Raw genomic sequence first — 72,089 nt, 5'->3', positions numbered from 1 at the left:
ACATACCTGTATCCTGCAGTTTGTGAGGAGGCTCCGACGGGGCTTCTGAACAAGCGCCGGCCAGCCTGTGCAGGAGGCTGTGTGTGTGGCTGTGAGGGAGCTCTTTCAGAGAGGCCCGACACGCCTGCTGCTATCAGCAGCTGCACTATCCCTGACCCTGCCTTTTGGAAGGGGGAAAGGGATGTAAAATAGAAAAAAGAAATAAAAATAAAAAATTCTTCAAGTAATCGTGACTTCAGTCACAGAGCTGTTGCCACGTGTAGCACAGAAAAAACACTGAGAAGTGCTCGGGGATATGGAGGGGTGGAGTGTTCTAAATTTAAATATGCAGTGCTGTTCCTACGGAAGCCCGTCCATATCCCAAGAGTACTCCAGTGACCCCTAGTGGATGATAAAGAAAGTAAGTAAGTGAGCGGCGGCAGTGACGAGCTGCCTACCGCTCAGTACCTGCACCACCTGCGGAGGCCATGACGGGACTTTTCTGTAAGCGCCGTCCTGCGTCCTTGTGCAGCCCGTGGCTGCAATCAGCTGCGCTGATTTTAGTCAATGGCGGGGCCCTTTGTATGAGCGCCGGCAGACCATCTGCTGCTAATGCAGCACCAATGATCCCTAACCCGAACTTCTCTGATAAGTTGGGAAGGGATCAGGTAGAAAAACCAAAAACTTGTTTGAAATAATCTTGCTTGAAGAATCGCAGGACATTTAGTCCTCAGTACCTTCCGCTAGAGGCACAGAAAAATACTGAAGGCTCTATGGGATTATGGAGGGGATGGGCAGTTACTAATTTAAATATTTAAATATGTGCCATTTCCGGCTACGCCCAGTCCATAACCCAAGAGTACTCCAGTGACCCCTAGTGGATGAAAAAGAAAACTGCCTAGATGGAATTCTTCCGTAGGAGCATTCCTGGCGTCATACCAAGAAACATTTTCGCCATATTCGGTGATAAAGTTTAGATGTCACGTCCTTCCTAGCCTTTATTAGCGTAGGAATGACCTCATCCGGAATACCTTTTTCTGCTAGTATCCGGCGTTCAACCTCCATGCCATCAAACGCAGCCGTGGTAAGTCTTGGAACAGACAGGGACCCTGTTGCAACAGGTCCTGTCTTAGAGGAAGAGGCCACGGATCTTCTGTAAGCATTTCCTGCAGATCCGGATACCAGGTCCTTCGTGGACAATCCGGAACAATGAGTATTGATCTCACTCCTCTTTTTCTTATTATTCGCAACACCTTGGCTATGAGAGGAAGAGGAGGAAATGCATAGACCGACTGGAACACCCACGGTGTCACTAGGGCATCCACAGCTACCGCCTGAGGATCTCTTGACCTGGCGCAATAGCTTTGTAGCTTTTTATTGAGACGGGACGCCATCATGTCTATTTGGGGCAGTCCCCACCGACTTCCTGATGAAGTCCCCACTCTCCCGGATGCAGGTCGTGTCTGCTAAGATAGTCTGCTTCCCAGTTGTCCACTTCCAGAATGAACACTGCTGACAGTGTGCTTACATGATTCTCCGCCCAGCAAAGAATTCTGGTGGCTTCTGCCATCGCCACTCTGCTCCTTGTGCCGCCCTGGCGGTTTACATGAGCTACTGCGTTGACGTTGTCTGACTGGATCAGAACTGGTCGGTCGCGAAGTAAGGTCTCCGCTTAACGTAGGGCGTTGTATATGGCCCTTAGCTCCAGGATGTTGATGTGAAGACAAGTCTCTTGACTTGACCAAAGGCCTTGGAAATTTCTTCCCTGTGCGACTGCTCCCCAACCTCGGAGGCTCGCGTCCGTGGTCACCAGGATCCAATCCTGAATGCCGAACCTGCGGCCCTCTAGAAGGTGAGCACTCTGCAGCCACCACAGGAGAGAGATACCCTGGCCCTGGGGGACAGGGTGATCCGCTGATGCATTTGCAGATGTGACCCAGACCATTTGTCCAATAGGTCCCATTGGAAAGTCCTTGCATGGAACCTGCCGAAGGGAATGGCTTCGTACGTCGCCACCATTTTTCCAGGGACTTGAGTGCAATGATGTACCGACACTTGTTTTGGCTTCAACAGGTTAATGAGTTACTGCGCTTTTTCTATCGGAAGAAAAACCCTTTTCTGGTCTGTGACCAGAATCATGCCCAAGAAAGGCAGACGAGTTGTAGGATTCAGCTGCGATTTTGGAATATTGAGAATCCAGCCGTGTCGCTGTAACACATTCAGTGAAAGTGATACGCTGTTCAGCAGCTTCTCCCGTGATCTCGCTTTTATGAGGAGATCGTCCAAGTATGGGATAATTGTGACACCCTGTTTGCGCAGGAGCACCATCATTTCCGCCATTACCTTGGTGAAAATTCTCGCGGCCGTGGAAAGACCAAACGACAACGTCTGAAATTGGTAATGACAATCCTGTACCGCAAAGCTGAGGTACGCCTGATGAGGATATATGGGAACATGCAGGTATGCATCCTTTATGTCCAGAGACACCATAAAATCTCCCCCTTCCAGGCTGGCGATGACCGCTCTGAGCGATTCCATCTTGAACTTGAACTGTTTTAAAGTAATGGTTCAGGGATTTTAAATTCAAAATGGGTCTGATCGAACCGTATGGTTTCGGGACCACGAACAGAGTTGAGTAGTACCCCTTCCCTCTTTGCAGCAGGGGAACCTCGACCACCACTTGTTGAAGACACAATTTGCCAAACGCATGTAACACTATCTCCCTTTCCAGGGGGGAAGTCGGTAGGGCAGATTTGAAAAACAGTCAAGGAGGCACCGCTTCGAATTCCAGCTTGTAACCCTGGGAAACAATTTCTAATGCCCAGGGATCCACCTGTGAGTGAACCCAGATGTGGCTGAACAGTCAAAGACGTGCCCCCACTGGAGCAGACTCCCTCAGGGGAGCCCCTGCGTCATGTGTTGGATTTTGCAGAGGCCGGGGAAGACTTCTGTTCCTGGGAACTAGCTGTGTTGTGCAGCTTTTTCCCTCTGCCCATACCTCTGGCAAGAAAGGACGATACACGTACTCTTGCTTTTATTGGAACGAAAGAACTGCATTTGATAATGATGCGCTTTCTTAGATTGTGAGGGAATATATGGCAAAAAATTTGATTTACCTGACGTAGCGACGAGGTCCAAGAGGCCCTCTCCAAACAATTCCTCACCCTTGTAAGGCAAAAACTCCATATGTCTCTTGGAGTCGGCATCACCTGACTACTGTCTGGTCCATAAGACACGTCTAGCAGAAATAGACGTAGCGTTTATCCTGGAACCCAGTAAACTAATGTCTCTGAGCATCCCTCATATATAAGACAACATCTTTTATATGCCCTAGGGTCATTAAAATGGTATCCTTATCAAGGGTCTCAATATCAGCTGATAAGGAATCTGTCCATGCTGCTACAGCACTACAAACCCAGGCCGACGCAATAGCCGGTCTGAGTAAAGTACCAGAATGTGTGTAAATGGACTTCAAGGTAACCTCCTGCTTGCGGTCAGCAGGATCCTTGAGGGTAGCCGTATCTTGGGATGGAAGCGCCATTTTTTTTTATAAGCGCGTCAAAGATATGTCTACCCTAGGGGAAGATTCCCACCGGATTCTGTCCTGCAATGGGAAAGGATACGCTATTAGAATCCTTTTGGGAATCTGCAGTTTTTTGCCTGGAGTTTCCCACGCTTTTTCGCATAAATCGTTCAGTTCATGTGAGGGAAAGGTGACCTCAGGTTTCTTCCCCTTATACATGTGTACCCTCGTGTCAGGGACAAGGGGTTCCTTAGTGATGTGCAAAACATCCTTTATTGCGATAATCATATCGAATACATTTAGCCACCTTTGGCTGTAATTTTGCATCATTGTAGTCGACACTGGAGTCTGAATCCGTGTCGGTATCTGTGTCAACTATTTGGGATAGTGGGCGCTTCTGAGACCCCGAAGGTCCAGACGACATTGGAACAGGCATGGGTTGACACCCTGACTGTACCCCAGCTTCAGCTTTGTCTAATCTTTTGTGCAATAAATTAACATTAGCACTTAAAACATTCCACATATCCATCCAGTCAGGTGTTGGCACTACCAACGGAGACCTAACATTCACTCTCCCTCCTCCTTAGGTGAGCCTTCAATCTCAGACATGTCGACACACGTACCGACACCACACACACAGGGAAGCTCTTTTCTGAAGACAGGTTTCCCAGCAGGCCCTTCGCGGGGGGGGGGGGGGGGGGGGGGGAGAGTGAGAGAATGCCAGCACACACCCCAGCGCTATATGACCCAGGAAAAAACACAGTATATTTACACAGTAGAGCTTTTGTTATGTATATGCGCCAATTATGTGCCGCCCCCCCCCCCTCTATAAAACACTTCTTTCACCGCGTGTTAAGCAGGGGAGAGTCCGGGGAGCTTCCTCTCAGCGGTGCTGTGGAGAAAAATGGCGCTGGTGAGTGCTGAGGGAGAAGCCCCGCCCCCTCGGCGGCAGGCATCTGTCCCGCTCAAATTTCTCAACATGGCGGGGGCTCTTCATATACATGTACAGTGCCCAGCTGAACATACATTTATACATACACACACATACATATATACACACACACACACACACACACACGCCACAGGAGAGGTATATATTGCTGCCCAGGGCGCCCCTCCCTGCGCCCTGCACCCTTACAGTGTCCGAGGTGTGTGAGGTGAATGAGAGCAATGGCGCACAGCTGCAGTGCTGTGTGTTACCTCTATGAAGATCAAGATGTCTTCTGCCGCCTCTGATTTTTTTTCCTCAATACTCCCCCGGCTTTTATATTTCAGCTCTGCGATGAGGACGGCAGCGCGGCTCTGGGACGGACGGCTAGGGTGAGACCTGCGTACTGATCCCTCTGGAGCTAATGGTGTCCAGTAGCCTAAGAAACAGAGCCCTGAAACTCAGAGAAGTGGGTCTGTTTCGCTCTCCTCAGTACCTCGATACAGGGAGTCTGTTGCCAGCAGGCTCCCTGAACATAAAACACCTAACTAAAATGCTTTCTTTACAGGAAAGTCAGGAGAGCTCCTGAAATGCACCCAGTCTCCACTGGGCACAGTATCAAACTGAGGTCTGGAGGAGGGGCATAGAGGGAGGAGCCATTGCACACCCAGAGTCAAAGTCTTTCTTAAAGTGCCCATGTGTCCTGCGGAGCCCGTCTATCCCCATGGTCCTTACGGAGTCCCAGCATCCTCTAGGACGTTAGAGAAAAGCTTTTCGGAAAGGCCTTTGTGAGCTAGGATGTTACGCTCAACCCCCATTCCGTCAAACGAAGTTGCCGTAAGTCCGGGTAGACTAAATGCACTTTATGATGAAGATCTCCTCTCATTGGCAGAGGCCAAGGGTCTTCAACAGACATGTCCAGAAAATCTGCGTACCACGCCCTCTGAGGCCAATCTGGGGCAAATCAGAATTGCCTGGACTCTGATACCCGATTCGCTTTAGGACCCTTGGGATCAATGGAATCGGAGGAAACAGGTAGACCAGCCAGTAAGGCCAAGGCACCGTCAGTGCATCTACTGCCCTCGCCTCAGGGTCCCTTGTCAGTGAGCAATACCAGTGAAGCTTCTTGTTGAGTCGAGAAGCCATCATGTCTACTTGTGGGCAGCCCCATCGGTCGATGATCTGCTGAAACACTTGATGGTGAAGTGCCCACTCTCCCAGGTGGAGATCGTGACAACTCAGTAAGTCTGCTTCCCAGTTGTCCACTCCTGGAATGAAGATTGCGGACATTGCTCTTGCATTTTTCTGCCCAGAGGAGTATCCTTGACACGTCTCGCATGCATGCCCTTTTTGCCCCTCCTTGTCGATGTAAGACACTGCCGTTGTGTTGTCTGACTGAACTTGGTTCGCATGATTCCCGAGCAGAGGAGAGGCCTAAAGCAGAGCATTGCAGATCGCCCAAAGTTCCAGAATGTTGATCAGAAGCAGGGCTTTGTAGGCTGACCGCCTGCCCTGGAACTGAGGCCCTTGGATGTCAGCTCCACATCCTCTCAGACTTGCATCTGTCGCGAGGAGGTTCCCATCCTGAATCCCAAAACTTCGACCTAGGTTTGAGACCTGTAGCCACCACAGGAGGGAAATCCTGGGCTGAGGTGACAGCCGTATTATCCAGTGCATCTGAAGACGTGAGCCGGACCACTTGCTCAGGAGATCCAATTGAAAAGTTCTGGCATGGTACCTTCCATACTGGATCACCTCGTATGAGGCTAGCATTTTCCCCAACAATCTTACGCAAAGATGGATGGATATCCAAGTAGGCCATAGAACCATTCTAACCATCTCCTGGAGTGTTCTTGCATTGTCCTCTGGGAGGAACACTTTGAGCCACAGTATCCAGTAACATTCCCAGGAAAAGGAGCAGCTTGAGTTGGCTCCAGGTGGGACTTCTGTAAATTGAGGATCCACCCATGGTGAGACAGAAGTTAAAGTGTGGTCTATATGGAGCAATAGAAACTCCCTGGTTCTCGCCTTTATCAAGAGATCGTCCAGATAAGGGACAATATTGACCGCCTGAACCCAGAGTTGGAACATCTCCACCATCCCCTTCGTGAAAGCCCTCAGAGCTGTGTACAGGCCGAAGGGTAGCGCCTAAAGATGGTAGTGATCTTTCAGCAGGGCAAACTGTAGGTAAGTAGACCAAAATCGGGATATGGAGATACAGTAGGCATCCTTTATAGCCAATGAGACCATAAACTCCTGTTCTTCCAGACACGCAAATCACTGCTCGCAAGAATTAAATCTTGAACTTGAAACCCTTTAGGCAAGGGTTCAAGCATTTTAGATTCAGATTGGGCCTTACTGAACCATCCGGTTTCAGTACCACAAACAGGTTGGAGTAGTAACCCTTTCCCTGTTGCAGTGGCACTGGAACAATGACTGGTGACTGGGCCAACTTTAGGATGGCCTGTTGCAATGTAAATCATGTATCCTCCAAAGCTGGTAAGCCCGATTTGGAAAATCGTTGGAGAGGAGCGCCGTCAAACTCCAGCTTGTAGCCCTGAGGTCCTTCACCCAGGTATCCTGGCAGGAGCTTTCCCAGGTGCGGCTGAAGTGACGCAGCCGAGCTCCCACCTCGAGATCCCCTCAGGATGGGTGGGCACAGTCATGCTGAGGCCTTAGTGGAAGCTGAACTGGTGCTCTGTTCCTGAGAACCTGCGGCTGCTGGTTTTGTCTTACCTCTGGTGCCTCTAGCCGCAATGGCACATCTGGCCCTAGATCTAAATCTGTTAGAGCGAAAGGACTGTGCAGACAGCTCCGCGTAGGAACATCTAGCCGGCGGGGCCCCAGAAGGGAGAAACGTGGATTTCCTTGCAGTAACTTTAGAAATCCACATTTCCAATTCAACCCCAGAGCCAAACCACTGAAAAAAGAAGAGACTCTACATTGCGCTTGGACTCTGCATCCACTATACACTGACGCAGCCACAAAGCTCTGCGTGCCAACACTGCCATAGCGCTGGTCCTCTCCTTGAGTGTCACACTGGACGCGTGCAGTGTCTTGAATGTGTGACATATCCCCCGAGAGGCCCTCTTTAATTTGGGTAGCCCACGTATGAATGGCATGAGCAACCTGCTATGACTGTTCTTTGTGATATACCAGCCGCTGTGTAAATAGACTTCAGTGTAGTCTCTTTTTTTCTTCACACTTATATGGAGACTTTGCCAGTATAAATATATATGAAGCTCCTGCGCCATTACAGGGGGTGGAGATTCCTCAGAGCGGGACCAGCTGCGTTTTGGCGCCTTCCTCTGCTTACAGTCGCACACAGCTCCTCCAGACACTGGATACGCAGGAAAACTGATACAGAGGTGTAGCAAAGGGGGAGACCTGCTATTGTACACAAGTTGTGTCCTGAAAAGGACAAAAACCCCAGTGTTACACTGTGATATAACAGCTTGCAGTCTCACTGGGGCTGCTTTGCTTGGGCGTGCTCTTCCCTTCCGTCTCCCTCTCACATACAGTAAGGGAATACTTCCTATTACAGGGGTGGCCAACCAGTCAGACAGACAAAAAATCATGTTAGGTATGTCAAAGAGCCGACATCGAGGCTAAGGTGTCCATATAAAAAATGGGGTGTGGCCTTGTGCCAGCTAGGCCTTGCCCCTGGTATAAAATACATTTAAAAAATAAGAATTTACTTACCGATAATTCTATTTCTCGGAGTCCGTAGTGGATGCTGGGGTTCCTGAAAGGACCATGGGGAATAGCGGCTCCGCAGGAGACAGGGCACAAAAAGTAAAGCTTTATGATCAGGTGGTGTGCACTGGCTCCTCCCCCTATGACCCTCCTCCAAGCCTCAGTTAGGATACTGTGCCCGGACGAGCGTACACAATAAGGAAGGATTTTGAATCCCGGGTAAGACTCATACCAGCCACACCAATCACACTGTACAACCTGTGATCTGAACCCAGTTAACAGTATGATAACAGCGGAGCCTCTGAAAAGATGGCTCACAACAATAATAACCCGATTTTTGTAACTATGTACAAGTATTGCAGATAATCCGCACTTGGGATGGGCGCCCAGCATCCACTACGGACTCCGAGAAATAGAATTATCGGTAAGTAAATTCTTATTTTCTCTATCGTCCTAGTGGATGCTGGGGTTCCTGAAAGGACCATGGGGATTATACCAAAGCTCCCAAACGGGCGGGAGAGTGCGGATGACTCTGCAGCACCGAATGAGAGAACTCCAGGTCCTCCTTAGCCAGGGTATCAAATTTGTAGAATTTTACAAACGTGTTCTCCCCTGTTGTGCGGTCACCTCCTTCCTGGCTCTGACCAGGGTAGGGATGACCTCTTCCGGAATGCCTTTTTCCCTTCGGATCCGGCGTTCACCCGCCCCTGCGTCAACGCAGCTGCGGTAAGTCTTGGAACAGACATGATTCTTGCTGAATCAAGACCCTTCTTATCTCTTGAAGTTCCGGTTACCAAGTCCTTCTTGGCCAAACCGGAGCCACGAGTATAATTCTTACTCCTCTCCTTCCTATAATTCTCAATACCCTGGGTATGAGAGGCAGAGGAGGGAACACATACCCGACTGGTACACCCACGGTGTTACCAGAGCGACCCAGCTATTGCCCGAGGGTCTCTTGACCTGGCGCCTCAGGTGGGACGCCATCTTATGACCACCTTTGGTCTTTCCCAACAGTTTACAATCATGTGGAAACTTCCAGATGAAGTTCCCACTTTTCCGAGTGGAATTCATTCCTGCTGAGGAAATTCAGTTTTCCACTCCCGGAATGAACACTGCTGACAGTGTTATCACATGATTTTTCGCTCAGCGAAAAGTTCTTGCTGTCATTGCCCTCCTGCTTCTTGTGCCGCCCCGTCTGTTTACGTGGGCGACTGCCATGATGATGTCCGACCAGATCAGCACCGACTGACTTTGAAGCAGAGGTCTTCCTAGGCTCAGAGCATTGGAAATTGCTCTTAGCTCCAGTATATTCATGTGGAGAAATGTCTCCAGACTTGACCACATTCCTTGGAAATTTCTTCCCTGTGTGACTGCTTCCCAGCCTCTCAGGCTGGCATCCGTGGTCACCAGAACACAGTCCTGAATGCTGAATGTGCTGTCCTCTAGAAGATGAGCACTCTGCAGCCCCCACAGAAGAGACACCCTTGTCCTTGGAGACAGGATTATCTGCTGATGCATCTGAAGATGCGATCCGGACCATTCGTCCAGCAAATCCCCCTGAAAATTTTTTGCGTGAGATCTGCCGAATGGAATTTCTTCGTAAGAAGCCACCATTTTTCCCAGGACTCCTGTGCATTGATGCACTGATACTTGGCCTGGTTTTAGGAGGTTTCTGACTAGTTCGGATAGCTCCCTGGCTTTCTCCTCCAGGAGAAACACCTTTTTCTGGACTATGCCCAGAATCATTCCTAGGAACAGCAGACGTATCGTCGGAAAAACGCTGCGATTTTTGGAATATTTAGAAACCACTCGTGCTGTCATAGAACTACTTTAGATAGTGCTATTCCGACCTCCAACTATTCTCTGGACCTTTCCCTTTTCAGGATATCGTCCAAGTAAGGGATAATTAAGATGCCCTTTTCTTTGAAGAGAATCATCTTTTCGGCCATTACCTTGGTAAAGGCCCGGGGTGCCGTGGATAATTCAACGGCAGCGTCAGAAACTGATATTGACAGTTCTGTACCACGAACCATAGGTACCCTTGTTGAGAAGGGCAAATTTGGACATGGAGGTAATCCTTGATGTCCAGGGACACCATATAGTCCCCTTTTTTCCGGTTCGCTATCACTGTTCTGAGTGACTCCATCTTGATTTGAACCTTTGTATGTAAGTGTTCAAAAATTTCAGATTTAGAATATGTCTCACCAAGCCGTCTGGCTTCAGTACCACAATATAGTGTGGAAGACTAATACCCTTTTCCTTGATTGTAGGATGGGTACTTTGATTATCACCTGCTGGAAATACAGCTTGTGAATTTTTTCCCAATACTGCCTCCCTGTCGGAGGGAGCCTTTGGTAAAGCAGACTTCAGGAACCTGCGAGGAAAAGATGTCTCGAATCTCCAAACTGTACCCCTGGGATAATACTTTGTACGATCTAGGGGTCAACTTGCGAGTGATCCCACTGCACGCTGAGACTCTTGAGACGACCCCCCACCTCACCTGAGTCAGCTTGCACGGCCCCAGCGTCCTGCTGAGGACTTGGTAGACTCGGTGGAGGGCTTCTGTTCCTGGAAAAGGGGCTGCCTTCTGCAGTCTACTTCCCTTTCCTCTATGTCTGGGCAGATATGACTGGCCTTTTGCCCGCATGCCCTTATGGGAACGGAAGGATTGAGGCTGAAAAGACAGTGTCTTTTCTGCTGAGATGTGACTTGGGGTAAAAAGGTTGGATTTCCCAGCTGTTGCCGTGGCCCCCAGGTCCGATGGACCGACCCCAAGTACCTACTCTCCTTTATACGACCATACTTTCATGTGCCGTATGGGATCTGCATCACCTGACCACTGTCGTGTCCATAACATCTTCTGGCAGATATGGACAACGCACTTATCTTGATGCCAGAGTGCAAATATCCCTCTGTGCATCTCGTGTGTATATATATATATATATATATATATATATATATATATATACACATACATAGTAGAGTAGGTTTTTACTTTCACTTTCATTTTCACTTTGTCCCAGTCACTGCTCAGGCGCCGTCTATTGGTGATGACGTCAGCAGCAGCAGCATGGGGAGTGTTTTTGCACTTACTTTCACTTTCACTTGGTGTTTCTTAACTGCATAAAGGTAAGCTTGATTTCTTGCATTTGTTATATACCTGACGAAGGATAATAAATCCGAAACGTTGTATTCAACCCAGGAGTGTCCGGGTTTCTTATTTGAATTAAGTCCACGAGTGCCGCCTACATACCATACTTATATATATACATATACATATATATATACATATACATACACTGCATCCTATTAAATGCTCTATATCACTAAAATATTTTCAGTCAGGGAATCCGACCAAGCCAACCCAGCACTGCATTTCCAGGCTGAGGCGATCGCTGGTCGCAGTATAACCACCGTATGTGTGTATATACTTTTTAGAATATTACTCCAGCTTCATATCAGCTGGCTCCTTGAGGGCGGCCGTATCTGGAGACGGTAACGCCACATGATAAGCGTGTGAGCGCCTTATCCACCCTAAGGGGTGTTTCCCAACGCGCCCTAACTTCTGGCGGGAAAGGGTATACCGCCAATAATTATCTATCAGGGGAAACCCACGCATCATCACACACTTCATTTAATTTATCTGATTCAGGAAAAACTACAGGTAGTTTTTTCACATCCCACATAATACCCTCTTTTGTGGTACTTGTAGTATCAGAAATATGTAACACCTCCTTCATTGCCCTTAACAAGTAACGTGTGGCCCTAAAGGGAAATACGTTTGTTTCTTCACCGTCGACACTGAGATCAGTGTCCGTGTCTGTGTCCGTCGACCGACTGAGGTAAAAGGACGTTTTAACGCCCCTGACGGTGTTTGAGACGCCTGGACAGGTACTAATTTGTTTGCCAGCCGTCTCATGTCGCCAACCGACCTTGCAGCGTGTTGACATTATCACGTAATTCCATAAATAAGCCATCCATACCGGTGTCGACTCCCTAGAGAGTGACATCACCATTACAGGCAATTTGCTCCGCCTCCTCACCAACATCGTCCTCATACATGTCGACACACACGTACCGACATATAGCACACACACACAGGGAATGCTCTGATAGAGGACAGGACCCCACTAGCCCTTTGGGGAGACAGAGGGAGAGTTTGCCAGCACACACCAAAGCGCTATATTTTACAGGGATAGCCTTATAATAAGTGCTCCCTTATAGCTGCTTTTATAAAATCACAATTTCGCCAAATTTTGCCCCCCCTCTCTTGATTTAACCCCGTTTCTGTAGTGCAGTGCAGGGGAGAGCCTGGGAGCCTTCCTGACCAGCGGAACTGTGTGAGGAAATGGCGCTGTGTGCTGAGGAGATAGGCCCCGCCCCCTTTTCGGCGGGCTCGTCTCCCGCTTAAAAATGGATTCTGGCAGGGGTTAAATATCTCCATATAGCCCCGGAGGCTATATGTGAGGTATTTTTTGCCAAAAAAAGGATTTTCATTGCTGCCCAGGGCGCCCCCCCCAGCGCCCAGCACCCTCAGTGACTGCCGTGTGAAGTGTGCTGAGAGCAATGGCGCACAGCTGCAGTGCTGTGCGCTACCTTAAGAAGACTGAGGAGTCTTCTGCCGCCGATTCTGGACCTTCTTCTCTTTTCAGCATCTGCAAGGGGGCCGGCGGCGAGGCTCCGGTGACCATCCAGGCTGTACCTGTGATCGTCCCTCTGGAGCTAATGTCCAGTAGCCAAAGAAGCCAATCCATCCTGCACGCAGGTGAGTTCACTTCTCCCCTAAGTCCCTCGATGCAGTGATCCTGTTGCCAGCAGGACTCACTGTAAAATAAAAAAGCTAAGCTAAACTTTTCTAAGCAGCTCTTTAGGAGAGCCACCTAGATTGCACCCTTCTCGGCCGGGCACAAAAACCTAACTAAGGCTTGGAGGAGGGTCATAGGGGGAGGAGCCAGTGCACACCACCTGATCATAAAGCTTTACTTTTTGTGCCCTGTCTCCTGCGGAGCCGCTATTCCCCATGGTCCTTTCAGGAACCCCAGCATCCACTAGGACGATAGAGAAAACAAGATCCCCGTAATATAAATCTTTAAAGACAGATGCAACATAAAATACATTGAAAGAGCCACTTCTACATAAAAGAATTAAAGACAGGTCCACATAAAATATATTGAAGCCAGATTCACATAATACCCTTCAGCCAGCATTCTGCTGTCACTCCAGCCAGCTACCCCATGTGTCACTCGAACCAGCTCCCCCTTCTGTAACTACAGCCCACCCTCATGTGTCACTACAGCTGAGCCCCCCGCCCCCCCCAACCGAACTCGTGCCATTGCAGCAGCCACTTGTGTGTCTTCTGTATGTCTCGCCTTTAGTATCTGGCACCCTCAGTTCAGTCACTTTAGTGCTGCTGCATGTCTAGCTAGAGTGCAGTAGTTTCCAGATCTATTGTGGTCAAGTGACTTAGCGTGTTGGAGCCACCTTTGAATAATGAAAGAGCCGCATGTGGCTCAAGAGCCACAGGTTGGCCACAGCTGTCCTATTACATGTCTGTGTGTATAAGTGCTTATTGTAAACATGGTTAAACACCAGTTATGCGGTGTATGTCACACCAGATTCTCTCCTCCTACGTTTGGTTCCATATCATGTGAACAATGCAGCCAGTCCTCACAACTCAGTGAGGAGAAGGGGAATAAGAGCCTTCCTGGCTAGGTGCCATAAAATCCATGATGTCAGATATAGGTCATCTCAGCTCACTGCTGATGCTCAAAAAACGCAACAACTGCAAGAGGCTGTTGCAGATCTAGCTACAAGGGCAGATGTTCAACAGCCCCCCCCCCCCTACCTTCTCTAGATCAGGACCACTTGGGACTCTGATGAGACAGGAGGAGGGGGAGCACATGGATCCAGTTACTAGGGATTTCCCTTCTGCACAGGATATTGAGCCCCTCATTCTTGCAATGCGGGACATGTTAAAACTCCCTCTAGAGGGCGCTGCAGCACAGCAGTCGTTTTTCTTAACATAAACTCAGTGTCACTTTCCCCGATTCTGCAGAGCTGAATGACCTGTTTAAGCTAGCTTGGAAAAAACCACATAAGAAATACCAAGTGACAAAATGGTTTTTGCACACTTTCCCATTTGCTCCTGAAGGCAGGAAACTCTGGGAAGAACCCCTGGCTGTAGACGTATCAGTCACTCGCCTATCTAAAAAGGTGGTACTGCCAGCCCCGGGCTCCTTTTCCATAAAGGCCCCTGGGGATAGAAAAAAAGATCAGTTTACACAGGGGGGCTATACCAGGTCCCCCCCTGTGAAGGTCCCGTATGCCGCTAGTGTTCTCGCTAAGCTTCTTTCGCAGGGCAGAATGCGCACTGCCCATTTGTGCCTGCCCTGCTAATCACCAAAGGACTGTCTTCTCCCCACGCCGCGCTGTCACTTCTCCCCCACCACACCAATAGCTCTCGGCTGAAGGCAGAGACAGGGTCAGCATGCAGCGGGAAGGAGAAGCCAATCAGAGCCTGCGGGATCTCCCGCCAGTCCTCCGGCATGGGTTGATTCCCCCTCACCATGGCACTGCGCACTGACCTGGGCTCCGCCGTCAGCATCAAGAGACTGGTCCCGATGACCCGGCACAGCGTCATCCTCCGCAACGGTGAGTGCCACTCTGCATCTGTCCTGTGCCCGTCCTCCCCTCCCTCGCAGCGCGCTCTACCTGGTGCAGCGTGCCACCGCGCGCTCTACCTGGTGCAATATGTATAACGTGCTCTACCGGTCGCAGTGTGGATAGCAGGTTCTACCTGGTGCAATGTGTATTAGGTGCACTACCGTGTGGTGTAATGTGAATTGCCACTATTATGTGGCCACGCCCCTTCCCCACGAAACACCGCCCCTAAATTTTTGCTGCGCGCCGCTTAGCCCTAGAGGAATGGGAGAACCAAGTATTATACTATGTACATAATTTTGCCCTTCTAACTTAAAAATGTGCCCTCCCCGTGATCAACACCCTGCCCGAAAAAAGAAAATCCTAGCGTGAACACTATGCCACCCCTGCGGTTTGCCGCACCAAGAAAGCAGGGTGCCCCCCCAGGTTGTACTCACCACTCTTGTCACCTTCAGGCAATGTTAGGGGTGGGTGGCATGCTGCGAATGTGACCGCTAAGGCAGTGCCCCACTGTACAAAAACCTCTCAGGATGGTATAGACCGGCAACTGCCCCCCCACATGGTGCAGGTATGCTGCTGCCCAAACTGCATACCAAAAATAAAGTTTTAAAAGAAACGGAAGAAAACTCTGGTGCTATCAGTGTGCATCCTCTCATGAGGGCACTTTTTTCTAAACTGCCTGTGGGAGGGGGCATAGAGGGGAGGAGCCAGCAAAGCCAGTTGAAGAAATGTACAGTGCACCAGCTCCTTTGAACCCCATCGTACTAATTCCCCCAATATCCCTTATGGATGCTAGAGAAAAATGTTTACATTGATGGACTTATAAAGTGGTTGTTACATTCATACATAATGTAGAGCACTAGTAGTATCATATGCAGAATGTACATTGTTTCTCAGATAATTATTCTTCACACCAAATCCCTGGCACCCACCAGTTATTATACACTTTCTTTTTGCAGAATACTGAGGTGGCAGTCAATACAGGTTGAGTATCCCATATCCAAGTATTCCAAAATACGGAATTTGAGCGAGACAGATAGTAAAACCTTTGTTTTCTGATGGCTCAAAGTACACAAACTTTGTTTAATACACAGAGTTATTAAAACTATTGTATTTAATGACCTTCAGGCTGTGTGTATAAGGTTTATATGAAACAAATGCATTCTGTGCTTAGACTTAGGTCCCATCGCCATGTTCTCTCATTATGGTATGCAATTATTCCAAAATACGGAAAAATCCAATATCCAAAATACTTCTGGTTCCAAGCATTTTGGATATGGGATACTCAACCTGTAATAGGAATATGTGCAGCAAGGAGTTCTAAAAACACTAAGACAACAGTTAGCTAACAGTAGCCCTAATATTAAAGAAAATGTTAGGAGCCTTCACCAAACTTGCTGCAAGTTTGGGGACATATATATCCAACAGCTAAAGCTGTGAGGGCCCCTGAATAAAATAAATGCCACTTGCCTCAGACTGAACAGGGCAACTCTGAGACAGCCTCAGCCTGTGCTAGGGCAGTGCTATAGGGAAAAGAAAGGCTACATTTAGAACATGTTTCATGTAACTGGAACTGAAATACATGCAAACTTTCCAAGCTTACACACTCTAGTCATATGACCCAATCACCAATGTTCGTGTACACAGATTACTGCCATTATTCCAATCGCCACAAAGTAGCTAGACCTGTTCAAACATGGATAAACACCAGTAGAATCACTGGCCAGACTCTTAGAAAGCAGAGGATGCAGCATGAAAAGCTTTGTAATTATATGAAGTAGATAATTGTTTTATAACAGGTCTAGCTACAAAGGAGAAATGAAACACGCATCATGCTGCAGACATATTGATATAAAAAAAAAAAAAAAGAGCATCTATTAGTGGAGAACCATCATGAAGAAAAACGCTGAGTGACATGCAACTGTACAAACCTCATTGTTGCTCCACAGCTGGCAATTAATAAATAGTCAGAAGGGTTTCTCTAATTTTATTACATAATGCGCAAGTGAACAGTACATGGAGGTCAGTCAGTATACATCTCTAGATACAATAAACAGTTACTGCCCTCACCAACCACAGTTGGGGACCAGAAGTCCAACAGCCCCAGAGGAGCTGTGAAGGCCTCACCTTACAAAGAGCAAAGTAATGTTACAGAACTTGCCTTGTGGGAGGTATTTGGCGCCTTCACAATTAAACGAACCATATTTAATATACGCCACTTCTAAAAACCTAGATGAAAAAGAAGCCATACAATATAAATTGCAACATCAGGAAAATGTCCGGTCTTATGTCCCTGACCTCCCTTTCCCTCCCCTGGAAATAAAAATACCCCTCCCCCAATGTAAAACAAATGTCCAATAGGTCCTGGTATGCAAGGAGAGATGGAGCTCTGCTATATACACAGCACAAGGTGAGAAAGGGTTTAATCTCCAAACCTATTAATAGTGCGGCATGGTCAGTAACGGCCACCTTGAGACATTACAGGAGGTCGCATTCCCATCAGAGGTCGAGGGGGACCACCTTGGTAAGGTGGAACCATAGGAGGACCTTGTCCAAAGGGAGGCATTGCACCAGGGTGAAAGCCAGGCATACCTTGATGCGGGTTCCCAAACTGACCTGTGGAGAGAACAGACAATTTGAGAAGTCAGATAGCATATAATATGGACAATCATTTAGACACTGGCTACTATACTATGCCTACTATATATAAGAAATTCTTTAAATATGGCTTCCATCTCTGACTAGCGGCGTACCACAACTTACATTTTTAATATATACTGGAAGACAACTGTGGAAGTTTTTAAATATGTCCCCCGTTACGTTATTTTCTTGTAATCGATTACTGCCCTCTTAATATCATAAAATGACACTTCGTGAAAGAGTCCTACCATCACTGATGCTGTCCAGGATTAGTGTGGTACAATGGCCTATAAAACACTCACCATGAGGTGGCATCGGATGCCTCATACCAGATTGCTGTGGCGGCATTCCCGACTGTTGTGCCATCATAGCACCTAACTGACTCACAGCGGAATTACCCAGACTGCTCATGGGTCCCTGACCTGGACGCGGCAGGTTACGCTGGTATTTCGGGTGCTGGGCACGTTTCTCTTCCTAGGCAGAGAGCACAGAAACAAGGCAACATTAGAAACAAATCTTTAAGGTTTTCTCAACAAGTGGCATTACAGGGATAGAATCAATTTCATACAACATACTTTACATAGAAATCTAATATGCAATCCTAGGGACAAGCAGGTTAGTATACAAGAGACAGGAAATCGCTTGGGACTCACCAGTGATATATCCTCATCTGGGTGGATCAACTTACTAGTGGCACTAGTAGTAGTCAGGGTAGCAGGCTTACTTGTTATGGAAGCAGATGGTTTAGCAGCAGTGCTATTAGTGGTGCTAGTGGTTGACATGGTTGATTGGGTGTAAGCGGGAAATGTTGGTTTAGGAGGCTCAGACGTTGTAATAGGTGCACTGTTCAAGGGTTTGAAGTCTGTTCCCACAGGGCCCGCCACTGCTGCTGGAACCTAGAACGTAAAAACAGACACTCGTCACTATAACTAAAGTGCACACATACACTGCACTACAAGTAAGCGCAAAGTACAGAGCAAAGCCAGAGCACAGCAAACACAAAAGATCTTTACTTTAAGTCAGTGTGTGGTCTACACTACTAGAATTATTAGTCGCAACATAACTGACTGCATCGCAAGTTTAGACACAATGCTAAGCCTGGGATGCCAGAGTGCTGCCCCCTACTGGGCTCTAGTCCTCATCCCTTTATAACAAGGCCATCATACCACTGATTGAAATGTCAATGTTACACATGCAGAGAACCCCAAAGAATTTGGCCTGGCAGCATGAAACGCATGTAAAAAGTGAAGACAAAAAACAATTCACACTCCATGTTAACCTTCAAACTTTAGCTCTGAGCATCCCATACAATTAAATGTGACATACACACCAACTGTTGACCTATTAAAAAAAAACAAAAAAAAAAAAAAAAAAAAACACACACAACACAGGGGATTCCACGATGTCATGATTATTCACATAATGTTTTCATTTAATGGAGTATGGACTGCACACACATCCATGCATTAAGCAAATATCTGCTCATTAAACAAATTGCGATTGCATGCACTAACCCTTTAGACCACCAGTTAGAACAGACTGAAATATTTTTCTCTTTGTTTTAATATATGTTCACATTCTGATTACTTAGAACATTTATGGCAGGAGGTCCAAAGGGTTAATCTATGAAGCAAATACTAAATACTGCAATTTCCTGCATACTTGTGCAGCACTAGGAAACAGAGCTTTAGCAGGTGCAGAGAGGGTCTCTGAACTGGAGGACGATGTGGTTGAACTTGTGACAGGTGATCCCATCTGCAGCACAAAGAGAGGAAGCAGTGAAGAGACTTCAACTGACAGGCCTGGTCTCTACAACATCTCACACAGACTATAAAAAAGGTACAGGTCAGCTCTACACACAAGGGAGAAAAGTGACCGTATAGAACCACAAATCATCACACTCACAGAGCAAACTACAAGAATCTAAAGTCACTCACACTGACCACACCAGTCCTTATAAAACAGTCGACTACGTTTCAAACAACGTAGGTATTTTTTAGTCATATAGCTGCTGAAAATATTGACATTACATATTAACACATGTACGCTTGCAATGGATTGTCACATACTGCTTGGATAATTTTATTAGCCTTTACTAGAAATTAACAAATCAAAGCACAGAAAGCAAGCAACAAACCTCACTACTTAATAACTGGGTGACGCTTACCTGTCCAGCACTGGGAAAAAGTGGTTTGGGTACAGACTGCATGGCAGGAGCAGTCGTACTGGGAGTTGTAAGTCTACCAACACCTGGTGCCGAGATCGGCTGAGCTTGTGTCATAGATGGGATCCCAGGACGAGGCCCAACGGGTGGAGGGACACCTTAAGAGAAAGGGAAAAAAGCGTTAAGACAATGCACACCTCCGGCGGTGGGCTTCAGTTCAATCTTAATGCTAGTTATCATGTACATTAATATTCATCATCAAGTACACCCACTATGCATCTGCTAATGCGGTTTAGCATTCCAGAGAGCTACACTAGATGCTACTGAGACTTCCAGCTAAATCACTCAGATGATGCATTTCAGTGGGCAGCGATTCAGACCACAGCACTACCCGTGTGCAGTTTGTAAGATCTCCTCATATTTGCTCCTCTAGGGGAGCTGGATTTGTCACATACCACAAGTACATACTGGTAGATTTGGCTTCTGAAGTGAACAGGTAAAAGGTGAAGTGAAAGGTGTGCATGTTGACACTATATAGATGTTAATAAACAAAATACATACCTGGAGGCAAACCAGCCATCATTGGGGGCATCCCATGCCCGTGGTGGTGCATCATACCACCCATTTGCAGCATCCTGAACACAATTTAAAGATACATTTACTGACCAGTGCGAGTCAAAACGTCAATAACTTTCTAAACGTATGTGTAAAACATTATAGCAAATGGGAGCATGTGTGTATGGGGAGGGGGGAGAGGAGGAGATGTGGGGGTGCAGGGAAGGGGCACAATGACTAATGCATACTGCCATCTCCCAAACAAACCCGAAACAGCACTGTTAAAAATTACTAAATTAGCAGCACCGGGAAAATGGGTATTCGTTATATACAAGAAATGAGAAAAACTCCAAGGAAGAAAAAGAAAAAAAGAAAAAGAAGTAGTATTTAAATGTGCAGACATGAAGAATTTCCTATCCCATACTAACCCATGAGGCATTCCTGGCATAACTGGGGGAATTCCAGGCATCAATGGGGGAACAGATGGCATTAATGGTGGTATTCCTGGAAGAAAAAAATGTTTTTTATCTGAGAACATTGCAATAAATAGAACTATAAGTGTTGCATAGCAGCACAGTGGATACAACATACAGTAGAATTACAATAGCGCAAATTCCAGAGGGACTATGGGTGGAGGCATAGTTGGGAACTATAGAGGCTCTAGGATTAGGAGGGATGGGATGAGGAGTTTAAGGTCACTTTTTAATGCTAGAAGGCAGGATGAATGTCCAAGAGCAGCACGGGCAGTAGTGATGGGAGGGAGTTTGTGGGAAGAAGGCTGAAAATAAATAAATAAATAAATATATATATATATAAAAATTAAACGCTTTTTAGAACAAAGTTTGAACTGGTCTCTGAGTGGAACAGATGCCAGTGAAGTAGCTGGCAATAAGGAACGCAGGAGAAAGAAAATAAATCAGATATATAGTAGTTGACAGACTGAATGGGGCAAGGCAGGAGTTCAATAAGAGACTGATGGGTAGGTTCAAGTAATATAGGTGAAAAATACAGATGTGTCCTCAAAACATCTTTGCTGCAGTCACACCAAAAAGCTCATATTAGCACACCAGGTCCCATGAGACTGATCGCATTGGGTGTCTTTCTTGCCAAAAATTAGTCTTCCATAACATGGGTATAGACTAGGATGCACCAGGAGACTGTGCCAATTAATTTGATACGAGACACTTGTATATCTGTGTGCGAGTCTCTGAATCTGCATACAAATGCTATAATGCAGTGGCCACTGCTTTTTTCCATGTTGCTGGAAACCCTTAAGACTATGGAGCCTATGTTCCCTAAACCTATTCTTCAAAGGACGGGTGGTTCTTCCCACGTACTGCAGGTTGCAAGGACATTGTAGTACATAAATGCAAAAGGAGGTGTCACAAATGATGAATTCTCTAATGGAGAATTTTTGTCCGGAACTAGTTAATGTAATCTCCTTAGCCTTATTACAAATTAACCCACATGTAAAACATCTATTGATGCCACATCTATAACAACCTCAAACATCCCCAACCAGATCGCCATATGCGAGTGTTGTCTATCTTTAACATGCTAGGTGGCAAATATTTTTAATGTTCCTGTTTTTCTTAAAAACAGTTTAGGATCGACATTCTGTAAAACAGGATCTTGTTGTAAAATTTTAAAATTGTTGTTATTCAAAGTTTTTTATACTGCTATTGTGGATATTTTATCTGGACTGTGCTTTGGATCAGTAAACATTGCGTTATATCGCCATTCTAAAATACAAAATGTATACCACTTCATGTCCGGATATAGAACAGTTTATTGTGGATATATCATTTGATAGCCACTGGCTACACCAGAAACTTCATGTATGGTAACTATATATAAATATTAATTTCCCCTAAGATCTTTTGCACATTTGTCAGTAGAAGTTTCCGCATGTTTATGTTAATTTATATGTTCATAGCGGTTGTACCATTTTAGAAATGAAATGTAGGGATTTTTGTTTATTTACCGCAAAATCTCTCTGATTCCATCTGGGGGACGCTGCACATTTACTGATGGGTTAGAGAGTGTGGGAAGGGAGTTTGGCACAGAATCTATAAAAACTAACTCCTCCCATCTCCAGCCTGACCAGCAGATCACCTCAGTTAACGTTTAGCAAAGCCGGAAGAGGCAGAACAGAACACAACCAATAAACCAGACAAAAATATGTGAGGAATCGCAACGTCCCCCAGACGGAATAAAAGAAAGATTTTACGGTTAGTAAACAAAAATCCCCATCTCTTTCATCCATCTGGGGGACGCCGAGCACTGACTGATGGAATTTCTTAAAGCAAGCTAAATAAATAGAGGCGGGAGAAGACAGCATAACAGTCTCCAAAATTTGACACCCAACAGAGGCAGTCTTCAAACCAAAAAGTCTGAAAACGGTACAACTTGGTGAAAGTATGCACGGAAGATCAAGTTGCCACTCTACACAGCTGCTCAACCAAAACACCACCGCAAACAGCCCAGGAGGCTACAACCACCCTAGCCGAATGAGCCCTCCAGAAGTCAGGAACAAATAATGCCGAAGAAACATAGGCCTGCCGAATAGCAGGAGGTTACCCTAGGCGCCACTGTTATTAGAGGCCGACCAGCCACGTTTAGGTGCATCAATCAAAACTAATAAAGGTATCTGTACAGCGAATAGACTCTGTACGGGACTCTGGAACAAACGTTGGAAGCACTATGTCCTGATTCATATGGAAAGCCAACAACTTTTGGCAAGAAGGAAGGCTTCGTACTCAAGACCACTCGATCGTCGTAAAAAAACAAAAGGTGGTCTGCAAGAAAGCGCTGCTACCTCTGAAACACGTCTGGCCGAAGCAATGGCCATAAGAAAAACCTTCACAATAAGAAACAGCAATTCAACATTTTCCAGTGGTTCAAACGGATGCTTCTGGAGAGCCTTTAAATCGCAGGGGGGGGGGGGGGGGGGGACCAGAGGAACAAATGGAGGTTGAATCCTGATTACACCGTGAAGGAATGTCTGGACCTCTGGGATGACCGATAATCTTTTCTGAAAAAGTACCATCAATGCAGAGACTTGTGCTTTAAAGGGAAGACGAACTAAGTACTTTAGTCAGACCATCCTGAAGGAAAAACAAACAGACGAGGTAAGCGAAAATAGGATTTTGGTACTTACCAGGTAAATCCTTTTCTTTGAATCAATCCATAGGGGGCACTGGAGTACTCTTGGGATATGGTCCGGGCGTAGCCAGGAATGGCACATTTAAATATTTAAATTAGTAACTGGTTACCCCCTCCATACTCCCATAGAGACTTCAGTATTTTTACTGAGCCGAACAGGAACGAAAGAGGATGAACCATAGAGAATTATATATAACCTTATAATATAACGGTCAACAGTAAAGTTGACACAAAAGGAAATTACCACTGTCAACCCTAAAGTTGACATAACTAAGCAGTTGACATCATAATCACCGTAACTTCGTATCCATTGGTGATAATGTGGTTCCTATAAGATCCACTGAGCATACCAGAAGACAGGTAAAACTGCTCTGGGTGGGCGCCCAGTGCCCCCTATGGATTCAAAGAAACGGATTTACCTGGTAAGTACCAAAATCCTATTTTCTTTTTCATCCACTAGGGGTCACTGGAGAACTCTTGGAAGCTTTGGTACGTCCCCCCGTGGGCGGGAGAGCAGTCTGCCACCTGTAACACTAGGCGGCCAAAGCTAGATGCTGATGCCGTAACCGTAGCAAACTTGTAAAAGGCATAAACGTGTGCACTGATGGTCATGCACCGATGACCCTATAGCAAATTGTCTAAGTTGTTTCTTAGAAGGGCCACGACCTGCTGCCTATGACGTTCCAAAGGAACGTGTCGAATAGTCCGACACTGATGTAGGCATTTGTAGCCTGCCCATGACGTTCTCCAGAACGTGTGGAATGGCCTGACACTGATGTCGGCGGTTGTAGCCTATGATGAAGCTAATCCTGACGTATGACACAAGGTCTGCTTGAAAGCTGGCCAAGCCATCTTAACTACATTAGAGAGCAAACTATGTGTCTGTTCTACTTACAGTTAATGTTTGGGCTACATAAAGTAACTGTAGTTACTGAACCTACTGATAACCCAGGAACTACAATTGATTAAGTGATGCGTAACATCTTTTGGTGAGAAAAGGAATTCGTGCGAAATTCCACCCTATGAGCACAAGATACGGTGGCTTGCATGACAAGGCACCCAAGTCTGAAACACGCCTTGCTGAGGCTAAGGCTACGAGAAACTGTTTTCCAAGTGAAAGCTTAAGACTTAAAAAAATAAAATAAACCCAGATTCAAGTCCCATGGCGCTGTAGGTGGTATAAATGGAGGTTGTACTGTGAGGACACCTTGCAGGAAGATGTGTACAATCGGCAAAAGAGCCAAATGCCTTTGAAGGCAAATTGTCAAGGCAAAAACCTGCACTTTGAGTGTAGAAACATAGTCCTTCACCTAACCCAGTCTGTAAAAGTATTTTTTTTTTTAAACGGACTAGATGTCGGAAACATCCAAGCTTCCCACCAACCTATATAGCTAAATCCTGTGATGAGCCGCCATAACTGGCTTTCTGGCACGTAACATGGCTAGTAGAACAGATTCTGGAACGCCCTCTCTTTTTAAGGGCAGTAACAGCCACCCCATCAAACGCAGCTGCGCTAAATCGGGGTAAAGAAACGGACCCTGTTCTAACAGGTCCGGACGCGGCGGAAGTGGTCAAGGATCGGCTGCGAGTAGTTTGCGGAAATCCGAGAACCATGCTCTCCTAGCTAATAAGGCACCACTAGTATGACTCCCATTTGGTCCGCTTTAGCAATCGAGGAAACAGATGCACAAAGCTGTACGGCCACGCGATCGTGAGAGCATCCACTGCCACTGCCCTTGGAGCTCTTAATCTGGACACGTACAGGAATGTTTGAGGATTTTTATTTTTTTTTGTATTATTTATTTATTTTTTCCCGAGATGCCATTAGATCTCCCTTATGGGTAATTCCACCCGCTTCTGAATTCAATGCCCAGTTTCCTGGAGGAAAAACCTGACAGCTGGGATAATTGCCTTCCAGTTGTCCATTCCAGAACAAACACTGCCGACAATATCACGTGGTGACGCTCGGCCAAATTGAGAATTCAAGCAACTTCCCGCATGCCATGTGACTTCGAATTCCTCCTTGTTCTGTATGCGACCACTGTGGCGTTGTCTGAGTGCATCTGGCTAGTCTGAGACCGGAGCATGTGCACGGCTTGTTGCAGCGTGTTGGAAATTTCCCTGAATTCCAGGTCATTTAATTGACAGCCATCTTCCGTGAACCGTGATAATTATCCAATTCCAGACGCCGAACATTCTCCCCACGGAGAGAATGCGTACTTTGAGCCCACCAGAGTAGTGAAACTCTGGCCCTTGGAGACAACCGCACTATCTGATGAATTTGTAGATGCGTGCCATAACATTCAGATGAAAAGTCATGAGTGAACTCCTTGCAAACTGGAGTACGTCTAAAGATGCCACCACCCTCCTTCCTAGTAGTCGAATGCCTAAATGCACAGAGACAGTCCGTGGATTGCATGCTAACTGTATGTGATGACGAACACTTCGGTGTTGTGTTCAGGCAGGGAAACCCTCCTTTGTGACGGAATGAGGGACGATTTCATGAGGATGACAATCCAACCATGGTGAACGACGTTATTGTACGTTCGTAATGCATATTGCAGGAATAAGCGTTGAGACCTAGTGTTGAGGAGTAGATCTCCAAAGTACGGAACTGTTATCCTTCTCAGGAATTTGAGATGAGCTATCATGTCATCTTCTAGATGTGACTACCTGAGGCGCCGGCAAGAAGCCAAACGGTAGCGAATGAAAGGAAAAATAAGAATTAACTTACCGATAATTCTATTTCTCGTAGTCCGTAGTGGATGCTGGGAACTCCGTAAGGACCATGGGGAATAGCGGCTCCGCAGGAGACTGGGCACAAAAGTAAAGCTTTAGGACTACCTGATGTGCACTGGGTCCTCCCCCTATGACCCTCCTCCAAGCCTCAGTTAGGATACTGTGCCCGGACGAGCGTACACAATAAGGAAGGATTTATGAATCCCGGGTAAGACTCATACCAGCCACACCAATCACACCGTACAACTTGTGATCTGAACCCAGTTAACAGCATGATAACAGAGGAGCCTCTGGATAGATGGCTCACAACAACAATAACCCGATTTAGTTAACAATAACTATGTACAAGTATTGCAGACAATCCGCACTTGGGATGGGCGCCCAGCATCCACTACGGACTACAAGAAATAGAATTATCGGTAAGTAAATTCTTATTTTCTCTGACGTCCTAGTGGATGCTGGGAACTCCGTAAGGACCATGGGGATTATACCAAAGCTCCCAAACGGGCAGGAGAGTGCGGATGACTCTGCAGCACCGAATGAGAGAACTCCAGGTCCTCCGCAGCCAGGGTATCAAATTTGTAGAATTTAGCAAACGTGTTTGCCCCTGACCAAGTAGCTGCTCGGCAAAGTTGTAAAGCCGAGACCCCTCGGGCAGCCGCCCAAGACGAGCCCACCTTCCTTGTGGAATGGGCTTTTACAGATTTAGGCTGTGGCAGGCCTGCCACAGAATGTGCAAGCTGAATTGTATTACAAATCCAACGAGCAATAGTCTGCTTAGAAGCAGGAGCACCCACTTGTTGGGTGCATACAGGATAAACAGCGAGTCAGATTTTCTGACTCCAGCCGTCCTGGAAACATATTTTCAGGGCCCTGACTACGTCCAACAACTTGGAGTCCTCCAAGTCACTAGTAGCTGCAGGTACCACAATAGGTTGGTTCAGCTGAAACGCTGAAACCACCTTAGGGAGAAAGAGAGGACGAGTCCTCAATTCCGCCCTGTCTGAATGAAAAATCAGATAAGGGCTTTTGCAGGATAAAGCCGCCAATTCTGACACGCGCCTGGCCGAGGCCAGGGCCAACAGCATGACCACTTTCTATGTGAGATATTTTAACTCCACCGATGTAAGTGGTTCAAACCAATGTGACTTTAGGAATCCCTAAACTACATTGAGATCCCAAGGTGCCACTGGAGGCACAAAAGGAGGCTGTATATGCAGTACCCCTTTTACAAACGTCTGAACTTCAGGAACTGAAGCTAGTTCTTTCTGGAAGAAATCGACAGGGCCGAAATTTGAACCTTAATGGACCCCAATTTTAAGCCCATAGACACTCCTGTTTGCAGGAAATGTAGGAATCGACCTAGTTGAAATTCCTCCGTCGGGGCCTTACTGGCCTCGCACCACGCAACATATTTTCACCAAATGCGGTGATAATGCTTTGCGGTTACATCCTTCCTGGCTTTGATCAGGGTAGGGATGACTTCATCCGGAATGCCCTTTTCCTTCAGGATCCGGCGTTCAACCGCCATGCCGTCAAACGCAGCCACGGTAAGTCTTGGAAAAGACAGGGTCCTTGCTGTAGCAGGTCCCTTCTTAGAGGTAGAGGCCACGGGTCCTCCGTGAGCATCTCTTGAAGTTCCAGGTACCAAGTCCTACTTGGCCAATCCGGAGCCACGAGTATATTTCTTACTCCCCTCCGTCTTATAATTCTCAGTACTTTGGGTATGAGAGGAAGAGGAGGGAACACATACACTGACTGGTACACCCAGGGTGTTACCAGAGCGTCCACAGCTATTGCCTGAGGGTCCCTTGACCTGGCGCAATACCTGTCCGATTTTTTTGTTGAGGCGGGACGCCATCATGTCCACCTTTGGTTTTTCCCAACGGTTCACAATCATGTGGAAGACTTCTGGGTGAAGTCCCCACTCTCCCGGGTGGAGGTCGTGCATGCTGAGGAAATCTGCTTCCCAGTAGTCCACTCCCGGAATGAACACTGCTGACAATGCTATCACATGATTTTCCACCCAGCGAAAAATCCTTGCAGCTTCTGCCATTGCTGTCCGCTTCTTGTGCCGCCCTGTCTGTTTACGAGGGCGACTGCCGTGATGTTGTCCGACTGGATCAACACTGGCTGACCTTGAAGCAGAGGTCTTGCTAAGCTTAGAGCATTGTAAATGGCCCTTAGCTCCAGGATATTTATGTGAAGTGATGTCTCCAGGCTTGACCATAAGCCCTGGAAATTCCTTCCCTGTGTGACTGCTCCCCAGCCTCGCAGGCTGGCATCCGTGGTCACCAGGACCCAGTCCTGAATGCCGAATCTGCGGCCCTCTAGAAGATGAGCACTCTGCAACCACCACAGGAGAGACACCCTTGTCTTTGGTGACAGGGTTATCCGCTGATGCATCTGAAGATGCGATCCGGACCATTTGTCCAGCAGGTCCCACTGGAAAGTTCTTGCGTGGAATCTGCCGAATGGAATTGCTTCGTAGGAAGCCACCATTCTTCCCAGGACCCATGTGCACTGATGCACTGACACTTGGCCTGGTTTTAGGAGGTTTCTGACTAGTTCGGATAACTCCCTGGCTTTCTCCACCGGGAGAAAACACCTTTTTCTGGACCGTGTCCAGGATCATCCCTAGGAATAGAAGACGTGTCGTCGGGATCAGCTGCGATTTTGGAATATTGAGAATCCAACCGTGCTGCCGCAACACTACTTGAGATAGTGCTACCCCGACTACCAACTGTTCCCTGGATCTTGCCCTTATCAGGAGATCGTCCAAGTAAGGGATAACTAAAACTCCCTTCCTTCGAAGGAGTATCATCATTTCGGCCATTACTTTGGTAAAGACCCGGGGTGCCGTGGACACACCAAACGGCAGCGTCTGAAACTGATAGTGACAGTTCTGTACCACAAACCTGAGGTACCCTTGGTGAGAAGGGTAAATTGGGACATGTGATTATAATCCCCTTCTTCCAGGTTCGCTATCACCGCTCTGAGTGACTCCATCTTGAATTTGAACCTTTGTATGTAAGTGTTCAAGGATTTCAGATTTAAAATAGGTCTCACCGAGCCGTCCGGCTACGGTACCACAAACAGCGTGGAATAATACCCCTTTCCTTGTTGTAGGAGGGGTATTGATTATCACCTGCTGGGAATACAGCTTGTGAATGGCTTCCAATACCGCCTCCCTGTCCGAGGGAGACGTCGGTAAAGCAGAGTTTAGGAAACGGCGAAGAGGAGACGTCTCGAATTCCAATTTGTACCCCTGAGATACCACCTGAAGGATCCAGGGGTCCACCTGTGAGTGAGCCCACTGCACGCTGAAATTTTTGAGACGGGCCCCCACCGTGCCGGAGTCTGCTTGTAAAGCCCCAGCGTCATGCTGAGGACTTGGCAGAAACGGGAGAGGGCTTCTGATCCTGGGAACTGGCTGTTTGCTGCAGCCTTTTTCCTCTCCCTCTGGCACGGGGCAGAAATGAGGAGCCTTTTGCCCGCTTGCCCTTATGTGGCCGAAAGGACTGCGCCTGATAATACGGCGTCTTATGTTGAGAGGCTACCTGGGGTAAAAATGTGGATTTCCCAGCCGTTGCCACCAGGTCTGTTAGACCTACCCCAAATACTTCCATATGCCTTTTGGAATCAACATCACCTGACCACTGTCTTGTCCATAACCCTCTTCTGGCAGAAATGGACAACGCACTTACTCTTGATGCCAGTCAGCAAAAATCCCTCTGTGCATCACGCATATATAGAAATGCATCTTTTAAATGCTCTATAGTCTGTAATATACTGTCCCTATCTAGGGTATCAATATTGTTAGTCAGGGAATCCAACCAAGCCACCCCAGCACTGCACATCCAGGCTGAGGCGATTGCTGGTCGCAGTATCACACCCGTGTGAGTGTATATACATTTTAGGATATTTTCCTGCTTTCTGTCAGCAGGTCCCTTAAGGGCGGCCGTAACCGGGGACGGTAGTGCCACCTGTTTAGACAAGCGTGTGAGCGCTTTATCCACCCTAGGGGGTGTTTCCCAACGTGCCCTATCCTCTGGCGGGACGGGGTATGATGCTAATAACTTTTTAGGAATTAACAGTTTTTAATCGGGGGAAACCCACTTCATTTAATTCCTCAGATGCAGGAAAAACTACAGGCAGTTTTTTCTCACCAAACATAATACCCTTTTTTAGCGGTACTGGTATCAGAAATATGTAAAACATTTTCCATAGCCTCAATCATGTAACGTGTGGCCCTACTGGAAGTCACATTCATCCCTTGATCGTCGACACTGGAGTCAGTATCCGTGTCGGCGTCTGTATCTGCCATCTGAGGTAACGGGCGTTTTAGAGCCCCTGATGGCTTTTGAGACGCCTGGACAGGCACAGGCTGAGTAGCCGGCTGTCTCATGTCAATCTTTTGTAAAGAGCTGACACTGTCACGTAATTCCTTCCATAAGCTCAGCCACTCAGATGTCGACTCCCTAGGGGGTGACATCTCCATTACAGGCAATTGCTCCGCCTCCACACCATTTTCCTCCTCGTACATGTCGACACCACGTACCGACAGCACACACACAGGGAATGCTCTGAGGACAGGACCCCACTAGCCCTTTGGGGAGACAGAGGGAGAGTATGCCAGCACACACCAGAGCTATATATATCTCTATCTCTATATCTATCTCTATATCTATATCTATCTCTATCTCTATATCTATCTCTATATCTATCTCTATATCTATCTCTATATCTATCTCTATATCTATCTCTATATCTATCTCTATATCTATCTATATCTATATCTAGGGATAACCTTATATAAGTGTTTTTCCCCTTATAGCTGCTGTTTTATTAATACTGCGCCTAATTAGTGCCCCCCTCTCTTTTTTAACCCTTTTCTGTAGTGTAGTAACTGCAGGGGAGAGCCAGGGAGCTTCCCTCCAACGGAGCTGTGAGGGAAAATGGCGCCAGTGTGCTGAGGAGATAGGCTCCGTCCCCTTCTCGGCGGCCTTTTCTCCCGTTTTTTTGTGGAATCTGGCAGGGGTTAAAAAAATTCATCCATATAGCCCTGGGGGCTGTGTGTGATGTATTTTTTGCCAGCCAAGGTGTTTTTATTGCTGCTCAGGGCGACCCCCCCTAGCGCCCTGCACCCTCAGTGACCGAAGTGTGAAGTGTGCTGAGGAGCAATGGCGCACAGCTGCAGTGCTGTGCGCTACCTTGGTGAAGACAGGATGTCTTCTGCCGCCGATTTTCCGGACCTCTTCTCTCTTCTGGCTCTGTAAGGGGGCCGGCGGCGCGGCTCTGGGACCGGACTCCGAGGCTGGGCCTGTGTTCGGTCCCTCTGGAGCTAATGGTGTCCAGTAGCCTAAGAAGCCCAATCCACTCTGCAAGCAGGTGAGTTCGCTTCTTCTCCCCTTAGTCCCTCGATGCAGTGAGACTGTTGCCAGCAGGTCTCACTGAAAATAAAAAACCTAAAACTAACTTTCACTAAGAAGCTCAGGAGAGCCCCTAGTGTGCACCCTTCTCGGCCGGGCACAAAAATCTAACTGAGGCTTGGAGGAGGGTCATAGGGGGAGGAGCCAGTGCACACCAGGTAGTCCTAAAGCTTTACTTTTGTGCCCAGTCTCCTGCGGAGCCGCTATTCCCCATGGTCCTTACGGAGTTCCCAGCATCCACTAGGACGTCAGAGAAAATGGTTTTTACAGCAAACTATAAGTAGGCCCGATTCGTCAAAATAAAAGATCCATCGAAATTCGGTATTACTGCGGATCCCACCTGCCGTCACCGACTGCCATTATTCGATGTTGAATCTATAGCAAGCAACGTACTATCTGCAGGGTCAGTAACGAACGGACAGCGTAATCAGTCTTGGTACTATCCCAAACCAAAATAAATAACCGCGACTCGGGTGTTGCCTGCGGCATCAAAGTACTGAGACTACGAGAGCCTGTCTGCAGAACCGCCGTCTTGTCCTCTGACGGAGGTAGACCTGTCTTGCAGATGGCAATGATGGGAAACAGTCGACCGTATTTTCATAATCTGTGAATTCTAAGTTGCGGTTCCACCTAACTGTTGATGTCCACAACTGAGGATCAGAGGTAATATAAATTGTTTGCCGCATTGGGTATCTTATCCTGGAGTGCATGCATTGCAGGCAGACCACGGCGCCGAATGGACTGAGGTGTAAAGACAATATCCGGAGTAGTCCTCATTCAGGAATTCGCGTAGACAATGGTAAGAAATCAGATGCCCCCGCCCCCCCCAGTCTGCGAAAGGCAGGTGTCCAAGAGAAACCTCTAGCCAGCGTAAGGTAAAGCCCAGTGATCGCACTAAGCCCAAAAAAAAGTGGGTCCCAGGGACCACTCACTTTTAAAAATTGGGGTCCTGCCTGTCCTTTTTTGGGTTCCATCGGAATAAAGGTTCTTATTAATCTTATTAATGATTCAAACATAAAACACAGACTTGATTTTGAAGCTACAAAGTGCTGCAAGGGGGAGGAGGGGGAGTGACAGTGCTGCTGGGCTGTGCAGCATACAGGACACACTGCAACAGGGCTTTAACTAGACATTTTGGTGCCCTTACGCAGAAACTGAACTGGTTCTACCCTTCCCATTATGCGAAGAAAGGAACGGACAGTGCGCTCCGAAGGCGCGCCGCAAAAATTTAGGTTCATGTTTTTGTGGAGAAGGGGCATGGCCACATCATATTAGTGCCGCTTGTACACATTGCACCAGGTAGGATCTCCTATACATGTTACGCCCACTGCGCCAGGTAGAGCACGTTACGCCCACTGCGCCAGGTAGAGCACGTTACACCCACTGCGCCAGGTAGAGCACGTTACACCCACTGCGCCAGGTAGAGCACGTTACACCCACTGCGCCAGGTAGAGCACGTTACACCCACTGCGCCAGGTGGAGTACTAATATGCTAATGCCATCATTCAATACAGTATGACTAAAATAACATTAAACAAACACACTTAGATTTCTAGGTGACCAGCACTATGTTACATCAGTGATAGTTATGGTAAAGACACTGCAACAGCAAGGTTTTCAGGAACACAGTGTAATGTATAGGGATTTTCAGAAAAACTCACACTTTGACGGAAGGCACCGAGAGAGGGGTGCTGAACGGGAGCGGCCTGAGACTACCCTGCTGTGCCGCCTCCCGCTGACCCCGGCGCTTAGTAGCACTGCAGACCGTTCTTTTCATCTCCCTGATTGGGCGGACGCCGCTCACACTCTGACCCGCTGATGTACAGGCCGGGCTGCAACGGGGGGGGGGGGGGGGGGGGGAGCGCTGATAGCCGCCACTGCTGCCAGTTACGCGGCAATACATGAAAGCGGACACGGAGTAGACAGAAGGGGGTGGGGCCGGTGAGGCTAAGTGGGAGGTGCCGGCAGGAGAGGGAGCGGTGCGCGCGCAGAGCAGACAGTGAGGGGAGGCTGGAGTGAACATACTCTCGATCTCCTCCCCTTCCAAGTTTCTCCCTCTGCTGCCGTGGAGACAAAAACTGACTGACAGCACTGTTAGTCAGAGCGCGTCCTGAGGGACCCGGCGGTTTTTTATTTTTGAGTCCCCACCATCAATAATGGGGAAAATACGCGCCATAGCGCGTTTTTGCGATCACTGAAAGCCCCTATTCTCGTTTAGAATTCAACTCCGCCTGTTAGGAACGTAGCCGAAGCTGAGACGCGAGAACCAACTGGCCAACGTCCACAGAAGCTGTAGGCAGCAAGAACTGTAAGGTGGTCTTTGTGTAGGGCAAACATGAACTGGAGTGCCCTGCCACTACAGCCTTGCTACCTCAACACCCCCACCAAAGCAGGGCGAAGCAACAGCTGTGTAGGGTACACTCCGATGGGTAGTTAAACGCCCCATAATTGCAACGGTCTCTCATTGGAAATTGTTCAACCTTCGCTGAGAACCTGACGTACTGGCCTGGTGCTATGAGGGCTGGTGGCGAATCAACCGCAAACAATCTAGCTGACAGTCAAATTTGTCCCCTCAGGCAGTACATGCGCCCGCATCCCCCCCCAAAGAGGACTGGTAAGGGTCTGTCTGTGCAGTCGTATTTGTCCGACACTGTGTGACCGACTTTGCAGCAAAGCTGCTTGTTTGACTAGTCAGACTTAGCGATCATGTACACCGACCAGTAAGTACCCCACGGAAGTAATGTGTGTATAAACCTGCATTCACAGTGCATGTGGTTACCAGCAATAGTGAATCTTCCTGTAGAGTCATGCTGTACAAAAAAAAAAATACAAAAAAAAAAATTCCTGACACCCCGCACCCCCAGAGGCTGAGTGTTGTAGGGCAGCAACCTTTGGGGAAGAACCAGGAAGTTATGTTAAAAATGGTGTCCTGCCATGTTAAAAACACCGGTTAAACCCAGGATTTGACATACATACATACATACCATACACAATATACACATCCAGATATATATCTATATCCTGATTCAAATGTTTAACTCCTAGCAGTCTGAAACTAATTGGGACCTCTCACAGGCTTAAAAGCCTGAGATGTCTGCTGCTTAACCGCAGCTTAGTTAATGGGGCCTATCTGTGGGACTTTCTCCCTCCCTCTCCTCTGCAGCGTTGGACATTGGCAGCAATGAATGCTGACCGCGGTCATCTAAGCGGCACTCACCCCCCCTTGAGCTCCATCGGAGCCACGCTGCCAGGAGCTGAGGGGCTGATCGGCGAGAGCAGGGACCGGGAAGCGGCAGGTGTCGGAACGGCTCGGCGCTGTTCATACAGAGGTCGGGCTTCTCTCTCCTCCAAAGCCGCCTGTCAGTGAGCCGTGGGAGGGAGGAGGTGTGCGCCAGAGAGGGGCGAGCGTCCCTGCGGCTTTAGTGCCAGAAAATGCTTGCTCGCTGGCTCCCCCTGCGAGCGTCCAGTGGCGCCGTGTTAAGTGGCCAGCGCCGGGAGCGGGCTCTAGGGAGCAAACAATTATTGTATCTTAACAGTTAAACTAGCATGCATTAGTCTGCAATTTAGTTGGATCACCAGTTTCCTCCCAGATGGCAGAACAATATGAGTGACATAACACGTCTTACTGTACAAACAGTGAACAAAATCCAGTATTTGGCTGACCACAGTCATGATTCAGATTTGGTGCAGTCTTTAGGATAAAATCATTATAAACAGTTATGATATAAATAATAGTAAAGTAAGAGAAGTGAGAGCTGCCTAACCGCTCAGTACCTGAACCACCCGTGGAGGCCATGACTGGGCTTCTCTGCTAAGCACCGTCCCGCTTCCATGTGCAGACAGAGGCTGCAGTCAGCTCTGCTGAAAAAATAAAAATATATTCTGTAGGTAGTCCGCACGTGGCTGAGAGGGTGCTCTTTTTAGAGAGGACCGACACGCCAGTAGCTGCGTGTAGCAGCTTCCACTATCCCGGACCCACGCCTTTTGGAAGGGGGGGAAGGGATGTGGATAAAGTATAAAAAAGAAAAATCAAAAAGAAAATAAAACCTTGAAGTTTTCTGTGGAACCGACATCCACTAGTACCTTCCCGACTGGAGGCATAGAAAAATACTGAAGTCTATGGGAGTATGGAGGGGGTAACCAGTTACTAATTTAAATATTTAAATGTGCCATTCCCGGCTACGCCCGGACCATATCCCAAGAGTACTTCAGTGACCCCTAGTGGATGAAAAAGAAAGGTTTGGCGACAACCCACGCCTTTCACACCAAGCAATGTAGATATGCCATACTCTGTGATAAATTCGAGAGGTGACTGGTTTCCTAGCCCGAAGCATAGTTCTTACCACTGCCCGAGAAACCTTTAGCTTTTAAAATGCTGGATTCAAGAACCATGCCGTCAAAGCCAGACTATTTAAATTGTGGCGGTAACAAGGTCCTTGTAGAAGTAGAATGGGTCGCAGAGGTAGACTGAACGGTTCCTTGGTCACCATGCTGCAGAGAAGTGTACCACTGACGAGGCCAGTCTGGCAATACACGAATGACCGGGAGACCTCTCTGGATGCAATGAAGTAGGCGCGGTATCAAGGGAATTGGCGGGAACACATATCCCAGTTGAAAATGCCACAGAGCTGTCAGGGTATCGATCAGCGCTGCTTGAGGATCCCAAGTTAGTGAGCCGTGCCGAGGTAGCTTTCAGTCGAGACGAGACGCCATGAGGTCGATGTCCCCCACAGACACCAGGGTCAGAAAGACTTCTTGGTGAAGTTCCCATTCTCCCGGATGGATTGTGCGACGGCTTAAGAAGTCTGCTTCCCAGTTTTCGACTCCTGGAATGTGAACTATAGGAGATGGTTGGAATCCACCGCTCCATCCACTGGAGAATATGGGCGACCAAGGTCATCCGGTACGCAGACGCCACAGCGGTGGCTTACATAAACAAGGCGGAACTCGCAGCTGGAGAGCCATGAAGGACATGGCTCTCCAGCTGCGAGTTCAGCCTTGTTTGTTTATGTAAGCCATTGTGGCGTTTTCTGATTGAATGCGTACCGGATGACCTTGGACGCTGGTTTGTACCTGAAGCAGAGCATACAGAATTGCTCTCAACTCCAAGATGTTGATTGGTAACTTCAATTCTTGACCGTTCCAGAGTCCCTGGAAGGGCCGAGATTGAAACCCTGCTCCCCAACTGGTGTGGCTGGCGTCCATGGTGACCATCATTAAAGACCAAACCGTGAACGTTGCCCCCTTGGTTAGAATGGGACTGTGAAGCCACCAATGGAGAGACTTGTCTGGACAGCCGGCACAATTGCAAGTCCAGATGTGGTCCCGTTTGAATCCAACAGCCAAGAATATTAGCCTGAAGGGACAGAGCATGGAATCTGGCATATGGTACTGCATCGAAGGGTCGCTACCATCTTGCCCAACATTTGCATACACCTGAGAACCGAGACCCTCGGTAATTGTAATAAAGAGCATACTCTGGATTGTAGATCCTGAACTTTGACCCAAGGTAGACAAACCTGACTTTGTGTCTAACAGGAGACCTAGAAACGTGTGTAGTATGGCTGACCGGCGGTCTCCTGCATTGAGAACAGGCAAAATAAGCAGCAGAGCCTGCTTTCCCGTTAGCAGATTTGTCTGGCTTATTGGCCATACTGCTGTATTAAACTCACAAGTGTCCTAATAAGGAAGCACTTAGTAGCTGAATAAGCCAAATCTGTAAACTCCACTTGCACAATGTCTGAAAGATATAAAACCCCTGTATAATAATAATAATAATAATAATAATATTTTTTTAAAAAGGAGGGTAGGGGGGGAGAAAGAGTATACTAGCAGAGGAAAATATCTAGCCCCACTACTGTAATAATAAGAATTTACTTACCGATAATTCTATTTCTCGGAGTCCGTAGTGGATGCTGGGGTTCCTGAAAGGACCATGGGGGGACAGCGGCTCCGCAGGAGACAGGGCACAAAAGTAAAGCTTTTCCGATCAGGTGGTGTGCACTGGCTCCTCCCCCCATGACCCTCCTCCAGACTCCAGCCAGGTACTGTGCCCGGACGAGCGTACACAATAAGGGAGGAATTTTGAATCCCGGGTAAGACTCATACCAGCCACACCAATCACACCGTACAACTTGTGATCTAAACCCAGTTAACAGTATGATAACAAAAGGAGCCTCTGAAAGACGGCTTCCTACAACAATAACCCGATTTTTGTAACAATAACTATGTACAAGTATTGCAGAATAATCCGCACTTGGGATGGGCGCCCAGCATCCACTACGGACTCCGAGAAATAGAATTATCGGTAAGTAAATTCTTATTTTCTCTATCGTCCTAGTGGATGCTGGGGTTCCTGAAAGGACCATGGGGATTATACCAAAGCTCCCAAACGGGCGGGAGAGTGCGGATGACTCTGCAGCACCGAATGAGAGAACTCCAGGTCCTCTTTTTGCCAGGGTATCAAATTTGTAGAATTTTACAAACGTGTTCTCCCCCGACCACGTAGCTGCTCGGCAGAGTTGTAATGCCGAGACCCCTCGGGCAGCCGCCCAAGATGAGCCCACCTTCCTTGTGGAATGGGCATTTACATATTTTTTGCTGTGGCAAGCCTGCCACAGAATGTGCAAGCTGAATTGTACTACAAATCCAACGAGCAATAGTCTGCTTAGAAGCAGGAGCACCCAGCTTGTTGGGTGCATACAGGATAAACAGCAAGTCAGATTTCCTGACTCCAGCCGACCTGGAAACTATATTTTCAGGGCCCTGACAACATCCAGCAACTTGGAATCCTCCAAGTCCCTAGTAGCCGCAGGTACCACAATAAGCTGGTTCAGGTGAAACGCTGACACCACCTTAGGGAGAAACTGGGGACGAGTCCACAGCTTTGCTCTGTCCGAATGGACAATCAGATATGGCTTTGTGAGATAAAGCCGCCAATTCTGACACTCGCCTGGCCGAGGCCAGGACCAACAGCATGGTCGCTTTCCATGTGAGATATATCAAATCCACAGATTTGAGTTGTTTAAACCAATGTGATTTTAGGAATCCCAAACTACGTTGAGATCGCCCAGTGCCACTGGAGACATCAAAAGGGGGTTGTATATGCAGTACTCCCTTAACAACTTCTGGACTTCAGGAACTGAAGCCAATTTCTTTCTGGAAGAAAATCGACCGGTCGAAATTTGAACCTTAATGGACCCCAATTTGAGACCCATATACACTCCTGTTTGCAGGAAATGTAGGAATTAACCTAGTTGAAATTCTTCCGTGGAGCCTTCCTGGCCTCACACCATGGAACACATTTTCACCTAAGCAGTGATAATGTTGTGCGGTCACCTCCTTCCTGGCTCTGACCAGGGTAGGGATGACCTCTTCCGGAATGCCTTTTTCCCTTAGGATCCGGCGTTCACCCGTCAACGCGGCTGCGGTAAGTCATGGAACAGACATGATTCTTGCTGAATCAAGATCCTTTCTAGTATCTCTTGAAGTTCCGGGTACCAAGTTCTTCTTGGCCAAACCGGAGCCACGAGTATAGTTCTTACTCCTCTCCTTCCTATCATTCTCCCTACACTGGGTATGAAAGGCAGAGGAGGGAACACATACACCGACTGGTACACCCACGGTGTTACCAGAGCGTCCCAGCTATTGCCTGAGGGTCTCTAGACCTGGCGCTTCATGTGGGACTCCATCATAACCACCTTTGGTCTTTCCCAACGGTTTACAAACATGTGGAAACTTCCAGATGAAGTTCCCACTTTTCCGGGTGGAATTCATTCATGCTGAGGAAATCTTCCTAGTTGTCCACTCCCGGAATGAACACTGCTGACAGTGTTATCACATGATTTTTCGCCCAGCGAAGAATCCTTGCTGTCATTGCCCTCCTGCTTCTTGTGCCGCCCCGTCTGTTTACGTGGGCGACTGCCATGATGATGTCCTACTGGATCAGCACCGGTTGACTTTGAAGCAGAGGTCTTCCTAGGCTCAGAGCATCGTAAATTGCCCTTAGCTCCAGTATATTCATGTGGAGAGAAATCTCCAGACTTGACCACACTTCCTTGGAAATTTCTTCCCTGTGTGACTGTTCCCCAGCCTCTCAGGCTGGCATCCGTGGTCACCAGAACACAGTCCTGAATGCTGAATGTGCTGCCCTCTAGAAGATGAGCACTCTGCAGCCCCCACAGAAGAGACACCCTTGTCCTTGGAGACAGGGTTATCCGCTGATGCATCTGAAGATGCGATCCGGACCATTCGTCCCGCAAATCCCCCTGAAAAGTTTTTGCGTGAGATCTGCCGAATGGAATCGCTTCGTAAGAAGCCACCATTTTTCCCAGGACTCCTGTGCATTGATGCACTGATACTTGGCCTGGTTTTAGGAGGTTTCTGACTAGGTCGGATAACTCCCTGGCTTTCCCCTCCAGGAGAAAATACCTCTTTCTGGACTATGCCCAGAATCATTCCTAGGAACAGCAGACGTATCATCGGAAAACAGCTGCGATTTTTGGAATATTTAGAATCCACTCGTGCTGTCGTAGAACTACTTTAGATAGTGCTCTTCCGACCTCCAACTGTTCTCTGGAAACTTGCCCCTTTCAGGATATCGTCCAAGTAAGGGATAATTAAGATGCCTTTCTTCTTTTAAGAATCATCTTTTCGGCCATTACCTTGGTAAAGGCCCGGGGTGCCGTGGATAATTCAACGGCAGCGTCTGAAACGGATATTGACAGTTCTGTATCACGAACCAGAGGTACCCTTGTTGAGAAGGGCAAATTTGGACATGGAGGTAATCCGTGATGTCCAGGGACACCATATAGTCCCCTTTTTTCCGGTTCTCTATCACTGCTCTGAGTGACTCCATCTTGATTTGAACCTTTTTATGTAAGTGTTCAAAGATTTCAGATTTAGACTATGTCTCACCAAGCCGTCTGGCTTCAGTACCACAATATAGTGTGGAAGACATACCCTTTTCCTTGTTGTAGGAGGGGTACTTTGATTATCACCTGCTGGAAATACAGCTTGTGAATTTTTTCCCAATACTGCCTCCCTGTCGGAGGGAGCCGTTGGTAAAGCAGGCTTCAGGAACCTGCGAGGAAAAAATGTCTCGACTCTCCAATCTGTACCCCTGGGATAATACTTGTACGATCTAGGGGTCAACTTGCGAGTGATCCCACTGCGCGCTGAGACTCTTGAGACTACCCCCCCACCTCACCTGAGTCCGCTTGCACGGCCCCAGCGTCACGCTGAGGACTTGGCAGACGCGCTGGAGGGCTTCTTTTCCTGGGAAGGGGCTGCCTGCTGCAGTCTACTTCCCTTTCCTCTATGTCTGGGCAGATATGACTGGCCTTTTGCCCGCTTGCCCACATGGGAAACGGAAGGATTGAGGCTGAAAAGACAGTGTCTTTTTCTGCTGAGATGTAACTTGGGGTAAAAAGGTTGGATTTCCCAGCTGTAGCCGTGGCCCCCAGGTCCGATGGACCGACCCCAAATAACTCCTTCCCTTTATACGGCAATACTTCCATGTGCCGTATGGGATCTGTATCACCTGACCACTGTCGTGTCCATGACATCTTCTGGGAGATATGGACAACGCACTTATCTTGATGCCAGAGTGCAAATATCCCTCTGTGCATCTCGCATACATATATATAGAATGCATCCTATTAAATGCTCTATATCAATAAAATATTTTTAGTCAGGGAATTCGACCAAGCCAACCCAGCACTGCATCTCCAGGCTGATGGCGATCGCTGGTCGCAGTATAACCACCGTATGTGTGTATATACTTTTTAGGATATTTTTCCAGCTGCCTATCAGCTGGCTCCTTGAGGGCGGCCGTATCTGGAGACGGTAACGCCACTTGATAAGCGTGTGAGCGCCTTATCCACCCTAAGGGGTGTTTCCCAACGCGCCCTAACTTCTGGCGGGAAAGGGTATAACGCCAATATTTGCTATCGGGGTAAACCCACGCATCATCACACACTTCATTTTATTTTATCTGATTCAGGAAAAACTACAGGTAGTTTTTTCACTCCCACATAATACCCTTTTTTGTGGTACTTGTAGTATCAGAAATATGTAACACCTCCTTCATTGCCCTTAACGTGTGGCCCTAATGAGGAATACGTTTGTTTATTCACCGTCGACACTGGATTCAGTGTCCGTGTCTGTGTCGACCGACTGAGGTAATTGGGCGTTTTTTTAAAAACCCCTGACGGTGTTTCTGAGACGCCTGGACCGGAACTAATTGTTTGTCGGCCGTCTCATGTCGTCAACCGACCTTGCAGCGTGTTGACATTCTCACGTAATTCCCTAAATAAGCCATCCATTCCGGTGTCGACTCCCTAGAGAGTGACATCACCATTACAGGCAATTTCTCCGCCTCCTCCAACATCGTCCTCATACATGTCGACACACACGTACCGACACACAGCACACACACCTGGAATGCTCTGACAGAGGACAGGACCCCACTAGCCCTTTGGAGAGACAGAGGGAGAGTTTGCCAGCACACACCAAAAAACGCTATAATTACATAGGGACAACCTTATATAAGTGTTTCTCCCTAATAGCATCTTTATATATATATATATATATATTTATATCGCCAATTAGTGCCCCCCTCTCTGTTTAAACCCTGTTTCTGTAGTGCAGTGCAGGGGAGAGCCTGGGAGCCTTCTCTCCAGCCTTTCTGTGAGAGAAAAAATGGAGCTGTGTGCTGAGGAAATAGGCCCCGCCCCTTTTCCGGCGGGCTCGTCTCCCGCTCTTTAGTGAAGTTTGGCAGGGGTTAAATATCTCCATATAGCCTCTGGGGGCTATATGTGAGGTATTTTTAGCCAGTATATAGGTTTACATTTGCCTCCCAGGGCGCCCCCCCCCAGCGCCCTGCACCCTCAGTGACAGCGTGTGAAGTGTGCTGAGAGGAAAATGGCGCACAGCTGCAGTGCTGTGCGCTACCTTTAGAAGACTGTCAGAGTCTTCAGCCGCCGATTCTGGACCTCTTCTAACTTCAGCATCTGCAAGGGGGCCGGCGGCGCGGCTCCGGTGACCATCCAGGCTGTACCTGTGATCGTCCCTCTGGAGCTGATGTCCAGTAGCCAAGAAGCCAATCCATCCTGCACGCAGGTGAGTTCACTTCTTCTCCCCTCAGTCCCTCGTTGCAGTGATCCTGTTGCCAGCAGGACTCACTGTAAAATAAAAAACCTAAGCTAAACTTTCTCTAAGCAGCTCTTTAGGAGAGCCACCTAGAATTGCACCCTTCTCGGCCGGGCACAAAAATCTAACTGGAGTCTGGAGGAGGGTCATGGGGGGAGGAGCCAGTGCACACCACCTGATCGGAAAAGCTTTACTTTTGTGCCCTGTCTCCTGCGGAGCCGCTGTCCCCCCATGGTCCTTTCAGGAACCCCAGCATCCACTAGGACGATAGAGAAAAAAGTAGTAAATAACATCCAATACTTGCAGTCAGCTGATCCCTGCCTGACAGGGCGAGAAGCTGAGGTGTGTGTTATCCGGAGCGCAGCATCCCCCGCTGAGTGAATTCAGCGTGGAGAAAATGGCACCCATATGACAAGCCCATCCCCACAGACTGAGGTGAGCGGCGCCGTACAATCCTCTGTGCGGGAGACGTTTGTTTCACTGCCGCGGCTGGGCGGTCCCCTTCAGGAAGGGGAACTAAGCCCTAACACTGAGCTAGACGGAAGCAGTGTCCCGCATCAGCAAACATGCGCCCAGGGAATTGTCCAGCTGCTCTTGTAAGACAGCGGTTAGTGCCCCCCAGCGTGCGCGCGCACACATACACACACACACACAAAGAGAACCCTGTCAGAAACATCAGTCATAGCGTGCTCCTCACAGTCCATCCAGCCAGTAACACAATTTATATTTAAGGAGGGAGAATTAACAGCCCAACACTGGTAGACAGGTTGTGGCTGCCGGTAATTTCCTACCTGACCTTAGCCTCCTTGGAGCATCAGTCCACAAAGGGAGCACCAGTGACCACAGTATGGTGGCTTCCCCAGAGGCTGCAGAGTGGGGAACCTCTAACTAACCAATCCCACTCACTGTAAACAGGACTTAGTATATGCCCCGAAACTAAATCAAGCAAAATAAAATGTAACTAAAAACTATAGCAAGGAAACTATGCCTGCACTCTCCAGGCACAAAACTAAAACAGAGGTAATTTGTTGGTCAGGCTGAAGATGGGAGGGGTTAGAGGGGGGAGGAGTTAGCTTTTATAGGTTCTGTGCCAAACTCCCTTCCTATACACTAACGCATCAGTAAGTGCGCAGTGTCCCCCAGATGAACGAGAGAGAATTATTATATATTGTTTAAAAATAAATATCCTATACAGTATGAACAATGATACATTGTACTTTTCCCCATATCAGACTATGTATATGATGACTTATAATTGCGCAAATCTTTACATATTATTAAGTGGTATCTATTATATTTGGGTTATTTGTGACCCAGTTATAACATATGTTTACAAGCAGTAGTGGTTTAAGTTACTGTTTCCATTATAATTCGTATCAATCATAAATTAATAGTGCCAGGCCATAGTATTTAGTCCGTGTACATGCTATACCATCAGATTGAAAGGGCCCTACACAGACTGGGCGACCTGCTGCCGAGCTGTCCGACCGCCGATATGGCAGACGGGCGACCCAGCGGCTGGGGGGGGGGGGGAGTTGGACTGGGAGAGTGAAGTTTCTTCACTCGCCCTGTCCCCCGGCGCCATAGCAATGCATGCTAATATGAACAATCTCATCCATATTGGCCTGCATGCATAAGCGACGGGGCACCAACAATGAACGGGCCGCGCACCATTCACCGTTGGTGCCTACACACTGCACGATATGATCGAGTTCTCGTTCATTAATGAACAGGAACGTTCATATCATGCATTGTTATCTGCCAGTGTGTGGGGCCCTTAAACACTTGCAGAAGAAGAGGGCATATATAACAGCAATGTCGCATTTATCAAAATAAGGACACCTTCCTCCCAACCCACTATTACTGAATTATTACCTGGTGGCATGCCTGGAGCGCCTACTAAGTTATGGAGACCTGGCTGACCCATTGCAGGCATGTACCCCTGCTGAGGCTGCATTTGCGGTGGAAATGAAGTTGAGGGCACAGAATCATCATCATCGTCATAATCCGAATCATCCTGTTTCTTCTTTTGTCCATCTCCTGAGGAAGACAACGGTTCATGTGAAAAAAATTCAAAAAGTGCAAGAAGAAAAAACCCACCAGTATAAGTTTTGGTTAAACACCTGCTTTAAACCACAAGTACCTTGTGTTTTCTGTTCCAATAATCTCCTCCTCTCCTCCATATCTTTCTCAGGAATTCCTTCCATGCCATAAATTTCCAGTTCAATGTCTGTCCTGCCAGGGATGGCATTTGGTACAGCATCAATCGTCTCTTTATGTACCTACAATGAGAGTCAATTATTAGGTGGTGTCCAAGATTATTATTGCCAATTCAATTTACTGATACCAACAAATTACCTGCATACAATGGATAGCTAGACCTGGGCCAGTGTACAGTTTCTTATGGCAGATGTGACACTTAAAATGTTTAGCCTTCTGGTGTTGGATGAGAATCTTCTCGTCATCAAAGTCTCTGTTGCAATACCTGGTGAGCAGTTAAAGACTATACAGACTAGAAACAGTAACATTATTTTAGATTCTAATCTCATATGACTGGAGAACATGTATTACCTTCAATACAATCACGCACACTATCAAGCAGCCAGATTAAAAAAAAAAAAAAAAATCAGGAAAGAGCAATTCTTTATGAAAATTCCCATTTCTAGAATTTAACTTGCCCCAAAAAAAATCTTCCAAATAGGGATGGACATCAGAAATCTATGGTTAGTATTCTTATTCTCCTTTATTTATATGGTGCCACAAGGGTTCCGCAGCACCCAGTTACCGGAGTACAAAAATAATCAAAACAGGAAACAGTTAACAACAATATAGGACAAGTACACTGGAATAAGTATCAGGTGGAAGATGACTGCTGGATTTGGTGCAGTTGAAGATTATTAAAGTGAGAGAAAGGATAAGCATATGATGAGGGAAGAAGGCCCTGCTTGTGAGAGCTTACATTCTAAAGTATCCATTGATGTTCCCGATTCAACTGAAGTACATTTTCTATTGAACAGCAGATTTGTAATGGTTGCCAACCATCAGGTGCCGTTTCCGATGACTGTTTAAATTCACAGAAGTGGTGTACGCAGATCATGATACATGCACATATGCAAAGCTGCGTCTGCTCATACACACAGTATAACCATACGATGGTTATATTGGAATGGCCAGCATCGCATTTTTTTTCTTATTTAATGTCGGACTTCCAATGCCCAGCTCTACTTCCAAATCACATTACCACATAGCATGAACCAAAAAAATGCATGCGTATAAAAGAAAATGTCACATAATTCATTGTATTCACTACAACTGAAAGCAGCACTACTAGCTAGTAAAAGGCCAGAGCCCAAAATCCACTCCGACCTACACAGCCAGCACTGGAGGTGTAATCCTCCAAGAACATGTATATAGGCCATGTACTAGAATGATGTCATACTGTATATACACAGACGGGCTGCATTGTACACACACATTATACGTGGGCGCACATATTACGTTACACATACACACACTAACGACCCCAATCGGGCCCGGCCACGGTATATGCGGTACGCATGACGCCGTATGAGCAAAGGATACCAGCACCAAGGCTTCAGCTGCTTCTTCTTCTTCCGACCCATGACGAGTATCGGTCTGAGCGGGGATGTCAGGAACGGAGCGGCGCACAGAAACCTGCTACAAGGAGCAACCACAAAGAGACGAAAAGATGGCGCCGACTAGTACACACAGTACACGCCACCCCCTCCTCCCAGAATGCAAGGCGCATCGGGCGGGAACCAACCAGGCACACCCACTAGGGAGGAGCCCGGATATGATGCGCCATCTTTAGTGAGGGATAATATTCGTCCTTCAGATTATTTTGGTATTTATTTGCCCTTCATAGATACATAATTTACTATGTGTGGGCTCTAAGCAGGCCCGCAAATCATCCATTCACTGTCCAATAAGGAGTAAATATTGGCAACACAGAAATAGATGGTGTCTGTATTCAATTAGCCATGGGACTTACCACTGGAGAATATTACTAACTTTGAGCTTTAACTTCAACTTTAATGGGCCTTACACACTGGCCAATTTGCCGCCGAGGTGCCCGGCGGCCGATACGGACGACGGATGACTCGACGGCAGGGGCGAGGGGGAGGGGGTGGGGGAAATGAAGCTTCTCCACTCCCTGACATCACCCGGCCCCATAGCCTTGCATGCTAATATAGACGATATTGCCCATATTTGCTTGCAGATATAAACGAGCCGGCACCAACGATGAATGACCGTGGGGCGGTGCATCGTTCAACGTTGATGCCTACACACTGAAAGATATGAACAATTTAATAGTTCATATAGGCCGCACACATCCTTAAGCCAATTTCCTCTTGCAGTAACCCTACAGCATACTTACCTACTCTCCCGAAAGCTGCAGGAGGCTCCCGTTTTTTGGGGTAGCCCCCGCACCCCCTGAAGAGTGGGCAGGTCTTCCGCATCCTGCTCGCTTCTTAGTGATGCAAGCAGGATGGAGATAACCTCCCGCATTCGCGGGTCCGTCGGGTGGAGAAGGGGTTAAAATGACGCAAATCGCGTCATATTAGCCCCACCCCCTTCCCGCAGACCCGCGAATCGCAGTATTTCCTGATGTGGGGGCGGGGCTTAGTGATGTCACAGTCCGGCCCTGCCCCCTGAAGACACCTGCTGCGTCTCCTCTACTGGCTTCTCCCGGAGAGGAGACTTACAATGTAGGTAAGTATGCCCTACAGCTTCTCACGTATTAATTAGTGATGTGAGGCTCCTACCTTTTCCGCACATCTCTGATCAAAACTCACCCACTTTCCAACAGTATATACTGCTGCACCTGTGTATCAGTGACATTTAGCGAGGTCATTGGCTGGGGAGGCACTGAGATTTATATATATTTCTGCTGCGGGGTACACTGGGCTCCACAAGTCTGGACAATGGGGTGTAGAGTAGGATCTTGATCCGAGGCACCAACAGACTCAAAGCTTTGACTGTTCCCAGAATGCACAGCGCCGCCTCCTATATCACCCCGCCTCCCAGCACAGGAGCTCAGTTTTGTAAGTTGGTGCTGCAGTAAGCAGGCACTTAACAGAGGGGCTACTCCAAGCAGCCCTGAGAAAAGCTTTTTATGAGGTAAAAAGTGAAGACTTCAAGGGCAGCAGCTGTGGTAAATGTCTTGTGACATTCACTGCTTGCAGCTCCAGCTCTCCCCAGCGGCGCTGTACACTCCCGAGCCCTGGTTGCCGGGTACCTACAGCAGAGGCTCCGGTTTTCTTCATGTTAGACACACACAGCTGGGGATCTCCGGGATCGCGTGGCCGCGCTTCGGGAGGTGGTAAGTGGGTCCCGCTCGCGGGACCCGGTCTTTATCGCGATCCGGCGCGGTCAGTGGGAGGCGGGCCGCGTGCGCTGGCGGTGGACACTGTGGCAGTACAGGCGATCCCACTAGATCTCCAGGGCATGGGCGCAGGTCGGGTTTTCTCTATAAACCACTTATTATATCGCCCACAATACCCAGTGGTTTTGCCAGCAAGGGGGATAAGGCTTAGACCTGAAGCCCCTCCCCCAGCCCCAGGGCGCCATTTCCCGCAAATGTTCCCGCCCTGGAGCTGCATATCTGTCTTTTCCTCACTCCCAGTCAGTGTCTGCAGCGCCATTATCCCTCAGCTCACTGTTCCCGGGACTGCTTGGGCAAATCCTCCTATGTAAAGCCGCCTGGTTGTCAGCGCTGTGCCTTTACATGACACTTAAGTAGTCTACCTGCCTTTTTAGACAGTGATAGTTAAGAAAGAGTGCATTTAGTCAGGGTTTTATAGTACAATTACCCTGTGATATACATCCAGTTCTTACTGTGTACTGTTATATCTACTGTTATACATACTTGCCTACCTGACCCTCTCCATGAGGGAGAAAATGTTCTGTTCCTGGACTTTCCTGGTAATGTATGATTGCCATCACCTGTGGTGAGCTAGTTAATTGATAAGAAAGGTGTTTCACCACAGGTGATGGCAATCATACATTACCAGGAAAGTCCAGGAACAGAGCATTTTCTCCCTCATGGAGAGGGTCAGGTAGGCAAGTATGCTGTTATATAGCTGTGTAAGCTAGTCCAGTGCAGTATTATTGTCTGTAATAACCTCTGCATTGTACAAACTGTGACCTTCTGTGTGTGCATTTGATAGCTGAGTGTTGTCCATCTCATGTCTTTCACTCAACTTGCTATCCCTATATTCTTTAACTTGAAGGAGCTTGGTGGGTCAGGTGTTATCTAATATAGTATTTTCACAAAGATATACTGTATTACATATTTTTCTCTGTGATTTAGTCACCATATCTCTCCTTTATCTCTGCTAGTGCTGACTACACTGCGCAGGGGTTTGGGATATTGTGCTGCTGATAATTGTACTGTGTTACCTCATACTGCAAGTTATATCATGTCTGCTTCTGAGGGTAACTGTTCTGGCATACCTCCCAACATGACCCTCTCCAGGAGGGACACAATGCTCTGCTTCTGGACTTCCTTCTTAATGTTTGATTGCCATCACCTGTGTTGAAAAGGTTAATGGATAAGAAAGGTGTTTCAGCACATGTGAGGGCAATCATACATTAAGAAGGAAGTTCAGGAGCAGAGCATTCTGTCCCTCCTGGAGAGGGTCAGGTTGGGAGGTATGGTTCTGGGGTGGAACACACTGCTGGTGTTGCTGGAGCCATAGGCACATATGAGGAGAATATAGCAGCTGTGGGCTTTGGTTCTGGGGGCTCCTTGCCCCACAGTGGGACTGTGACAACGGAGGCACATACTGACCCACCGTGGGCCGCTTTTTCCACGCTTCTGCATACGCTAGTTCATAAACTAACACCCCCTATGTGACCCCCACTGCCGGTACAACCGTATGTGGGCCCTGCAGCTAACCCGCAATGGGCGGACGATTTATCTGCTCAATTAAAGACGTTGAACCAGTCCTTGACTATTAAAAAGTCTGACCAACGCTCGCCTAAGTCCAAAAGCTCCTCTAAGCGAGCGCTCGTCTCCTCACAATCCACTGCTGTCACTGACACCTCGTCTGATGAGGACGGCACTTACACTGACCCCACAGGTTCTGACTCAGATATGGCTGATGGGGAGGGTAGTTCACATGTGGATGTTCCTGACCTTGTGGAGGCTATTAAGTTAATTCTGCAGATTACGGACGATCCCGAGCGATCCGTGCCTCCTAAGATACCAGATAAGTTCAAGCGTCAGAAGGTGGTTAAACAGGTTTTACCTCACTCTGATCACCTAGTGGATATACGTCAGGAACCCTGGGAAAACTCGGGTACGAAGTTTGTGCCTCAAAAGAAGATGCTGGCTCGCTATCCCCTCGCGCCAGAGCTGTCTAAGAATTGGGAAACACCTCCTCCAGTGGACTAGAATGTGGCTAGGATGGTGGTTTCCTCATCTCTACCTGTCACTACCGTCACGGATAAACGTGTGGAGGGTTGTCTAAAAGCGATCTACACCCTCACGGGTGCTGCACAAAGGCCTACTATTGCAGCTTCATGGGCTGCTGAGGCTATTGAAGCATGGGCCTTGGAGTTAGAAGCTGAAATCTCCTCTGACCATGCTAGACAATGCTTGTCATATATTGTCACAGTTTCTCGATATATTAAAGAGGCGGCTTCTGATGCCGGTATCCTGGCAGCCAAGGCCTCTACTACATCAGTCCTGGCTCGCCGGATATTGTGGCTGAGATCCTGGTCTGTGGATCTGGACTCTAGAAAAACCCTGGAGGTACTCCCTTTCAAGGGAGATATTCTGTTTGGGGAGGACTTAAATAAGATAGTGGCTGACTTGGCTACTGCCAAAACTGCCTGTCTACCTAATACCGCTCCTTCTGTGTCGAAGGCTAAAGGTACGTCCTTTCGCTCCTTTCGTCCTTCAGGTAAAGCAAAAGGTCAGGCGTACCATAAGCAGGCCCGCACTCCCAAACCTGGTAAGCCGAAGCCCAAAAGAGCCTGGGATGCCCGTCAGCCAGCTGCCAAGACCGATAAGCCTACCGCATGACTGGGCGGGTCTCCCCCTTGGGGATCCCAGGGTGGGGGGCCGGCTTCTAGGGTATACCCAGGAATGGTTGAAGACAACTTCAGATGCCTGGGTACGAGAAGTCGTCACTCGAAGTTACGCCATTGCCTTCAAAAACCGACCCCCTCATCGATTTTGCCAGACAGACGTCCCTTTGGACCGGACAAAGGCAAAAACTCTACACTTGGTGGTACAGACCCTCCTGGATACAGGAGTCGTAGTACAGGTGCTTCTTGCTCAGAGGGGCCGGGGGTACTATTCTCCGCAGTTTCTAGTCCCGAAACCGAATAGGTCCTCCCGGCCCATTCTCAACCTCAAGGCATTGAACAGGTTTGTGAAGATTTCCAAGTTCCATATGGAAACCCTTCGCTCTATAGTTCTGGCCTTGGAACCTGGGGACTACATGGTCTCATTGGACATACAGGATGCTTACCTGCATATTCCTATAGCAGTGTCACATCAACAATACCTGAGGTTTGCTATTGGCAACATCCATTACCAGTTTCGGCGTTACCTTTTGGTTTAACAACGGCTCCGCAAGTCTTCACCAAACTTATGGCGGTGTTGACGGTGGTACTCCGCCATCAAGGGGCCAGGATACTGCCGTATCTGGACGACTTGTTAATCCTGGCAAATTCCCCAGATCTTCTCCTGTGTCATCTGGATATGACGGTCCGGTTTCTACAAGCCCACGGGTGGTTCATCAACTGGACAAAATCCTCCATGGTTCCTGCTCAGAGCATGGTGCACCTGGGAGCGCTGTTGGACACTCACAACCAGAGGGTGTTCTTGTCTCAGGAGAAAGTGCTGAAGCTTCAGGACAGGATTCGTTGCTTCCTTTCTTGTCCGCAAGTGTCGATACATTCGGCGATGCAGGTGCTGGGCCTCATGGTGTCAGCATTCAACATGGTGAAGTATGCGCAATTCCATTCTCGCCCCCTTCAGAAGCTGATTCTAGCCAAGTGGGACGGCCTGCCTCACCGGATCAGGTCTCAAATGATCTCATTGACTCCGGAGGTCCGTCTGTCGCTGCTCTGGTGGCTCCAGGACCAACAATTGTGCAGGGGCCGTCCGTTCTGGATATCCAACTGGGTCCTGTTGACGACAGATGCCAGTCTAAGAGGTTGGGGCGCCGTGCTGGAGCAGCACTCCTTATAGGGTCGATGGACCAAGGAGGAATCTCTCCTCTCGATCAACATTCTGGAGTTGCGGGCGGTCTTCAATGCGTTGAACCTGGCCCAGCATTTAATTCAGAACCGTCCTGTTCAAGTACAGTCGGACAACGCCACCACAGTGGCTTACATAAATCATCAAGGCGGCACTCGAAGCAGTTTGGCAATGAAGAAGCCTCACGGATTCTACAGTGGGCAGAATGCCATCTACCGGCAATATCGGCAATATTCATTCCGGGAGTCCTGAATTGGGAAGCGGACTTTCTCAGTCATCAGGACGTGCATGCCGGCAAGTGGGGCCTCCATCCAGAAGTGTTTCAACTTCTCGTGGAAAGGTGGGGTCTTCCAGATGTGGATCTGATGGAGTCTCGACACAATCACAAGGTTCCGGTCTTCGGAGCAAAGACAAGGGATCCTCAAACAGCATTCGTGGATGCGCTAGCGGTGCCGTGGAGGTTTCGGCTGCCATACGTGTTCCCTCCAGGGTCACTCCTGCCCAGGGTAATTCGTAAGTTCAAGCTAGAAAAAGGAAATCTGCTTCTCATAGCTCCGTCGTGGCCCAGACGGCACTGGTTCTCAGACCTGCAAGGCCTATCATCAGAGCGTCCACTTCTACTTCCACAACGACCAGACCTCCTCGTTCAGGGCCCCTGTGTCTACCAGGATCTAGCCCAGCTATCTTTGACGGCGTGGCTCTTGAAGCTTCCGTCTTGAGGGCTAAGGGTTTTTCTGAAGAGGTTATTAAAACTATGTTGCGGGCCCAGAAACCGGCTTCTGCTCGGATTTACCATAGGGTCTGGCATTCATACTTTGGTGCGCATCTAACAATTATGATGCTTCCAAGTTTAGTACAGCCAAACTTTTGGTTTTTCTGCAGCAGGGCCTAAATTTAGGCCTGCGTCTGGCCTCCCTCAAGGTTCATAATTCTGCCTTGGTGTGGTTTCAGAGAAAGATTGCGACTTTACCTGATGTTCATACTTTCACTCAGGGTGTGTTGCGTATCCAACCTCCCTATGTCCTGCCTGTGGCTCCTTGAGACTTGTTGGTGGTTTTGGAGGCGTTGCAGGAGCCTCCATTTAAACCTCTTGGTTCAGCTGACCTTAAGTGGCTTTACCTTAACGTGGTGTTCTTGCTGGTTATTGCCTCTGCTAGAAGAGTGTTGGATCTGGGTGCCTTGTCTTGTAGTTCCCCATATCTGATTTTTCACCGTGACCGGGCGGTTCTTAGGACTCGTCCCAGATATTTACCTAAGGTGGTTTCTTCGTTCCACCTTAATCAGGAGATTGTAGTTCCAGCCTTTGTCTCTCCTGATTTGTCTCCCAAAGAGCGGTCTTTGGATGTGGTACGAGCTCTCCGTATCTATGTGAAGAGAACTGCTTCTATTCGAAAATCGGATTCTCTCTTTGTTTTGTTTGGATTTCACAAACGTGGCTGGCCTGCTCACAAGCAGACCATGGCCAGATGGATTAGAATGGTGATTGCACATGCTTATGTGAAGGCTGGTCTGTCAGCTCCTGCTCACATTACAGCACATTCTACTCAGTCTGTTGGACCTTCTTGGGCGTCCCACCGTGGTGCGACCCTTGATCAATTGTGCAAGGCGACTACGTGGTCCTTCGGGAACACGTTTATAAGGTTCTAAGCCTTTGGAAGCCGGGTTCTTGTGCCCGCTACAGTGTGTCCCCTCCCATAAGGAACTGCTTTAGGACATCCCCAATGTCCAGACTTGTGGAGCCCATTGTACCCCGCAGCAGAAAACGAGTTTTATGGTAAGAACTTACCTTTGTTAAAACTCTTTCTGCAAGGTACACTGGGCTCCACAAGGCACCCACCCTGACGCACTTAGCTTCTTTGGGTTGAAATGGCATTAGCCGCTGACACTTCTCTTGTCGTGAGAGTGTGGTGTATGTGGCTACTAATCGTTGTCTCTTTTCCTGCTACTGCATTGGGCTGGTTAACTAAAACTGAGCTCCTGTGCTGGGAGGCGGGGTGATATAGGAGGCGGCGCTGTGCATTCTGGGAACAGTCAAAGCTTTGAGTCTGTTGGTGCCTCGGATCAAGATCCTACTCTACACCCCATTGTCCAGACTTGTACCTCGCAGACAGAGTTTTAACAAAGGTAAGTTCTTACCATAAAACTCGGTTGGTATCACTGTATATATATACGGCAGTACAACTAGAGATGAGCGGGTTCGGTTTCTCTGAATCCGAACCCGCACGAACTTCATGGTTTTTCTCACGGGTCCGAGCAGACTCGGATCCTCCCGCCTTGCTCGGTTAACCCGAGCGCGCCCGAACGTCATCATGACGCTGTCGGATTCTCGCGAGACTCGGATTCTATATAAAGAGCCGCGCGTCGCCGCCATTTTCACACGTGCATTGAGATTGATAGGGAGAGGACGTGGCTGGCGTCCTCTCCATTTAGATTATAAGAGACTGAGAGAGATTTACTGGAGCTGACTAGGAGGAGTTACTGTAGAAGTGTAGAGACTGAGGAGAGAGTTTCAGACAGTTTACTAGTGAGGACAGTACAGTGCAGTTTATAATCCGTTCTCTGCCTGAAAAAAGCGATACACAGCACACAGTGACTCAGTCACATACCATATCTGTGTGCACTGCTCAGGCTCAGGCCAGTGTGCTGCATCATCTATTATCTATATATATAATATTATTATATATATCTGTCTGACTGCTCAGCTCACACAGCTTATAATTGTGGGGGAGACTGGGGAGCACTACTGCAGTGCCAGTTATAGGTTATAGCAGGAGCCAGGAGTACATAATATATTATATAGTGAGTGACCACCAGACACACAGTGCAGTTTATTTAATATATCCGTTCTCTGCCTGAAAAAAGCGATACACACAGTGACTCAGTCAGTCAGTCACATACCATATCTGTGTGCACTGTGCAGTGCACTGCTCAGGCTCAGGCCAGTGTGCTGCATCATCTATATATTATATATCTGTCTGACTGCTCAGCTCACACAGCTTATAATTGTGGGGGAGACTGGGGAGCACTACTGCAGTGCCAGTTATAGGTTATAGCAGGAGCCAGGAGTACATAATCATATTACATTAAAATTAAACAGTGCACACTTTTGCTGCAGGAGTGCCACTGCCAGTGACTGACCAGTGACCTGACCACCAGTATAGTTAGTAGTATACTTATATTGTGTTTGCCTGAAAAAGTTAAACACTCGTCGTGTGACTTCACTTGTGTGGTTTTTTTTTTTTTTATTCTATAAAAATAAAACTCATTCTGCTGACAGACAGTGTCCAGCAGGTCCGTCATTATATAATATATAATATATACCTGTCCGGCTGCAGTAGTGATATATATATATTTTTTATATCATTTATCATCCAGTCGCAGCAGACACAGTACGGTAGTTCACGGCTGTGGCTACCTCTGTGTCTGCACTGGGCAGGCAGTCCGTCCATAATTGTATACCACCTAACCGTGGATTTTTTTCATTCTTCTTTATACATACATAGTTACATAGACATCTTCTCTTTATCAACCAGTCTATATTAGCTGCAGACACAGTACAGTACGGTAGTTCACGGCTGTGGCTACCTCTGTGTCTGCACTGGGCAGGCAGTCCGTCCATAATTGTATACCACCTAACCGTGGTTTTTTTTTCAGTCTTCTTTATACATACATAGTTACATAGACATCTTCTCTTTATCAACCAGTCTATATTAGCTGCAGACACAGTACAGTACGGTAGTTCACGGCTGTGGCTACCTCTGTGTCTGCACTGGGCAGGCAGTCCGTCCATAATTGTATACCACCTAACCGTGGATTTTTTTCATTCTTCTTTATACATACATAGTTACATAGACATCTTCTCTTTATCAACCAGTCTATATTAGCTGCAGACACAGTACAGTACGGTAGTTCACGGCTGTGGCTACCTCTGTGTCTGCACTGGGCAGGCAGTCCGTCCATAATTGTATACCACCTAACCGTGGTTTTTTTTCAGTCTTCTTTATACATACATAGTTACATAGACATCTTCTCTTTATCAACCAGTCTATATTAGCTGCAGACACAGTACAGTACGGTAGTTCACGGCTGTGGCTACCTCTGTGTCTGCACTGGGCAGGCAGTCCGTCCATAATTGTATACCACCTAACCGTGTTTTTTTTTCAGTCTTCTTTATACATACATAGTTACATAGACATCTTCTCTTTATCAACCAGTCTATATTAGCTGCAGACACAGTACAGTACGGTAGTTCACGGCTGTGGCTACCTCTGTGTCTGCACTGGGCAGGCAGTCCGTCCATAATTGTATACCACCTAACCGTGGTTTTTTTTTCAGTCTTCTTTATACATACATAGTTACATAGACATCTTCTCTTTATCAACCAGTCTATATTAGCTGCAGACACAGTACAGTACGGTAGTTCACGGCTGTGGCTACCTCTGTGTCTGCACTGGGCAGGCAGTCCATCCATAATTGTATACCACCTAACCGTGGTTTTTTTTCAGTCTTCTTTATACATACATAGTTACATAGACATCTTCTCTTTATCAACCAGTCTATATTAGCTGCAGACACAGTACAGTACGGTAGTTCACGGCTATGGCTACCTCTGTGTCTGCACTGGGCAGGCAGTCCGTCCATAATTGTATACCACCTAACCGTGGTTTTTTTTCAGTCTTCTTTATACATACATAGTTACATAGACATCTTCTCTTTATCAACCAGTCTATATTAGCTGCAGACACAGTACAGTACGGTAGTTCACGGCTGTGGCTACCTCTGTGTCTGCACTGGGCAGGCAGTCCGTCCATAATTGTATACCACCTAACCGTGGATTTTTTTCATTCTTCTTTATACATACATAGTTACATAGACATCTTCTCTTTATCAACCAGTCTATATTAGCTGCAGACACAGTACAGTACGGTAGTTCACGGCTGTGGCTACCTCTGTGTCTGCACTGGGCAGGCAGTCCGTCCATAATTGTATACCACCTAACCGTGGTTTTTTTTCAGTCTTCTTTATACATACATAGTTACATAGACATCTTCTCTTTATCAACCAGTCTATATTAGCTGCAGACACAGTACAGTACGGTAGTTCACGGCTGTGGCTACCTCTGTGTCTGCACTGGGCAGGCAGTCCGTCCATAATTGTATACCACCTAACCGTGGTTTTTTTTCAGTCTTCTTTATACATACATAGTTACATAGACATCTTCTCTTTATCAACCAGTCTATATTAGCTGCAGACACAGTACGGTAGTTCACGGCTGTGGCTACCTCTGTGTCTGCACTCGGCAGGCAGTCCATAATTGTATACTAGTATCCATCTCCATTGTTTACCTGAGGTGCCTTTTAGTTGTGCCTATTAAAATATGGAGAACAAAAATGTTGAGGTTCCAAAATTAGGGAAAGATCAAGATCCACTTCCACCTCGTGCTGAAGCTGCTGCCACTAGTCATGGCCGAGACGATGAAATGCCAGCAACGTCGTCTGCCAAGGCCGATGCCCAATGTCATAGTACAGAGCATGTCAAATCCAAAACACCAAATATCAGAAAAAAAAGGACTCCAAAACCTAAAAAAAAAATTGTCGGAGGAGAAGCGTAAACTTGCCAATATGCCATTTACGACACGGAGTGGCAAGGAACGGCTGAGGCCCTGGCCTATGTTCATGGCTAGTGGTTCAGCTTCACATGAGGATGGAAGCACTCAGCCTCTCGCTAGAAAAATGAAAAGACTCAAGCTGGCAAAAGCAGCACAGCAAAGAACTGTGCATTCTTCGAAATCCCAAATCCACAAGGAGAGTCCAATTGTGTCGGTTGCGATGCCTGACCTTCCCAACACTGGACGTGAAGAGCATGCGCCTTCCACCATTTGCACGCCCCCTGCAAGTGCTGGAAGGAGCACCCGCAGTCCAGTTCCTGATAGTCAGATTGAAGATGTCAGTGTTGAAGTACACCAGGATGAGGAGGATATGGGTGTTGCTGGCGCTGGGGAGGAAATTGACCAGGAGGATTCTGATGGTGAGGTGGTTTGTTTAAGTCAGGCACCCGGGGAGACACCTGTTGTCCATGGGAGGAAGATGGCCATTGACATGCCAGGTGAAAATACCAAAAAAATCAGCTCTTCGGTGTGGAGGTATTTCAACAGAAATGCGGACAACAGGTGTCAAGCCGTGTGTTCCCTTTGTCAAGCTGTAATAAGTAGGGGTAAGGACGTTAACCACCTCGGAACATCCTCCCTTATACGTCACCTGCAGCGCATTCATAATAAGTCAGTGACAAGTTCAAAAACTTTGGGTGACAGCGGAAGCAGTCCACTGACCAGTAAATCCCTTCCTCTTGTAACCAAGCTCACGCAAACCACCCCACCAACTCCCTCAGTGTCAATTTCCTCCTTCCCCAGGAATGCCAATAGTCCTGCAGGCCATGTCACTGGCAATTCTGACGATTCCTCTCCTGCCTGGGATTCCTCCGATGCATCCTTGCGTGTAACGCCTACTGCTGCTGGCGCTGCTGTTGTTGCTGCTGGGAGTCGATGGTCATCCCAGAGGGGAAGTCGTAAGACCACTTTTACTACTTCCACCAAGCAATTGACTGTCCAACAGTCCTTTGCGAGGAAGATTAAATATCACAGCAGTCATCCTACTGCAAAGCGGATAACTGAGGCCTTGGCATCCTGGGTGGTGAGAACCGTGGTTCCGGTATCCATCATTACTGCAGAGCCAACTAGAGACTTGTTGGAGGTACTGTGTCCCCGGTACCAAATACCATCTAGGTTCCATTTCTCTAGGCAGGCGATACCGAAAATTTACACAGACCTCAGAAAAAGAGTCACCAGTGTCCTAAAAAATGCAGCTGTACCCAATGTCCACTTAACCACGGACATGTGGACAAGTGGAGCAGGGCAGGGTCAGGACTATATGACTGTGACAGCCCACTGGGTAGATGTATGGACTCCCGCCGCAAGAACAGCAGCGGCGGCACCAGTAGCAGCATCTCGCAAACGCCAACTCTTTCCTAGGCAGGCTACGCTTTGTATCACCGGTTTCCAGAATACACACACAGCTGAAAACCTCTTACGGCAACTGAGGAAGATCATCGCGGAATGGCTTACCCCAATTGGACTCTCCTGTGGATTTGTGGCATCGGACAACGCCAGCAATATTGTGTGTGCATTAAATATGGGCAAATTCCAGCACGTCCCATGTTTTGCACATACCTTGAATTTGGTGGTGCAGAATTTTTTAAAAAACGACAGGGGCGTGCAAGAGATGCTGTCGGTGGCCAGAAGAATTGCGGGACACTTTCGGCGTACAGGCACCACGTACAGAAGACTGGAGCACCACCAAAAACTACTGAACCTGCCCTGCCATCATCTGAAGCAAGAAGTGGTAACGAGGTGGAATTCAACCCTCTATATGCTTCAGAGGTTGGAGGAGCAGCAAAAGGCCATTCAAGCCTATACAATTGAGCACGATATAGTAGGTGGAATGCACCTGTCTCAAGCGCAGTGGAGAATGATTTCAACGTTGTGCAAGGTTCTGATGCCCTTTGAACTTGCCACACGTGAAGTCAGTTCAGACACTGCCAGCCTGAGTCAGGTCATTCCCCTCATCAGGCTTTTGCAGAAGAAGCTGGAGACATTGAAGGAGGAGCTAACATGGAGCGATTCCGCTAGGCATGTGGGACTTGTGGATGGAGCCCTTAATTCGCTTAACAAGGATTCACGGGTGGTCAATCTGTTGAAATCAGAGCACTACATTTTGGCCACCGTGCTCGATCCTAGATTTAAAGCCTACCTTGGATCTCTCTTTCCGGCAGACACAAGTCTGCTGGGGTTGAAAGACCTGCTGGTGAGAAAATTGTCAAGTCAACCGGAACGCGACCTGTCAACAACATCTCCTCCTTCACATTCTCCCGCAACTGGGGGTGCGAGGAAAAGGCTCAGAATTCCGAGCCCACCCGCTGGCGGTGATGCAGGGCAGTCTGGAGCGACTGCTGATGCTGACATCTGGTCCGGACTGAAGGACCTGACAACCATTACGGACATGTCGTCTACTGTCACTGCATATGATTCTCTCAACATTGATAGAATGGTGGAGGATTATATGAGTGACCGCATCCAAGTAGGCACGTCACACAGTCCGTACTTATACTGGCAGGAAAAAGAGGCAATTTGGAGGCCCTTGCACAAACTGGCTTTATTCTACCTAAGTTGCCCTCCCACAAGTGTGTACTCCGAAAGAGTGTTTAGTGCCGCCGCTCACCTTGTCAGCAATCGGCGTACGAGGTTACATCCAGAAAATGTGGAGAAGATGATGTTCATTAAAATGAATTATAATCAATTCCTCCGCGGAGACATTGACCAGCAGCAATTGCCTCCACAAAGTACACAGGGAGCTGAGATGGTGGATTCCAGTGGGGACGAATTGATAATCTGTGAGGAGGGAGATGTACACGGTGATATATCGGAGGATGATGATGAGGTGGACATCTTGCCTCTGTAGAGCCAGTTTGTGCAAGGAGAGATTAATTGCTTCTTTTTTGGTGGGGGTCCAAACCAACCCGTCATTTCAGTCACAGTCGTGTGGCAGACCCTGTCACTGAAATGATGGGTTGGTTAAAGTGTGCATGTCCTGTTTATACAACATAAGGGTGGGTGGGAGGGCCCAAGGACAATTCCATCTTGCACCTCTTTTTTCTTTTCTTTTTCTTTGCGTCATGTGCTGATTGGGGAGGGTTTTTTGGAAGGGCCATCCTGCGTGACACTGCAGTGCCACTCCTAGATGGGCCCGGTGTTTGTGTCGGCCACTAGGGTCGCTAATCTTACTCACACAGTCAGCTACCTCATTGCGCCTCTTTTTTTCTTTGCGTCATGTGCTGTTTGGGGAGGGTTTTTTGGAAGGGACATCCTGCGTGACACTGCAGTGCCACTCCTAGATGGGCCCGGTGTTTGTGTCGGCCACTAGGGTCGCTAATCTTACTCACACAGTCAGCTACCTCATTGCGCCTCTTTTTTTCTTTGCGTCATGTGCTGTTTGGGGAGGGTTTTTTGGAAGGGACATCCTGCGTGACACTGCAGTGCCACTCCTAGATGGGCCCAGTGTTTGTGTCGGCCACTAGGGTCGCTTATCTTACTCACACAGTCAGCTACCTCATTGCGCCTCTTTTTTTCTTTGCGTCATGTGCTGTTTGGAGAGGGTTTTTTGGAAGGGACATCCTGCGTGACACTGCAGTGCCACTCCTAGATGGGCCCGGTGTTTGTGTCGGCCACTAGGGTCGCTAATCTTACTCACACAGCTACCTCATTGCGCCTCTTTTTTTCTTTGCGTCATGTGCTGTTTGGGGAGGGTTTTTTGGAAGGGACATCCTGCGTGACACTGCAGTGCCACTCCTAGATGGGCCCGGTGTTTGTGTCGGCCACTAGGGTCGCTTATCTTACTCACACAGCTACCTCATTGCGCCTCTTTTTTTCTTTGCGTCATGTGCTGTTTGGGGAGGGTTTTTTGGAAGGGACATCCTGCGTGACACTGCAGTGCCACTCCTAGATGGGCCCGGTGTTTGTGTCGGCCACTAGGGTCGCTTATCTTACTCACACAGCTACCTCATTGCGCCTCTTTTTTCTTTGCGTCATGTGCTGTTTGGGGAGGGTTTTTTGGAAGGGACATCCTGCGTGACACTGCAGTGCCACTCCTAGATGGGCCCGGTGTTTGTGTCGGCCACTAGGGTCGCTAATCTTACTCACACAGCTACCTCATTGCGCCTCTTTTTTTCTTTGCGTCATGTGCTGTTTGGGGAGGGTTTTTTGGAAGGGACATCATGCGTGACACTGCAGTGCCACTCCTAGATGGGCCCGGTGTTTGTGTCGGCCACTAGGGTCGCTTATCTTACTCACACAGTCAGCTACCTCATTGCGCCTCTTTTTTTCTTTGCGTCATGTGCTGTTTGGGGAGGGTTTTTTGGAAGGGACATCCTGCGTGACACTGCAGTGCCACTCCTAGATGGGCCCGGTGTTTGTGTCGGCCACTAGGGTCGCTTATCTTACTCACACAGTCAGCTACCTCATTGCGCCTCTTTTTTTCTTTGCGTCATGTGCTGTTTGGGGAGGGTTTTTTGGAAGGGACATCCTGCGTGACACTGCAGTGCCACTCCTAGATGGGCCCGGTGTTTGTGTCGGCCACTAGGGTCGCTTATCTTACTCACACAGTCAGCTACCTCATTGCGCCTCTTTTTTTCTTTGCGTCATGTGCTGTTTGGGGAGGGTTTTTTGGAAGGGACATCCTGCGTGACACTGCAGTGCCACTCCTAGATGGGCCCGGTGTTTGTGTCGGCCACTAGGGTCGCTAATCTTACTCACACAGCGACCTCGGTGCAAATTTTAGGACTAAAAATAATATTGTGAGGTATTCAGAATAGACTGAAAATGAGTGTAAATTATGGTTTTTGAGGTTAATATACTTTGGGATCAAAATGACCCCCAAATTCTATGATTTAAGCTGTATTTTAGTGTTTTTTAAAAAAACCACCCGAATCCAAAACACACCCGAATCCGACAAAAAAAAATCGGTGAGGTTTTGCCAAAACGCGGTCGAACCCAAAACACGTCCGCGGAACCGAACCCAAAACCAAAACACAAAACCCGAAAAATTTCAGGCGCTCATCTCTAAGTACAACTGGACATATACGGCAGTATCACTGGACACATACGGCAGTATCACCGGACATATATGGCAGTATCTCTGGACTGGATTTATACGCCAATACCACTGGACATATACGGCAGTACCACTGGACTTATACGGCAGTACCACTGGACTTATACGGCAGTACCACTGGACTTATACGGCAGTACCACTGGACTTATACGGCAGTACCACTGGAATTATACGGCAGTACCACTGGACTTACATGGCAGTACCACTGGAATTATACGCTAGTACCACTGGAATTATATGGCAGTATCACTGGAATTATATGGCAGTACCACTGGACTGGATTTATACAACAGTATCACTGGACTTATAAGGCAGTACCACTGGACTTATACGGCAGTACCACTGGACTGGAATTATACGGCAGTACCACTGGAATTATACGGCAGTACCACTGGACATATACGGCTGTACCACTGGACATATACGGCTGTACCACTGGACATATACGGCAGTATCACTGGACTGGATTTATATGCCAGTACCACTGGACTTATACGGCAGTACCACTGGACTGGAATTATACGGCAGTACCACTGGAATTATACGGCAGTACCACTGGAATTATACGGCAGTACCACTGGACATATACGGCTGTACCACTGGACATATACGGCAGTATCACTGGACTGGATTTATATGCCAGTACCACTGGATTTATATGGCAGTACAGCTACACTGGACATACGGTAGCAGAGGACACCACCACTGTGGCTGTACTGATGCAGCATAAGACACTACACTGGACTGAGCAACACAAGACAGCACTGGAATCGCCACCCCACTTTCCCTCCCGCACAGACACTGAGGATAGAGACATGTCCTCTCGTTACACTCTCTGGGACTGGAGTGAAAATGGCGGTGACGGGCGGCTCCATATATGGAATCCAAACCCTGCGAGAATCCGACAGCGGGATGATGACATTTTGCCTCGTTCTGGTTTCCGAGTCAGGCAGGAAAACCAGAGCCGGGCTCGGATCTGGGCTCGGGTAGTGAAGACCGGTAGGATTCGGTTCTCATCTCTAATAATAAGAATTTACTTACCGATAATTCTATTTCTCGTAGTCCGTAGTGGATGCTGGGCACTCCGTAAGGACCATGGGGAATAGCGGCTCCGCAGGAGACAGGGCACAAAAGTAAAAGCTTTAGGATCAGGTGGTGTGTACTGGCTCCTCCCCCTATGACCCTCCTCCAAGCCTCAGTTAGGATACTGTGCCCGGACGAGCGTACACAATAAGGAAGGATCTTGAATCCCGGGTAAGACTCATACCAGCCACACCAATCACACTGTACAACCTGTGATCTGAACCCAGTTAACAGCATGATAACAGCGGAGCCTCTGAAAAGATGGCTCACAACAATAATAACCCGATTTTTGTAACAATAACTATGTACAAGTATTGCAGACAATCCGCACTTGGGATGGGCGCCCAGCATCCACTACGGACTACGAGAAATAGAATTATCGGTAAGTAAATTCTTATTTTCTCTGACGTCCTAGTGGATGCTGGGGACTCCGTAAGGACCATGGGGATTATACCAAAGCTCCCAAACGGGCGGGAGAGTGCGGATGACTCTGCAGCACCGAATGAGAGAACTCCAGGTCCTCCTCAGCCAGGGTATCAAATTTGTAGAATTTTGCAAACGTGTTTGCCCCTGACCAAGTAACAGCTCGGCAAAGTTGTAAAGCCGAGACCCCTCGGGCAGCCGCCCAAGATGAGCCCACCTTCCTTGTGGAATGGGCATTTACAGATTTTGGCTGTGGCAGGCCTGCCACAGAATGTGCAAGCTGAATTGTACTACAAATCCAACGAGCAATCGTCTGCTTAGAAGCAAGAGCACCCAGTTTGTTGGGTGCATACAGGATAACAGCAAGTCAGTTTTTCTGACTCCAGCCGTCCTGGAAACATATATTTTCAGGGCCCTGACCACATCTAGCAACTTGGAGTCCTCCAAGTCCCTAGTAGCCGCAGGTACCACAATAAGCTGGTTCAGGTGAAACGCTGACACCACCTTAGGGAGAAACTGGGGACGAGTCCGCAGCTCTGCCCTATCCGAATGGAAAATCAGATATGGGCTTTTGTGAGACAAAGCCGCCAATTCTGACACTCGCCTGGCCGAGGCCAGGGCCAATAGCATGGTCACTTTCCATGTGAGATATTTCAAATCCACAGATTTGAGCGGTTTAAACCAATGTGATTTGAGGAATCCCAGAACTACGTTGAGATCCCACAGTGCCACTGGAGGCACAAAAAGGGGGTTGTATATGCAGTACTCCCTTGACAAACGTCTGGACTTCAGGAACTGAAGCCAATTCTTTCTGGAAGAAAATCGACAGGGCCGAAATTTGAACCTTAATGGACCCCAATTTGAGGCCCATAGACACTCCTGTTTGCAGAAAATGCAGGAATCGACCGAGTTGAAATTCCTCCGTGGGGGCCTTCCTGGCCTCACACCTTGCAACATATTTTCGCCAAATGCGGTGATAATGTTGTGCGGTCACCTCCTTCCTGGCTCTGACCAGGGTAGGGATGACCTCTTCCGGAATGCCTTTTTTCCCTTAGGATCCGGCGTTCAACCGCCATGCCGTCAAACGCAGCCGCGGTAAGTCTTGGAACAGAGATGGTCCTTGCCGAAGCAAGTCCCTTCTTAGTATCTCTTGAAGTTCCGGGTACCAAGTCCTTCTTGGCCAATCCGGAGCCACGAGTATAGTTCTTACTCCTCTCCGTCTTATAATTCTCAGTACCTTGGGTATGAGAGGCAGAGGAGGGAACACATACACCGACTGGTACACCCACTGTGTTACCAGAGCGTCCACAGCTATTGCCTGAGGGTCTCTTGACCTGGCGCAATACCTGTCCAGTTTTTTGTTCAGATGGGACGCCATCCTGTCCACCTTTGGTCTTTCCCAACGGTTCACAATCATGTGGAAGACTTCCAGATGAAGTCCCCACTCTCCCGGGTGGAGGTCGTGCCTGCTGAGGAAGTCCGCTTCCCAGTTGTCCACTCCCGGAATGAACACCGCTGACAGTGTTATCACAATGATTTTTCACCCAGCGAAGAATCCTTGCTGCCATTGCCCTCCTGCTTCTTGTGCCGCCCTTTACGTGGGCGACTGCCGTGATGTTGTCCGACTGGATCAGCACCGGCTGACTTTGAAGCAGAGGTCTTCCTAGGCTCAGAGCATTGTAAATTGCCCTTAGCTCCAGTATATTCATGTGGAGAGAAGTCTCCAGACTTGACCACACTCCCTGGAAATTTCTTCCCTGTGTGACTGCTCCCCAGCCTCTCAGGCTGGCATCCGTGGTCACCAGGACCCAGTCCTGAATGCCGAATCTGCGGCCCTCTAGTAGATGAGCACTCTGCAGCCACCACAGAAAAGACACCCTTGTCCTTGGAGACAGGGCTATCCGCTGATGCATCTGAAGATGCGATCCGGACCATTCGTCCATCAGATCCCACTGAAAAATTCTTGCGTGAAATCTACCGAATGGAATCGCTTCGTAAGAAGCCACCATTTTTCCCAGGACCCTTGTGCAATGATGCACTGACACTTTTCCTGGTTTTAGGAGGTTCCTGACTAGCTCGGATAACTCCCTGGCTTTCTCCTCCGGGAGAAACACCTTTTTCTGGACTGTGTCCAGAATCATCCCTAGGAACAGCAGACGTGTCGTCGGGATCAGCTGCGATTTTGGAATATTTAGAAACCACCCGTGCTGTTGTAGCAGTACCCGAGATAGTGCTACTCCGACCTCCAACTGTTCCCTGGACTTTGCCCTTATCAGGAAATCGTCCAAGTAATGGATAATTAAGATGCCTTTTCTTTGAAGAAAAATCATCATTTCGGCCATTACCTTGGTAAAGACCCGGGGTGCCGTGGACAATCCAAACGGCAGCGTCTGAAACTGATAGTGACCGTTTTATACCACGAACCTGAGGTACCCTTGGTGAGAAGGGCAAATTGGGACATGGAGGTAAGCATCCTTGATGTCCAGGGACACCATATAGTCCCCTTCTTCCTGGTTCGCTATCACTGCTCTGAGTGACTCCATCTTGATTTGAACCTTTGTATGTAAGTGTTCAAAGATTTCAGATTTAGAATAGGTCTCACCGAGCCGTCTGGCTTCAGTACCACAAATAGTGTGGAATAATACCCCTTTCCTTGTTGTAGGAGGGGTACTTTGATTATCACCTGCTGGGAATACAGCTTGTGAATTGTTTCCAATACTGCCTCCCTGTCGGAGGGAGACGTTGGTAAAGCAGACTTCAGGAACCTGCGAGGGGGAGACGTCTCGAATTTCCAATCTGTACCCCTGGGATACTACCTGTAGGATCCAGGGGTCCACTTGCGAGTGAGCCCACTGCGCGCTGAAACTCTTGAGACGACCCCCCACCGCACCTGAGTCCGCTTGTAAGGCCCCAGCGTCATGCTGAGGACTTGGCAGAAGCGGTGGAGGGCTTCTGTTCCTGGGAAGGGGCTGCCTGCTGCAGTCTTTTTCCCTTTCCTCTACCCCTGGGCAGATATTTATGGGGACGAAAGGACTGAGGCTGAAAAGACAGTGTCTTTTTCTGCTGAGATGTGACTTGGGGTAAAAAAGGTGGATTTTCCAGCTGTTGCCGTGGCCACCAGGTCCGATGGACCGACCCCAAACAACTCCTCCCCTTTATACGGCAATACTTTCATGTGCCGTTTGGAATCTGCATCACCTGACCACTGTCGTGTCCATAAACATCTTCTGGCAGACATGGACATCGCACTTACTCTTGATGCCAGAGTACAAATATCCCTCTGTGCATCTCGCATATATAGAAATGCTCTATAGTCAATAAAATACTGTCCCTGTCAAGGGTATCAATATTTTCAGTCAGGGAATCCGACCAAGCCACCCCAGCGCTGCACATCCAGGCTGAGGCGATCGCTGGTCGCAGTATAACACCAGTATGTGTGTATATACTTTTTAGGATATTTTCCAGCCTCCTATCAGCTGGCTCCTTGAGGGCGGCCGTATCTGGAGACGGGAACGCCACTTGTTTTGATAAGCGTGTGAGTGCCTTATCCACCCTAGGGGGTGTTTCCCAACGCGCCCTAACTTCTGGCGGGAAAGGGTATAACGCCAATAATTTTCTATCGGGGGAAACCCACGCATCATCACACACTTCATTTAATTTATCTGATTCAGGAAAAACTACAGGTAGTTTTTTCACACCCCACATAATACCCTTTTTTGTGGTACTTATAGTATCAGAAATATGTAACACCTCCTTCATTGCCCTTATCATGTAACGTGTGGCCCTACTGGAAAATACGTTTGTTTCTTCACCGTCGACACTGGAGTCAGTGTCTGTGTCTGTGTCGACCGACTGAGGTAATGGGCGTTTTACAGCGCCTGACGGTGTTTGAGACGCCTGGACAGGTACTAATTGGTTTGCCGGCTGTCTCATGTCGTCAACCGACCTTGCAGCGTGTTGACATTATCACGTAATTCCCTAAACAAGCCATCCATTCCGGTGTCGACTCCCTAGAGAGTGACATCACCATTACAGGCAATTGCTCCGCCTCCTCACCAACATCGTCCTCATACATGTCGACACACACGTACCGACACACAGCACACACACAGGGAATGCTCTGATAGAGGACAGGACCCCACTAGCCCTTTGGGGAGACAGAGGGAGAGTTTGCCAGCACACACCAAAACGCTATAATTATACAGGGACAACCTTATATAAGTGTTTTCCCTTATAGCATCTTAATATGTTATAATATCGCCACAAAAATGCCCCCCCCCCTCTCTGTTTTAACCCTGTTTCTGTAGTGCAGTGCAGGGGAGAGCCTGGGAGCCTTCCCACCAGCAGCTCTGTGTGGGAAAAATGGTGCTGTGTGCTGAGGAGATAGGCCCCGCCCCTTTTCCGGCGGGCTCTTCTCCCGGTTTTTCTGGATTCCTGGCAGGGGTTAAATACATCCATATAGCCCCAGGGGCTATATGTGATGTATTTTCAGCCAGCATAGGTACTTTCATTGCTGCCCAGGGCGCCCCCCCCCAGCGCCCTGCACCCTCAGTGACCGTTGGTGTGAAGTGTGCTTGAGAGCAATGGCGCACAGCTGCAGTGCTGTGCGCTACCTTAAGAAGACTGGGAAGTCTTCAGCCGCCGATTTCTGGACCTCTTCTTTCTTCAGCATCTGCAAGGGGGCCGGCGGCGCGGCTCCGGTGACCCATCCAGGCTGTACCTGTGATCGTCCCTCTGGAGCTAGTGTCCAGTAGCCTAAGAAGCCAATCCATCCTGCACGCAGGTGAGTTCACTTCTTCTCCCCTAAGTCCCGCGGTGCAGTGAGCCTGTTGCCAGCAGGACTCACTGAAAATAAAAAACCTAACAAAACTTTTACTCTAAGCAGCTCTTTAGGAGAGCCACCTAGATTGCACCCTTCTCGGCCGGGCACAAAAACCTAACTGAGGCTTGGAGGAGGGTCATAGGGTGAGGAGCCAGTACACACCACCTGATCCTAAAGCTTTTACTTTTGTGCCCTGTCTCCTGCAGAGCCGCTATTCCCCATGGTCCTTACGGAGTCCCCAGCATCCACTTAGGACGTCAGAGAAATATATATATATATATACACAGAAGTATCTTTATCTTGCGCCAACTCAGAAGCGGCACACTGGGAGAGGTCTTTGTTGGAAAACCTCAAACACATGCAGAGAGAACATAAATTCCCAAGTGCGCTAATAGTGAAATGTAGTTACACAAATCTTCCAGTGGTTAATTCGTCGGAAAATGTAGACTGGAGGATATTTAGATCTGGGGACCCCTCACCAAAAAGTCACCCAAACAAGAGGCCAACAGGCCAATTAATAAAAAGTTTTTTTTAATAACATATGAATTTTGGTACACAATTCAAGATATAAAATTGTATAAATAAAACACAGCCACAACCAACATGTTTGTAGGATGGATTCTAGATACTCCCTCACCTTTTTCAAGGTGCGAGCTCGAAGGGAGTATCTTCACAAACTAGGGTGTGATTTTTTGACTGACAAACCCAACGCGTTTCGTCTGATCGACTTCATCAGGGGTAACTTGTTTGGGGGGAAAAATAATGTTCTATTTGAGAAAAACTGCTATTATGAGATAGGGAAATTATATATACATATATGTATATGTATATATATATATATAGACACATATATATTTTTGGTATGTAAAACATTTTTTGTATATATATACCTACCACATATAGGGAAAAGGATGAATTGCACTTGATAAATTCTTATGGCAGATCGTAACCTAAAATATAAATAACACATTCTAAGATGTGTTTATTTGATGGAACTACTAGGACATTTTTATTATTATTATTATTATACATTTTGATGTTACAAATAGTGACTAAGACATACCTCTAAATAGGGATTAATCAAATTCTCCTTTATTAGAATTTAATGGGTAAAGCTCCTATATTCGTGCTTCTGACTGGAGCTTAAGTGGTTATCCTTTATGTATATAAAATCTATAGAATGGTGTTTTTGTAAACACTGCCTGATGGGAAGAGAAAGGAAATTAGATGGAGGCCATTTTTAATGGTTTCCCACCTCATAATTAATCCTAAAAAATAAAATGAAAAATAACATACCTTAAAACTAATCAAAATTCCTCCAGGGCCGTCTAAAAAAATTCTTAATCATAGTCCATTGGGACTGTCAGCAACCATATGTTGGCGTTTTTGCAGACTGCCAAAGAAATATACAAATATTGGTATTTATATAGAAATACTTGTCCATGCAATTTATTACATGGTCAAGCCGATTATATTATAGATATACCTAAAATGTGGTCTTCTACTCTTATGGTGAAAATTATTTCTGGTTTCAATGTTGACTCACGTAAAATTCTGAAAGCATTCAATTTTAGTTTTTAGTGTAAGGTGTGTCAGTCATAGAAGATCACTAGCACATATATGAGTGTACATACCAAAGCTTATATGGCTGGTTTGATAATCACAAGGGTAAAAGAGATGCAACTTCCTCAATAGGTCTCAAGGAATAGATCCTTTCAAAGAAATGGAAACATTGTTGTTGTCAAAATAGAGGGCACAGTAACAACCATAGGGATAGTAACAATTTACAATAAGTTTCACAGAGTAAATTTTCTTACAGGAAAACTATCATTATTTATAAGAAGGCACAGTTCTCACAAATAGCTAAATCCAAACTTTTAACAGCAAGAAAAATCTCAACTCCTCGGTACCAGACCGGCAAAAGAATTACATTCATAATTAATAGTTAAAGCCTTCAAAAAGTGAAACAAATAGAAATGATGTGAGGACTCACCCTGGAGAAGATTTGGCTGTGTGTGGAAATCACAGAATGAAGTGGTAATTGGTGCAGCTGTTATTTAAGCTGCTAGCACAATTACATCACTTCCTTTAATTAGATAACTCTTAATAATTAGATCAGCCTGAAAAGAGCCAAAAAACTTTATTTATAAATCCATATTTCTCTTCTATAGGGATCCTTAGGTGTTAGTCTTAGGTGTCTACATTTTCTGACGAATTAACCACTGGAAGATTTGTGTAACTACATTTCACTATTAGCACACTTGGGAATTTATGTTCTCTCTCTCTCTCTCTCTCTCTCTCTCTCTCTCTCTCTCTCTCTCTCTCTCTCTCTCTCTCTCTCTCTCTCTCTATATTATATATATATATATATATATATATATATATCTATATATATATTTTTAGAAAGTGAAGAAAAGGGCGCCTATTAGTGTCTAATAAAATTATAGAACTGATGTGATTGAGAACAGGAGACTACTTATCTGTCATAAATAGACTTTTGCTTCAGTCATAGGACCAGTACAGGTACATGAAAAAAGAAGAACAAAATAACATAGCGCGTACTGTTTTTACGCAATCACAATCTACAGATCATATAAACAAATTGTGTGTTAAAAAACTTTCTGGGTAAAGGTAAATCCCATAAATTTAAAATCCACAGCCAGGGATTTTGTATCGAAAGTTTTTCACCATAAAACACACATAAAACAAAGGTAGAAGTACAAAATATATAGTTTTCAATCTATAGATAAAATGGACCAATTATGTGTTTAAAAACTTTCTGGGTATATGCAAGTCCCAAAAATTTAAAATCCACAGCCAGGGATTTTTTTAAAAGTTTTTTCACAAAATTTAATAAAACACATAAAACATGAAAGGTAGAAGTAATGTGAGCGTACAAGATAAAATTGAATAACAAGCTTATCTGTCCATATTAGGACTGGGATACATCAGATCTTTCGTAAGCATCCAAGATAAATAGTAAAATTTCAAACGTACAAAAGTTAAATATTAAAACAGCTTATCTGCCCATAAGGGAAGTTCAGGTGCATCAGTCCCAACGCGTTTCGTCCTTAATTAGACTTCATCATGGGGATAAGGTCAGTAAGCATAGAAGCTCTATTTATACCTGAAGAGAGAGTGAGAACCCAGCACATGGCCAGGTAACTGAT

The 72,089-nt window shown here is 47.5% G+C and overlaps 1 protein-coding gene and 1 long non-coding RNA gene across 3 annotated transcripts; both read right to left on the bottom strand.

Moving 5' to 3' along the window:
• Positions 1-16,760: 16,760 nt before the first annotated feature.
• On the bottom strand, positions 16,761-46,391 carry ZNF207 (zinc finger protein 207). 2 transcript variants are annotated; one of them, XM_063960901.1, is made up of 11 exons: positions 46,215-46,391; positions 44,991-45,117; positions 44,776-44,914; positions 44,508-44,672; positions 20,574-20,649; positions 20,152-20,225; positions 19,594-19,748; positions 19,089-19,181; positions 18,080-18,322; positions 17,729-17,900; positions 16,761-17,402 (listed from the first exon to the last, which is right to left on the bottom strand). In XM_063960901.1, exons 1-11 carry the CDS (start codon positions 46,253-46,255, stop codon positions 17,242-17,244), a joined length of 1,446 nt encoding a protein of 481 aa, XP_063816971.1. In that variant the 5' UTR covers positions 46,256-46,391; the 3' UTR covers positions 16,761-17,241. The 2 variants fall into 2 exon arrangements, with proteins under 2 accessions (XP_063816971.1, XP_063816972.1); XM_063960902.1 differs by lacking the exon at positions 19,089-19,181 and having other exon boundaries at positions 46,215-46,390.
• A 23,422-nt stretch (positions 46,392-69,813) lies between these two features.
• On the bottom strand, positions 69,814-70,954 carry LOC135057925 (uncharacterized). Its single transcript, XR_010244467.1, has 6 exons — positions 70,913-70,954; positions 70,554-70,631; positions 70,406-70,473; positions 70,216-70,312; positions 69,983-70,121; positions 69,814-69,869 (listed from the first exon to the last, which is right to left on the bottom strand). It is a non-coding gene; the product is annotated as an uncharacterized LOC135057925 (long non-coding RNA).
• Between the last annotated feature and the right edge of the window lie 1,135 nt (positions 70,955-72,089).

Source organism: Pseudophryne corroboree, chromosome 3, assembly GCF_028390025.1.
Source record: "Pseudophryne corroboree isolate aPseCor3 chromosome 3, aPseCor3.hap2, whole genome shotgun sequence".
Lineage (NCBI taxonomy): Eukaryota > Metazoa > Chordata > Amphibia > Anura > Myobatrachidae > Pseudophryne > Pseudophryne corroboree.
Note: the sequence above shows the minus strand (reverse complement) of the source record. Positions and strands in the feature narration are given on the sequence as shown.

What these genes read in the sequence shown, in the direction of transcription:
- ZNF207 (XM_063960901.1), bottom strand. Translation starts at nt 46,255, where the DNA reads ATGGGTCGGAAGAAGAAGAAGCAGCTGAAGCCTTGGTGCTG. An exon ending in CAGCTGAAGCCTTGGTGCTG is followed by an intron (nt 45,118 to 46,214) that starts GTATCCTTTGCT and finishes ACTGCTCACCAG; the next exon opens with GTATTGCAACAGAGACTTTG. An exon ending in GCATCCGATGCCACCTCATG is followed by an intron (nt 17,403 to 17,728) that starts GTGAGTGTTTTA and finishes TTCTCTCCACAG; the next exon opens with GTCAGTTTGGGAACCCGCAT.